Source organism: Paramormyrops kingsleyae, chromosome 4 (genome assembly GCF_048594095.1).
Source record: "Paramormyrops kingsleyae isolate MSU_618 chromosome 4, PKINGS_0.4, whole genome shotgun sequence".
NCBI classification, from domain to species: Eukaryota; Metazoa; Chordata; class Actinopteri; order Osteoglossiformes; family Mormyridae; genus Paramormyrops; species Paramormyrops kingsleyae.
Genome location: NC_132800.1, coordinates 33,450,334 through 33,522,422, shown reverse-complemented (window position 1 = coordinate 33,522,422; position 72,089 = coordinate 33,450,334). Strand labels below are relative to the sequence as shown.

The 72,089-nt window shown below is 43.7% G+C and overlaps 1 long non-coding RNA gene across 2 annotated transcripts; it reads left to right on the top strand.

Annotated features, from left to right (window-relative positions):
* The first annotated feature begins 45,666 nt into the window (after nucleotides 1-45,666).
* LOC111845964 (uncharacterized) lies at nucleotides 45,667-62,265 on the top strand. 2 transcript variants are annotated; one of them, XR_002838779.2, is made up of 4 exons: nucleotides 45,667-45,716; nucleotides 60,450-60,662; nucleotides 60,945-61,023; nucleotides 61,151-62,265. It is a non-coding gene; the product is annotated as an uncharacterized lncRNA (long non-coding RNA). The 2 variants fall into 2 exon arrangements; XR_002838778.2 differs by lacking the exon at nucleotides 45,667-45,716 and having other exon boundaries at nucleotides 60,229-60,662.
* The last annotated feature ends 9,824 nt before the right edge of the window (nucleotides 62,266-72,089 follow it).

Sequence of the window (72,089 nt, the reverse complement as noted above, 5' to 3'; positions counted from 1 at the left end):
GGTGGAACTAGGCTTCCTGTCTCCCCTAACAGAAAATGGGCCTGTGACATCTCTCCAGACCTTTTCCCTGTGCCACACAGATCTAATCTTGTAAGTGTAAAAATGTAAAAATAAGCAAGGAACAGGCGAGTTAAACAATCAAATGTTACCCAAAAGCCAGATTCTGGCAGATGAATTTCTTTATTAGAAACGGATTTGCTACTTCGGCTCAAACACCTAGTCAGCTCAAGGGTGCCATGCTGGTTCCCCTCCTGGTATTTAAGGCTGCAACCATTAGTCACAAATGTGGTTCTCGTAACCACCTCTTCATGTCGTAGCTTTTTAAATGTCAGAGAAGGAATCTGCGGCTTTAAATCCACAATTCCGCTAGAAATGAGAGGAGAAGAGGCTTTTACAGTTACAGACAGAGGTTGTTCCCAAATGAGTGGGAACCAAGATGCTGGATTAAAACAGACTGAATCTGATTCTGTGGGTAGTTGTTCTAAATGGCTGTGAAAGGTTGTGTATGTACATGGATGTGATTATATTACATCTTGGGCCGGGTTTAGAGTTTTAAACAAACATCTTTGGTCTATCCTGCATTATAACACAGGCTGGAAAGTCTAGTCTTTCAGATAAGAATTGTATTTATTCATAACTTTTACAGTCATGCAAAACTGGCTGAAATGGTCTCCTGCCGCGGGATTTCTGAGGAAAGCTCAAAGTCTCCACTGACAGCATCAAACGTGGAGTTGATGGAAATAATGCTGACGTGTGTCTGACTTTACTGATTACTGATCAGATTAAACCCTTGGGGGTCTTTTGCTCGTCAGGGCAGCAGGGACCTTCGGGCCTGCAGGAAAGTCAGAGGCTCCTCTCTGTGTTGGGTTGCAAGTCCCTGAGATTCTCCCCGCTGTCCTCCAAGTGTGAAGGCAAATAAACAGAAAGACCATCTGTGGCCGTTGTGGTCTAATGTCAGTAATTTCAGCCGCGATGGAAAACTGAAAGTCAGAGCTGCATATTGTAAAACTGTCCCACGGGGACATTCACATTAGTTGTGATTTTGAATAATGGCTAGTATTTACTCCAAATCTCTAAGCTGAAGGACAAATTGCACATGACCCTCTGGTTCAGAATTTATACTAATTATTAGCCTGGGATACAAGCAGAATACAAGACATTTTAAGTATTATTTGATGCAATTCCCAATGTATCCGCAAAGTCTCCTTTATTGGTGATATATATGCTACAACAGAATAGGCAAAAATGTATGATCAGTCATCTAGTAAATGTCTTTATGCAGGGAAGCAAGTCACTTGTGATTGTTCTGACACTGTGAAACAGAGGAAAGTGAATTCACAATGACAGCTGTGCGATTTAGGGTGGGACCCATAGAGAACTTTGACTTGCAAAGTTTCTGACACTTGGAGATTCCAAATGATGTCATATCTTGTCTTGTGTTACAGCGGAGTTCCTCTTTGCTGTTTGCGGTATGATGAGCAAGATCTTCCTGGCAGAGTGTTTTCAGGATCATGATGGCATGAACAAACAAAATGACAAAACTCAGGTCCGAATGTGGACGGCTTTTGTTCTTTTGATTATATCGTAGCTCCACCATGGGGGTAACACAAATGTTTCAACTCTAGGCCTCTGTCAGATATTTTTTCCTGTGTCATGAACAAAGGAATTTTGCTGGCGAAAAAAAAAAAACACGTCTTTTCACATCTGTTGTACAAGAATAACGAAATTACAGTTATTAAATTTAAGAATACCAAATAGTGATCCATTTGTTGGTAATACATGGGATAGATTAAAACAACATTCCTCTTGGCCCCGTTCTGTTGGTCTGCTTCGAACAACCTCTCCCTGAGTACAAAACAATTTCCAGGATTTTTCTGTAGATGACAGAGTAGCTAATTTTATGGATGAATAGAGGCAGCCATAAGAGCAGAACAAAATGCAAGAACCCTAAAACATGCTAAGAAAGTTCTGGGCAAGATTTTGCCAACTTCACATAAAAAAACTAATTGATAAATAGAACTCAGTTCAGTAGATGTAAACAAAATAAATTGAATTTTCCTGGCACTCATAAACTAGCATTTGCCTTGCACTCACAGGGAAACAAGACCGTGAATCTGATTTGCAGCCTTTATTTATATAGGTACCAGAAAGTAGATGCAGGTGCAATGAATCCTGGGTTGATTGTGAGGTCATAGGTGACCAGAGGCAATGACCTTGTTGAGGAGTCAACGCCCCCTACATTTTGGTGGACTTTGTAACACCCATAAATACCATATTACCTTATTACCATATTACTGTAAATACCCATAAATACCATATTACTGTTTTAAGAATACAACCACTTAAAAAATCTGACATTTATAAGGACACATTATACCTGTACCTACTCCTAAAATAAAAATGCTTATCTCTTAAGGTAAACAGAAAAGTCATTGTGCACAACTGTTTGTTAACAGAAAATAGAATGGAATTTAAAATGCCATGATGAATTAATTTACTTTATATAAACATTTTACTTCTAAGAACACACAAGTGTTTTGGTGGAACTAAGGCTCGTTTCCAAATAAGGAAAAATATTTTCAAATGACGTGCTAGTCAGACGTATCTCTTCACAGCTAGCACATAAAATATAGGGTTTGATCTGCAGTGTCTCTGAATACGCAGTAAGCTCCTGTTTTCATGTGGATGGGAGACATGCACTATTGTAGACAGGCCTATTGGCCTCTTTGTAAATACACCTCCCGTTAAATGTGGGAGAAAATCCAAAACACTATCCGTCATTTTCTTGGATCCTTCTGAAGTGGAAAAAGGATGCTGTTTATTTCATCAACCAGTGGCCAAACATGCAGATTTGCCAGGAGAAAACATGCTACGAGCTTTTAAATGGGACCCATACTTACACAGACGACACTATGGTCTCACATCCCATAACTGGTAAGTGACTTTAACTACAACAGGGACTCTGCCTTAATTAAAGCCTGTCAGAAAAACACGATAATTATGACTTAATCTGTCACTGAAATATTTAAGGCCGTAGTACAAAATCAGATTACTAAAATAAACAAGCATTAGTTTAAAATTCTGTATACTTCAGCATTAGACATTCTGTGAATGTCCCGGATCATGGCGTTCAACGCAAGAAAGGTCACGGAATTCGGAGATAAATAGGGATTCTTCTCTCATAGATTTTGAGATGTCTGGGCTGTAAAGTAACATGGAAGTTCTTGGAGGCGAGACACTACGTTGTTTGGAAAAGATAAAATTGAGAATAGGATTAATAGCATAACAGGGCAATTAATAGCAACATAATTCAAAGAGGTTTTGATGCTAACTTGACCAAGACCCACGACAGCAGTGTTTCCCAATCCGGTCCTTGGGGATCCCCAGACATTTTTGCTGGCAGGGAGCTGGGAGGGAGCAAAGACATGGACTGGCTGTGGGTCCTCGAGGCCCGGGTTAGGAAAGACTGCTCTACAGTCATGGAATATGGACGAATGGATGGGTTTTCTGCAAAATGTGAAAATAATAATGAGACACATCTCTGCCTTATACTGTATGCACGTCTTCCACAGAAATATTCTGGTTTACATTAACAGGTTAATTTGAAAGGTTATTCAATTCTTTTGAATTTGAGAGTATTTTGGAAATTTGTGGCTCTTTCCCCCAAACTCCTCTTCCTGTTATATATAGTACATGTTCTGAGGCCATTTGTATCCATTTTAGTGCAACACATTGGACAGAATTAGAAAGATGTCCTGTTGGCAACCTGTAACAATAGCATTGGCACAAACCAAAGAAACTGCATTTAAGCATAATGCACATGTGGTTGTTATTAATTTGATATGTTTAGTCACCTCAGCGGAGGACAAAAGTTGAAGAATGCGTGCATTTGTGGCAGAGCTGAGATTTACAAACTTCAGGATGGATTTGATGTGGCTAGATTTATGTTCAAAATCTGAATCCTTTGTAACGTCAATCTTTTTATTCACAAACCATTATTTCTGCTTCTGGGGTGGATACTGTACTTTGGGAGATTTTACAGACAAATTCTGCTGCACCGATAAAACAAAAAAACTGGAATTGATTAAATCTGAAAGATCTTTTTGCCTAACACCTCGACACATCCCATAAAATATGGCACCCCAAGTCTTAGGGACACCTTAACTATTATCGATGAACTTCAGCAAAACACGCATGAACACACACACACACACACACACAGAGATTTGTAATTATATCTTTTTGGGGACTTTCCATTCATTTCTATGGAGAAAACTCTAATCCCAGCATGACGACCTTAACCACTACCCAGCCCTAACCTTAACATAAGTAACCAAACAAAATACGAGACTTTTAGCATTTTTAGTTTTTTGATTGCATTCACAGATTTTTGTGGGGACCTGAAAAATGGTTCCCACAACGTCAAAACAACAGGTTTTTATCACATTGTTGGGGATATTTGGTCCCTACAATGTAATATTAACCTAATCCACACATACAAACACACACCGTTTCTCATAGAAGGAAAGCGTTGCGGTTTTAGAACATAACTATGAAAAATAGGTTCTTTACAACCAAAGGAATCTTCAGCAGTTTTTGAGGCCAGGTTTGGGCAGTTTCTGTCTTTGACATTCATTTGCTCTTACTATCCAAAGGGGGAAAAAAATGAGAATAAGAAAACAGTATCACCTGAAGTCGATTCTTCATTCACTGGCTATAATCTCAACCATATGATTTTCAAATCGGACAGGCCTGGATGAGCAGTGTCATCACCAAGTGCGATTTGGGGATAATAACACATTAGTCATCGTCAGAAATGAGGACCAGTACAGCTACAGAATACTGTATGTTTTCCATTAGTTGTCATTTTAAAAAATGAACTAAACGATAACTAAACAAAACATATCAGAACAAAAATAAATCTCCATTGTTAAATATGGTCATAAAACACAAGCAACCACAATAGCATTAGCATGGGCAAGTTCATTTATAATACTCTAGTAATATGGCCGTTTTTACATTACTTTTTAATTATGCTATCTTGTCCCCTGCACTAGCACGCTCTTCCAGTACTGAAATAGTTCGAAAAAGTTTGTTTTAAACTGTGCCCATTTTAGCAGACAGGCAGTACAAGAAATGCCAAAGAATCTAATTCTGCATGCTGTTCCTCCTCTGTGCATTGAGTTTAGAAAAACATCTTAAAACTGTTAAGTGTGTTTTGTTGTAGAATGAAAGGTGCTTTGGAAAATGCCAAATATCCTGAAACTGGGAGGTGGAGAACGAAGGGTTTCCAAAGTCTGTTATGTTTCACGCTATTGCTTCAAAGGTACTGTTTGGAGTTTGGGGGGGGGGGGGGGGGGGGGGGGAAACTATGTAAGCATTGTTAAGAAAATGCACTTCCTTCAATCAATTATATTCTATTATTTGTGAATGTAACTGATTTGTAACTTAGCAGTTTCATTAAGAAAAACTTCAGATCATTGTAGACAAACTTCAGTGATTAACAAGCATGCAGCTTGTTTCACATCCACATGAGTGGGGAAGAGCAAGTGGTTCCACCTTTCTTTCATGTTCAGACGTTTGGTAGATCAGCACCAGGAGACCATTTCTTCTTCTGTGTCCACAAGGAACCAGCATGTCTTCAGCCTTACCTCTAACCCGTAAACAATAACCTGAGAAGAGTAACCAATTGCTGAAATATATTTGCAAAACCCAAGAAGCATTGCAACTCTTTTATGGTGGTCTTTTGTGGCCATTTCACAATGGCCTGGGCCTCCTGCTGGTCCATTTGATGGTGGTGGTGGTGGTGGTGGTGGTGGTGGTGGGGGGGGGACATACCATAAGGTTTTCCTGGAAAACTGCTGGAATATACCCATAGCATTATCAGGGAGCAGGAACACAGTGATGTACTGTCCAGCTCGAATGCCATGCCCAGGAATCCATAACACCCTGACAGTGTCTGAAAGGCTGTGTCCCACACATTGTTCTCTCAGACCTCAACTAAGTTGTATGTACTGTACTATGTAAATTGAGTTTACTACATAATCTCATATTTGTTCACTTGTAACTGCTATAACCAGGAGTAGATATTGATTCTTTGCCATAATCTCAGTAATTAAGACCCAGTCCTAAGACCAGCATCCTTCCTGCCCTTGGAGAAGAACCATGCTTGGGCAGGACAAGTTGAAGGATATAAGACCCCCGATAACAGACCATCAGAGATCTATATATCCAACACCCGAGGTTCATGGGGAATATCCAATGCCTGGGATTCAGGGATGGAAATGGGGTATATGTATGGGGTATATGTATGGCTTATATATATGGGGTATATGTATGGGTTATATATATGGGGTATATGTGTGTGGTATATGTATGGGGTATATATATATATGGGGTATATGTATGGGGTATATATATATGGGGTATATGTGTGTGGTATATGTATGGGGTATATATATATATGGGGTATATGTATGGGGTATATGTGTGTGGTATATGTATGGGGTATATGTGCGGGGTATACTGTATGTATGGGGTATATGTATGGCACGGGCTGTCTTGAGATACACAGGTTACTCTGGGTCCATGTTTAAAAATGATGTACAATTCAATAAATTGGGCATAGGCCTACAGCACAAACAATGTAGCTCAATAGGATGCCCCACTGTGTACATTTTAGAGATTACCAACTAAATATAAATTGGTGAAGTAATAAAAGCAAAAAATACAGTTTTCAGAGCAGGGGGCAGGCCTTTGGGCTGTCACAGGAAAGAATGTCAGGTGACCAGGTTAATTTGAGTTGATTTGTTCAACCTGCCCCTCACACTCCGGGATTTTCTACACAGCTGTTCTGTTTCTGTTCTGCTTTCCCCCAATTAACCTGGATCCCCAGTGCTGATGCCTGTAATCCGCATTTCAAGCCCTGTTCGGCCCGGCGAATGTATGCCACGTGTTTGCTTGTTTCCGTTTCCATTGATCCGGCTTGTAGATGTATATTTTTGTAGATATGTTGCTGTACATTTGTGACACATTATCTCTTATTACCCCATTAAGGTCAAACGCTTCTGTTTCCTGCCTTGATCTAGCACACTGCCGTCCATACAATCCATCCTGGCATTCAAATTTTCTCATCAACATAAAGCCTAAAAATGAAAGCGTTAATACTTCTGAGTAATGTGCCTTGGGATATTTGCACTGAAGATCTAAGCAGAATGTCACCGTTTTTACATGTCAAGTGCCCTGCCAGTTCAAGCATTTGAGTCATTCTATCTCCTTATGATAAATCAGGCATTTTACCTAAATGTTTTATTGAGTTGTACAGCTGCGGTGATCCTTGGACTTTGTTTTAAAGAAAAGAACTTGTTGATGACTGCAAAGGAGCACCAGGTCATGACCTAGATCTTAAAGGTTCCGATCTGCTGTATCTTCTGATTGCCACCCCATTCCATAAAGCTCAAGGACGATGGCCTCTGTTCTCCCGAGTTGAAAAGATAGATGAAGACAGTCGGCCTGCAGTGAAAAATCACTCGCAGGTTTCAGCTGGTTCTGGTCACTGGTTATTCTCGCAGGTACCCAAAGATAAACCACAGAGAATGCAATATAATCACTCCCAGGTTTCAAACATATTGAAATCTTTTCATCATTATTAAAAGGTCCATTTACAGTAATGATTTTTGTATACTTCCAGGCTCCCATTACACTCAACACTTTTTGCGATTTGTGTTTTGGTTCCTATTTATTAAGTATGATCATTTTCAATGATTTAAAAAAAATTAGGAAAATTCAGGTTATTCATGGACCCAGATCTTTGGGCCTTTGATTGTGTCTGCCATTGACTTTGCAGCAATTTAGAAGGTTGGAACATGAACAAGGTTTGCGAAACATCAGTCGTTCCAAATAGGATTTATTTAAAATAAATTAAACAAATGGATTCATGAAGTGCATGGATTCAAGCTAAAGAGTCCAGGGGCTGACAGTAGACAGTCCACCAGCCTAAGAAGATCAGACGATTTGCCGTTTTAGAAGGATTCTCCTCCAGCTTTTGGCGATAAGAGCAACCAAATGAGGTTCTCCAGACCATCTGAGCTGTCCATGAACAGATAAATAGTTTCCTCTTTTGAAATGTTCAGCTCCTCTATAGGATAAGAAAGATAAGCACTTACATATGTTAGTTGAGTGTATTGGTGAATGCTCTCTGTATTGTACATATCATTATAGTCAAGCACAAACCAATGAAGTGCTCATTTCATCTCATATTTGTCTCGAGATCTGTTTTAACTTGGGTCACTACTGCTTGAAAAACTACCCATAAATAATGTATTGCGAAAAACCATTGTGAACGTAGCACAAACTGATGTGTTAAATAACATCGGGGGCATTCGTATATTTTGTGCATGTTTATAGGTTGTGCTACACACCGAGTGTTGAATTTTATAATTTTACACACAGCTTCTGCGGTACCGAAGACAGAACTTCACCCAGATCGAAAGCAGAAGTGTAAAGAATGTTTTTTTAGCGGCAGGATTGGTCCCATCTATAGCAATATAAATTAATAATTAAAAATATATCTTTCATGCACAGACAGGAATTAAACACAAACAGAGCGCAGGACGATGGATTGCAGTGCCTTCAGCACAATCATGATGGGTTGAATACAAAACACGTGGTCATGTGACACCGCTGTGCTCATGATGGCAGGAACACAAAACACGTGGTCATGTGACACCACTGTGCTCATGATGGCAGGAACACAAAACACGTGGTCACGTGACACCACTCTGTTTAACAATGGACATCTTGTGATACCAAAGAGGTTGCGAGTTATGATGTAGTTCCCTTTGTAGTATCTTATTAACTAAGAGATTTAAGATTAGTTTTAAGCTACTTACCTTGATCACTCAAACGCAAAAGATCACGTCTGTCAATTTTCGATACCATTCCAATTTCAGTATCATCCACGTGCACCAATGGTGAATCGGTTTCTCTTGCACAGGCTAAGAATTTTTCACAAAATTGGATTCAGGTGCTCATTTCTTAGGCTGCTCTTTTCAAAAATGTTCATTTTGTGTGAACCGAACCAGCACTCGTTCTCAAAACCGGCGCTGAAGAAATTCATTTCAGGTTATGCGATTGCAGGGAATTTTGCATCATACCGTGCTAGATGGACTTTTAAGACAAATTGGGCCTGAGGCTTCTGAGTAGACCCGATTTGAGGTTGCTGACACGCTGAGTGCACAGCAGTACATATCCAGCCAGTGTGGTAATGTTTGGGAAAACGCTTCCAAAACACTTCCAAAGTGAATTCCCAAACAGGCGACGGCCTGTTTTTTTCTGTTTGACCGTAATCGGATATGACATCGTCGACACCGGTAAGGTCTCTCATCCAGTCTTTTAACACGTGGGTCAAACGTGTGCAGACATCCTGAAAAAAAGAAATTTCATCCAGGATCGTCCGCTCTCACGTGTCACAGTCAGTCCACAGCGTTCTGGACTCCGAAATTCCAAGCCGAGACACAGTCCTCTTATGATCCCGCATGCTCATGAATGCGACAAATACGGTCAGTTAATAAACATGGATTCTTTCCACATATTTAATCTAGTGTGGACGTGGATTGTTTTTCCCCCCACGACATATATCACCATGTAGTGTCAAAGTCTCAGCTTGGACTGTAGCTTCCCTGCTGTTTCTAATAAAGACAGAACCAGGGGACCATATGCAATAAAAAAAGAAAGAAGCCCTAAATGACTGCGTTTCATCTGGTGCTGTTCAAAGTCGGATTATACTTGAGCTGAAGTTTGTAAATTCTTCTCTCGTTTGGGTCCCACACCAGCAAACTTTCCAGAGCCAGAGGTCCTGCATTCTGAGTTTGGCCCATTATGGTCAATCTGAAGCAGTGCTTGACTCCTCTTGACAGATTCAATAGGGAACTTTCATCGCTTCTTCTCCCTGTATGACAATTTTCATCACAGACAAGCAGGGCTCGGGAACATCGGGACATTCAGTCGGCATGCAGTTCATGAGATTCTCCAAAGCGGATCCTCCGTATCCTCATCCAGACCTCTGATCTCCCTGTGAGGCCTCTGATTCAATTTATGTTGCCCCATTTGTTCTGATTGTAAACTTGGAATTACGCCGCGGACATAGGTAGTTTAACAGCACTTTAAATGCATTGTAAAAACCTCTCAAAATTGCTGGGTAAAACTCAGTACAGAGGGTTTCAATATCATTAATGGTCCGATATGTGAAACGAAAGAACGTGGAGCGAACGCAGGTGTCACAGCAGACATGCGACATTCTCGTTGCGCTGTGGAGGCCGGCGGACCGCATCGCTGTCTCCTGACGCAACTCTCCGGTTTGCTTAATGAAAACCACAGTAAACATGATTTATTGTCAAACTCAGGGGGTCAGGCAGGAGCTAAATGCAGCCTAAGGGGAAAAAATTGAACATTAAAGGTACTGCTCTTTAAAAGAATGCAATATAACCACTAAATAGAAAGTATCGGGGGGAAAAAAAGTAGCAAATATTTAAATCTCTCTTGCGTGAAAACAATACGCATCCGAGTGAATAGAAACTATGGAAAGGTGTAAGGAGTGTTCAGCCAATCACAAAAAAAAAGTTTTATTTCTGCAATTTTTTAAACCTGGTTTGTCATGTTAAACTCTTCAGCTGCATTATATAGCGAAACGGAAGGTCTCTATTAAAAATGTATTGATGCCCAACCAAAATCTCTGACTATCCCCAGTCTAGCTAGCCGAGTAGCAGGCCCTGATACAAACATGTTTCGAAACTGGATGTTTATTTTCTGTGAGCACTTCTTGCGAACAGCACTAGACAAGTTCACAGTCAACAAAGCTTGTCTTCCTTTGCTAGGTTCTCTTCCGGCCTTTACTTCCACGATAAAACAAAACAAAACAAAAAAGGTTTACAATTGGCTTTCGGGAGGGCGGCGAGGGGAGGGGGGGGGGTGGATTCGACAGAAAACATTCCATCGTGACTCAGAGCATGGGGACCATCTTTAGTCCCGCTCTGACTACCCTCCTCAAGGTCGTCACTCGGCAGGAAGGTTAACCGTGACTAGTTTTAGTTGATGACAGCAGAAGTGCCCTATATGTGGATATCCCATGGCAAACACTCAACAAACAACTATTAATAAGCCAGGTGTAAAGTGTAACCCCTGTTGTACTGCACAATAGCTGTGACCTGCTGGGACAGGTTCGCCGCAGAGGCAGCCGAGGTCAGCGGCTCGAAAACATTACCAGGCGAGTGGGTAATATTATTTTACTCAAAGGTTCCTGGCTCGACACTTGTTTAACTGGCACAGAGAGGAGAAATAATATGAATTAATTAATCACTCTCACTCAGAGTCAAGAGTGGCATTGAATGTCGGGGCCCGGTTGGTTACGAGATTATTCTAAATGCTTTTTTGCCACGTACAGGTGCTGCTTTTTAACTTGCGGGTCGGACGGACTGACAGCTCCAATTATGTGATCGGTTAGCCATTACGCTAATAGGCAGGTTCACGTGCTATTTATGACCTCTGGAGGGCAGCTCAGAATTTGGACCAAACAAGGCTCGAGTTTTACGTGACGGTTGGTAATGTCGTTATTTGAGGTCATCGCTCGTCTCCAAGGAAAAATAAAAATATGTTTAAAAGAAATATCAACCTCAGCTACAGGGATATAAAAATGAAATGTCACAGAAAATATGGTCAGACGATGAATATGAGCCCATTTGTCAACCTTTGCCTTCCAGTCATGCACAAGTTACGAAACATATAATAAATAATAACTATAATTGCACATTTTACTGCACTGCTTGAATTCTTGCATTAGCATTTATTTCTGTCGCTTAACACAATTATTATTTGAGCTGACGTTCCAGTTGCACCAGACAAGAGTACCTGCTAACATCTAAGTATACATTTAATCTGGTGTTTGATCAGGTCCATAGCACCAAAATACGTGGCCGACTCTAATGGCAGGTGACAGGGCACGCAGTACGGAGCATGACACAGCTGCAGCCTTGGAATACGACACGCCCACTAGTGTTAGCCACCTTTTGGGAGCCTTTTCGGCAAATCACAAGCTGGAATGACTATGACAGCTTCCTGTGACATCAACTTAAAAAGATGGAGAAAAAGGTCTGGAGAATTTTTTACATGTATGATGTGCTATAATGGGAGAAATTATATAAATCTCAATTGCATAAATTACTGTTTATAATGAAATATTAAATTACTAATAATATGTACATAGTAGAAAGAAAGTTTTTGCAGTTACCTACAAATATCCCCTGACATATATGTGTAGTATGTTTTAACCTCTCACCAAATTTCTCCTAATATTGTGGGGACCGTTCATTCATTTACAAATATTCCCCTGAGGTTTGTTCACACCTGAAAACTCGTACAAGTAGACAAGTTACACAGACTACAGTAATTTAGTTTAGAGGTGTTCCCCAAAGCTTAAACAAACACACATTTCCTTGTTCGCTTACTTTACCCTGCATTGATTAACATCATAAATATAAATTTTACTGAATATAAGTGTGTTTCTTCCTCTGTTAAAGAGATTCGGATAAAGAAAAAAACGATGTATACACATCTAAATTTAATGTAAAAAAATGTTTGAGTAATGGCAAATTGCTGATGAATGAATGAATTAGGCAAATGATGATGAATGACAAATACAGAGCAATTAAGGGAAAGTTGTTTAAACTCAGACTGCAGACGAACCACATACCGAGTTGATTAAAGTTTTTTTTTATTTTTGCTAAAGGTGTTCGGTTCACATTTGGAGTCATATTCCAGGCACAGAATCGTTTTCTCTCATGCTTTATTCAAATCATGATGTAATTCCCTCCGTCTTACGCTACAGATAGCAACCCATCTGTAATGGTGGTAACAAACATCTTATCAGAGCTCCTTGCGAGGAAAGGAAATACAGTTTCCACGGTGACAAAGAGTGAAATACCGATTTTGATAGGGAATTGGGCGCGGCCCGACGGATGGTGCTTAGAGTAATTGTAACAGCTTGCGGAGCTGGTTAATTTCAGCGCAATAGGCTCGGGAAACTCTTCATTTGTTTCCAATTGTAGCAAAATGACAGTTTTGCGTGAAAAAGGTAATGTTTATGCAGCCATTGACGTAAACAGCAAGATCTTAGCGAAGCCGATGAAAATAAAAACCACACAAAAAAACAGACTAATTATTATATAGGCCATGGTTTTTATGTTTGACATTTACTAGCTGCTCGTCTTCATTTTGATATATCGTGACGTTGGCTTAATGGGATGCTCTAAACACAACTAGCTTTAGCTGGACACAATAGTATCCTCCCTACCATGAACTGCTAAACAAACAAACAAGCAAACAAACAAACAAACAAACAAGCAAGCAGTTATCTAAAATTTTATTTAACTTACATTTATGAGAGTGGGGGTGGCGGAGTGGGGGCATATTTTGGTAGCTACAAAAGGCGGATAAACAATTTCAATTTAAGAATTCTGCATTCTGAGTCTAATATCCCTTCCACACGATTTGTACGATGTGCCAGACCTGTTAAAAATATCAGTGGCAGGCTTTTTAAATAAACTTGCTTTTTATTAGGACTTTTTTTCTAAATGCGCATATCTATACCACTGTCCACTGCTTCCTGAAAAACTCTTTCAACTGGAAACACAAGTGAAAAGTGTTTTGATTTTGATTGATATCTTTTCCCATTTTTCTCATTGCTATTCAGTATGGGGTTCAGTTCTAATTTGCATCTCCTGCTACTGCTCTGTACTCTTTGCTAAGTGGATTTAGGGCTCAGATAGCCCATATATTAATGCTGAAGAATGTTCCAGAAGCATATTCCCTCTGTTTTTTTTCCAGCTGTGTGGACTTAATCCTTGTAAGTTGTCTTTTGTCTGTGCCTGGCAATCTCAGACTTGCAAGAAGTTTTCAAAATGAACGAGTCTCTCCTGTTTTTATCATTTGACAGGGCTTGTGTTCCATGTCTTTCTCCTTGGATACCAATGTGGAGCATTTGTTTTGTACTGTGTGAAGTTATAATAGATTTTTAGTAGTCCCTGGCATATTAGGGACATTCCTGCATGTTTTATTACTGTCAACTATATGCCTCAAGTGAAAATCAGTAGCAAAAATTCAGAGAGGCCTAGCTAACCACTCAAACTATGCATTTGAAACAAGGAAATTCATGGCTTTGTATTTGAAGAATCTTGAATCCATAAGGAACACATTTATTGCACTTGGTGCATCTATTCTTTTACTTTAATAATAGTAATAATGTTCAAATGTTTAATATATGCAAGATAAATTTGGACTGAGAGAGTAGATATTCTTAAAAAACAAAAGAATACAGAGCACTTCACAGTTACAATATAACATCTAAAATTTAAATTCTAATATATTTCAGGGGACATATGGCATTTTCTGTGTGGGGGAGGGAAAAGTAGTTCTGCAATTTGCCTTTACATATACAACCGTGAGAACCCAGCTAAACACAAAGAGCCAAAATGGCTGCCTATATTGTCAAGTTTCACTTATAACGGCTCTCTGTTCAACAACAAAGAATCTGAATAGTATCAGACTTCCCAAAGAAAATCGATACAGTCACAGAGCAGAGTGTGTCTTCAGGGTAGTTCTGTCAATTACTCTTTTGAGTTTTTATTTTTTGGGGCCTGTGAATGACTTCTAGGATCTTAGGAGCCCATGAGAAAATAGTGAGATTTTCACAGTCAGGAGTTTCTCCTGAAGAATGAATATCTTATATTATTCCCGTTAACAACAAATATGATGATAAAGTCCAACAAGCCTGACCATAATGAGCAGTTAAATGGACAGTTGGATGGATGTAGGGATGAATGGATAATGATAAAGTAAAGGCACAATAAATCTACATTGTATTTGCAGGGGAAAAGGGCCAATGTACAGTATATCACAGAATGATACTGCAGCTACTCTGCATTACAGTGGTCACATTTCTCAGAATATCGCAATAGTCCTGCGCTGGAGGAATGAAGTTCAGCTTCTGAGACCCCTTAAAATTTGCGGTCGGTGCTGGCCCACACTGAAAAGACACATTAGTCGTTGTCGCGCTGCATGTCAGTCAATAAAATGCGACCGCATTTTATGTTGAATCAGCAGTCTACCACCTTCAAAGATCATTGGGAGACTGATCAGGTTTCCCCGCATTCCTAACCCCTGTCCGCAACCTTATGCAGAAAAACTGCACATGAGCTAGACACCATTACTGGAAATAGAGGAATTTATAAATAATGCATTTATTGTCAAATGAATGACTATAGGCTAAACAGGATTTCTGATCTACTCTTAAATGAGGTCATGTGAATTCAAACCTTGTAATGCAACACATCTCTAGGGGGTTTGGGCTAATGCTTGTTTGATGATGAATGGAATGATCTATTTCACTGCAACACTATATGTCCCGTTCACAACATTTTGACGGGCATACAATAGCGTGATGGATCGCATTCAATTCATCCTGAGAAACGGGAAAGCGCTTGCCTAACCGTCACATTGTTAAGCGTTTTATTGTCGTTTGCGTTCCAGCTCCGAAGCCTTTTCCAGGTCCTTTTTTGTGTTCTGCCAGGCCTGAGCTCTGTCTCTGGGTCACAAACCTCATGGCCGGACAGAAATGTCCTTTGCGATTTTCCAGCTAACCCGAACTGAACAAAACAAGGAACATGAGATCGTGCGCAAGTGTAGGATTTCTGCTGATTACGTTTCGTGATTAATATCGTACATTGCCAGAATGTGCACGCATCTCGGGGGGTAATTATGAGGAGATCTGTATTAATTATCTGCTTAGTAACCTGCCTGCTAATGTACTGCAATGTAAAAAGACTGATGTGCGAAACTATTATTTTCAAAGTGATATGTTATGCAATGTATAGAAACATAATGGGAAATGTTTTGCTGTGCAGAAAAGTGGGGTTGAACGTCCACTAATTACTGATGATGAACTGTAAATCTTGTCATGTGTTTTAGCTCTGGTGCAGCTCGACGTTTTTCCCTGGCAAACACTGCGAATCAGTGGTTATTTGAGGTAACCCGTGGTCCCAGTGAGGCCGTGTGCAACCTTACTCTTAGTAAGCGAAACCTCTTTCCCCGTTGTAACCCGCTGGATTCCTGTGCAGGTTTTGAAAATGTTTGGTCACCCTGAAAGAGATACGTTCTGAAAGTCCGCGCCGTCCACCGCCTCCCTGAGATCAAAGCCGTGCTTGCTTTTAAGGAATCCCCCAAGAACTGATTATGCCATTTACACATGCACCGAAGACGGACACGTTCTCATCGGGGAGTGGCCTGCGGGACATCTAATATTCGCGTCGGTTTTCGGTTCCTCCGCAAATCCCCAACCGAGAGCAGGCCTGCCGCCTTACGCACCCTTCATCGCACCCGGCGACCTGTATCTCACTGGTGTCGCTCTAAGCTGACAGGTTGGCTTGGCCCACTTGTCCTCTTGTCTGCGGTTTCTGGTCCCGTTATCGCCGGACAATGAGAGAAATGCGGCTACTTCGGACGGCATCATCATTAATGGGAAGTGACATCATAGCGTGGTCCACAAAACAGCAATCAGGCCTCTCCATCCCTCCAATGCAATCCAGATGTGTATTTGATTAAAGACTTACAGGGGATCGGGGGTGGGGGCAATACACCATAGGTCAACCCCTGGATTCCAAAACAAAGAGTTTTATAAATCTCTTTTAAAACAAAAACATCTGGATGGAAATCCTCCCCTAAAATCTCAGCTCCATCGTACCCCCGTCTTTCTTCTTCAGACTGCCTCACTGCGTTTCACGTTGTGTTTAATGACTTTGCGTGAACATTTCCCTCTAATGGAATCCACCATTTATTGCTGGAAATTTTATAGAAGGACTATGGGAGGTCTAGCAATGGAATTGCTCGGACACTGGGAGTTTTTCGTTGGAGCTTGATGCACATTTCGATTGTATCTTTGGCCTTCGATCAGCCATCTTAGCAATAACATTTTCCGAAAAGTCAGTATCCATACAGAGACATGGGACGAATGTATGGGACCATATAAAACATCTCCAAATTCTCAATCTTTGCTTTCGGGTCTAAACGAAGGCATTGGCAGCACCAGATGGAAATCACCCTTGTGCTTTTATCGTGCTACCAGTGATGAAGCCTCATTTACGAGGCTCGCACCATTTTCCGAACACGATTTTTTAAAACAAATCAGGCTGCTACGATTTTCGGTTTTCCGAGGCGTAAACAAGCAGGAGACTGCAGAGGCGATGTGGACAGCTCCATCTGCATGTTTTCTGAGTTAGGTAGAGCTTTTTAAACTCAAATCATGCACATCCTTAAGCAAACCCAATGCAAACTAACTGGCCCCTATTTTGACACATTGTAAACTGTATGATTGCAATGCACAATTCCCTTGTATTGTACAGTAACATACTTATGTTACAATGCTCAGTGGATACCATTTCATAATATCATAATCTTGGTGAACTGTTGACTCTGAATTGCCTGTAGCGTATAATTGTGGGCGTGGCCTGCGATTGTACCCTGCCTGGCTGTCTGCTCAGCTCTGTGTTCACCGTGACCCTTTCCTGGGCGAGTAGTTAAGGAAGATGTTTGGAGGGATCACCTAAAAATGCACAGTTGTGTCGCTGTCACAGTTGCCCAGCAGTGTTGCTTGACGTCGAGACCAAAAGTGAATATTCCTCTACCTTCATTATCATACTGGGATGAACGGTGTCCTCTTGAACACACAGAGACCTGGGAATTGCTGTCAAACACCATAATAAGCAGAAGAAACTTTCAAATTGGCCCATGATCTTTATTCAAATCAGACCACTGCAAATTAAATAAAAAGTTGTAGAAGTAGTTAGAAGTTGATACGTATCTTGTCCATCTATCCATCCATTTTCTGTAATGGCTTGTCTTATTCAAAGTCGTGGGGGGTCCTGAGCCTATCCTGAAAACTACGGCCCAAGGTAGGGAACAACCCAGGTTTGGGCGCAGTCACACACCAGTCACTCACAAATGCACCCCTATGGGCAATTTGGTAAAGCCAATCAGCCTCGGCACGTTTTTGGACTGTGGGGGTAAACCGGAAGAAACCCCATAATGACACAGAGGGAACATGGAAGCTCCACGCGCATGGAGCCATGGCGGAGACTCGAACCCTGGTCACGAAAGTGTGAGGCAACAGTGCTCAGGACTGCACCACTGCACGACCACACCACCCTCATATGGAAACGTAAACAAAGACTAACTGGATCAATCAAACACTCTTCTAAAGGAAAAACCTTTGTGTACAATATCATTGATTATCACGTTTGCAGCATCTACAACTAGGAAAATGCATCTTGCACAACAACCTGTGACTGTCCTGCATTCATTTTCAACAGCTGCTCTTTAAACTGGTTCTTCTTGAAGCATTAGGACTCCCGGCTAGTCACTTCCAAGATTACCAGGATTTATTTTTTATTCCTTTCTTGTTATACTGGTTTATTTTGTCTTTTTGAAGAGGAGTGTAAATGAAGATCATTCGCAGGGACCTAGGATGTGGTCAGAGTAGATTACTGTGGGAAGCAGATATGGCTCATAAGGCAGCTGTCTGGTTGGCTCCAAGAATAATGACAGACGTAACAGGCTGGATGAAGAAAAAAAAAAAAAACTCACGACGAAACTGAAAAAGAATGCTAAAAGTGACAGATGACTTGGCCCTTTCACCAAGTTCTGGGCCTCTCCCCAATCTTCTGTGGGCTTCTGTGTAAAAAGACCTTGTTGTCACATACAAATACAAATGGAGTCTACACAATTTTTTCCTTGTACAGCCCAAGGTCAGACCCAGAATTCCCCTGGGCTGTGAGGTGATTGGTGGCTGTCTGGGCTGTCCCCGCCCTGAACAACGACACAAAATGACTCACCTGACACTTCTACTGGGCGCGACAATCCTTACTCACTTTTCTCCCCACCGGCGTCGCAGCCAAACGTGCCAAAGGGCGGCTCGATGTAAAACCCACCCGTTCGCTAGCTCGGTCTTCTGGTTCTGTGGTTGCTCTCGTTTACAGCTATTGCACACTGGGACCGAGAGAGGAGATCGAGACGCCCACCTGCCCTCGTTCCCAGATTCCGCAGAACCGTCCCGTCCAAGAAAGCTATCCGTTTGTGACTCCAAAACACATCATATCATCAGTCTCCCCATCTCCCCTTGGCGACCAATCACTTTACATCGCTTGTTTCCCTGTTACATCATCCCTTTTTTTTGCAGCTTTCCATGCTATGTTTGTCAGGCTGATGAAGGCTTCCCTCTGTCCAATAAAAACTCCACAGACACACATGGGCATGGCTAAGGGTGGCAGCAGATGGTGGGCGTCCTTCTCAACGTACTGCACCTTGCGCTGGCTGGTGAAGGAGCCCAACCCAAGCTCAGTTTAAACAGATGTTTAGAGGGATAGACACCACTAGTTCCTAGAGTCTAGCTGGCCGAAAACTGGTAAGGGCAAAGGGACAACGCCCTGTCTATCTCCTCAAAGTCGGCCATTATACCGGGCCAACAAGCACAAGAGCCACGAGGGACGGGGAGGAATTTGTAGCAAGCGGCGCTGCCGTCGCGGCCATCGTCGCTATGATGTTATCTGTTAGCTCGAGCCTGGAGAGTACCACACACGCTGAGCTTGTAGGGTTTTGGCTGGGGTGGGGGGGTGGGGCCAGTCTAATGATGCACTGGCGTCTCTCGCAGAACAACCAGTAAAAAGGGCAGTGTGAGGGCAGACAAGAAGCAGGTATGACTCAGGTCCAAACGTGTTCAGATGCAAGAAAAACAGGACGACTTGGAGTGAGAGGCCTGACGTCCATCAAACGGGCTTATTTATTTATTTCTATGGAAGTTCGGGGTTTTTCCTTGTTTATTTCTTCTGATTCGCTTTAGCTCACCCTCTGACAGGTTGTTGGTTTTGGGCCACGGCGGAGAGGATTTTCAGCTTTCCTGTTGGTCATTCATGGCTATTACCGCCAGTCCTGGCGATGGAATAAACTTGAACTGGAGAAACTTGTACTTTATTTAGAAAGTTTAGCACATGTCCATGGAAAGAGAAGGGAGTACCATACACGTTTCAATGTTAAAGCCTTTTTAGCCATTACACCTGCACTGGGCTTGGATCTCGGAGTCCTTGGATTGCATACGGCACATGTGACCCGGCTCTGTAATGGAAGTAGCTAATTTATATGGCACAGTGAGCATTGCTGGAGGCTCACTCGCATCATCAGTGTTGCTTTGCTGTTGGTTTAGTTTGGTGTCTGATTTCCGTGTTTGTGGGGCTGGGTTTAATCCGTCAGTGTTTTACCTCCGGGTTTTGGGTAGAGTTGACGGCCCGGAGGTCCTCTGTGCTAGCATCTCATTTCCGGCTTTGCGGCCTCAGTTAGCTGTACGGCTTTGCGGTCTTGGTTAACCAGAATTCTCTCATCCTTTTTCGCGTATAGTTGTCTTGTTTTCCTGGTTGCTGTTCCCGGTTTCCCCTGTACTATATACCTGTACCACCTCTCATTTACCTTGTCCTACACCTGCCCACCGGGTAGCTGATTCCTGTGGTGTACTGCCCAGTGATCTCCAGACCCTGCATTGTGGATAGATGACCCACTTTGGGTCTCTATCAGGAGATGCCTCCTCTATCACATGAGATGCCTCCTTTTGGACATTTTCGTGGAAATCAATAAAGGATTCAAGGATTTTTTTTTTTTATTTATTTATACATGCAAGGTATACAGTCATACTATATGGTCGCCTCTCCCTTAATAAAAATAGTAATAGCAATAAAGAATAAGATAGGAAAATAACAGTAACACCACACCAAGGGCCTTATTTTTTGTAATTTATAAACACTTTCATAATGCATTATAATGCATTCATAAAACATTATAAAAAGGTATAACACATTATAACCATGTTTGTTATGCATCATGAATGTTTTATGAAGCTCTCATTTATAATGCACCTTTGTATAAGATACCTTTTAATGCAGTACAAAGCATCCATAATGATTATACCAACCATTATAATGCATTATGAAGGTATCGATAGTGCACTATAGATGAGCGCTTCATATGGCAGTCATAATGCATAATACACATGGCTGTAATGTGTTATGCTGTATTATAAATATTTATAGGCATGTTTATAATGCTTTATGAATGCATTATTATTTGTTATGCATGTGTTTATAAAGGACTAAAAACATGGCCTCATGGTGTCATCAGAATAGTGATAAAATAACTATGTAATGAAGAAGGAACTGAATAAGAAAAACTGAAAAAGAAAAAAGATAAGAATTAACAGAGACACACAACAAAACTCAATAAATGTGTTTTAACAGCATTTTTAGTCCTTACCAAGTCTTTTTATATGCAATTTAGATTTAAATGGCAAAGCAACTGAACAAATTGGTGAACATTAACTATTTTAGAATTAAATCTTAAAGAAATCTGTCAATAGAGTTTCTTTTGGGCCTTTAAAGAACACGTTGGAAAGCCCAGGTCCACATAGCTACAGAGAATTACGTTAAATACAATTCATTAAATAACAGTTCATTACATACAAGATGCATTTCACCTGTTTCCACAGCTGAACGGTGAGACATCACCATGGAGACCTCCATTCCTACGACACAACAGTGAAACCACTCCCTTGGAAATGGAGTTAATGATAATCATGTGTGTTCCGTGCTAATTAATCACACATGTTCTTACCACCCGTAAATTAAAGAGAGCGGCTACTATTATTACAATGTGCTATCATTAGACATCATTTTCCAATCATCATAAATAAGACATATCATTTGGGTTGTTTCTGTCCAAATGAAAATACGATAGTATGTAGAACAGAGCAGTAATCACACACTTCTTGTATAATTAGAGCCACTCCTAGCATATGGACAATGGAAAATCGAACCGGCAAATTCTGAACGTCAGAATGCTTTTCTTCTGTCGTTTTATAAACAATTTACGCTGCAACCAATCATGGCTGACAAGCTGGGATGAAATTTCAACTGAAACGGCTGTAAATATTGCCACGTTAGCAGCGGTGCCCTCAGGCTGCTGGAGACAGTCAACACGCCAGCACATAAATAACCCTGATGGGTTTTTTTTTCCGCTCATCAAGTTCATTATCGTTCACTCTGTAGGCCACATTTCAAGGCATACAACTTGAGGTTGAAAGTGTACTTTGTATACTTACGCCATATCGTCCTCGTTAAACCCAGGCTAAATTTTGCCCCGTGGTTCCCACTGCGTATGTGACCATTTATGGTTGCAGATATATCTAATATAAAATTATGTGTGAAGTTTAACCTACAAACTTGTGTCTCCCATGCTTATTTAGCATAAAGGTCACAGTTCCTGTTGTACAGTGTGAAAGAAACTTGCTAAAGTGACCAGGAACTACAAGAGTTACTGCTCGAGACAACCCAGGAACACCAAACCAAGAAAAATGACCCTGAACTTCGGCTGTGAAAGCATCTATTATTTTAAGATTATTTGCTTAATATTTTATGCCAGGAATTTTTGATGAGAAATACTATTTGCATACGATATAAAATCTGGTCACAAAACTCATATAATTATTAGTATTATTATAAATAAATGCATTTGGTAAGAGGTAAATGTGATGCTGTCCACTAAGCTAAGTGCTGCTTGATTATAACAATCTTGTTTAATGAATAATAATCCAGCAATGAATAGCGTAACATAGTGTAACATCATAGTGCTTATTATCAGAGGTGGAAAGCGCAGGTTCATAAAGTACGAATCCAGACCAAGATTTTGTTTCAACCAACGAGTGAAGTACTCTGTGACTGTTACTTCTTTATACTAACTGGTTGGTTGAAACAAAATCTTGGTCTGGATTTGTACTCTCTGGACCTGAACTTTCCACCTCTACTTATTCCTGATACTGTCATCAGTCACTTTGCTGTTTGTCTTCTGCAGAATTATACCAGACACCTTCCTATTAAAATGTAGCTGCTTGTAACCACCGAGGTAACAAAAGGGGCATGTAGTGCTTCTCTGTACCATCCCCCACATACCAAACATATTACCCTAAAGCATAGAGCAACATGAAAAACAAGTGTGCATGATACATGGGAACAGCTACAGCCCCTGATCCTGATATTAACCAGCAAATTGTCAGAATGTATGAAGGTAGGCCCATGTACTGACAGAACGTATGAAGGTAGGCCCATATACTGACAGAACGTATGAAGGTAGGCCCATGTACTGACAGAACGTATGAAGGTAGGCCCATGTACTGACAGAACGTATGAAGGTAGGCCCATGTACTGACAGAACATATGAAGGTAGGCCCATGTACTGACAGAACGTATGAAGGTAGGCCCATGTACTCACAGAATGTATGAAGGCAGGCCCATGTACTGACAGAACGTATGAAGGTAGGCCCATGTACTCACAGAATGTATGAAGGTAGGCCCATGTACTGACAGAATGTATGAAGGTAGGCCCATGTACTGACAGAATGTATGAAGGTAGGCCCATGTACTGACAGAATGTATGAAGGTAGGCCCATGTACTGACAGAATGTATGAAGGCAGGCCCATGTACTGACAGAATGTATGAAGGTAGGCCCAGGTACTGACAGAATGGATGAAGGTAGGCCCATGTACTGACAGAACGTATGAAGGTAGGCCCATGTACTGACAGAACATATGAAGGTAGGCCCATGTACTGACAGAACGTATGAAGGTAGGCCCATGTACTCACAGAATGTATGAAGGCAGGCCCATGTACTCACAGAATGTATGAAGGTAGGCCCATGTACTGACAGAATGTATGAAGGTAGGCCCATGTACTGACAGAATGTATGAAGGTAGGCCCATGTACTGACAGAATGTATGAAGGTAGGCCCATGTACTGACAGAATGTATGAAGGTAGGCCCATGTACTGACAGAATGTATGAAGGCAGGCCCATGTACTGACAGAATGTATGAAGGTAGGCCCAGGTACTGACAGAATGGATGAAGGTAGGCCCATGTACTGACAGAATGTATGAAGGTAGGCCCATGTACTGACAGAATGTATGAAGGCAGGCCTATGTACTGAGGGAGCCCTGGGTGAAGATGAAGGGCATCAGATTGGTGTCAGTTGCAACCAATGACACGAGACAGACGTCCTCTGGTTTCCATGCAACAGCAAGCCAGCCAATGCCTCAGGCAGCCAAGGTAGGAGGCAAAAATCACAGAGGGAAAAAACATCGCCGCGTTCAGCTCTACTCAGTGATTAACACTCACCTTGTTGACTGGGGCCAGACAAAATACAAACATGTGTGGAAATACTGACCCAACGAAAACAAATTGAGGAAAACAGGTGGGATTCCCAATAGGGTATTGCTTCATTTTGAATTTTTTTTGGAATTTGTTCATTTGTGGAAAAAACGAGAGCTGACCCAACTCAACATGATGCATTTTGGATGTGGACAATAAAGCCCACTGAGGCTCTTAATTCTGTTTGTGTGCAGAACTTTTCAGCAGCTTTTAAAATTTAAGAGGATCTCTGCTAGATGCGGGACAATGAGAGGAAAGACATGGAGATGGTTAGGAAATCAGAGCGTGAGTATGATCCCCCCACAAACAAAGGGAGAGACACAGAGTTGGAGGAAGGATTCGAACCCATAACCCTGGCTACCGCCGCTTCAAGGAAAAACATATTTAAAAGAATATTAATAGCACTGCCACCCGAAGGGGTTTCTTTTTGCTTTGTACTTTGAAGGTCTTCTGGTTGATCACCAACTATTTTCTGGATCTTACATCATTTCCTTAAGTCTTATCATGAGAGGGGGGGAGATCGCGTTTGGGAGAGACACACGATTAGTCACGCTGGCAGACAGCAGAAGGCCCAGGTGCTGTTCACAGACCATTCACGGCCTTTCATCCTGTCTCTACAAAGGAAATCCCTCTCTGGTGCAAGCACTTCTCTTACTTTATCTTGACACACTACTTTTGATTTCACGTTTCGGGTGTTTCAAACAAGCTGGTGCCTTACTGCTATATGTCCCACAATAGTAAATAAAAAAAAACAAGACCGGACCTTTGAAAACGGAGTACTGTAATTGGCTACGGCATTAAATCAAGGTAGGATCTCGAAAGCTAGGGGGATTGCAGTTTAAACATGCTATTGTCTGTCAGGCGGTTGGGAAAACTTGGGAAAGATTCAGTAATTTAGCCAAACGATTCTGCAAATTTACCATAATAAATATTTACGTGGATGGGGAGATTATGCGAGGATTGTCCCTTCCACTGTTTCCTTTCAAGCTGCAAATGACAACAAACATCCCCATCTCTGTTGGGCCGTTATCACAAAGGCATCTTATCAGGAATGCCGTCCCCTTCCAAACAGCACTCCGAATCGCACTCCCCCTTATTCCGAAGAGACAGGCAGGATCTCCAGCTGCCCCCGAGACGTCCACGTCGCGTTTGAAGTTTATCAGGCCACTGCACATTCTTAATTCCCCAGATAACTGGAAATGACGATATTCAGCCCCGATAAATGATCCCACCCATCACACAAGCGTAATTGATGTCGCAGAAACATTCTTGAGGATCGGACGAGGGTTTTAGAAGTCAAATGCTAAAAAGAGGTGCTTACGTGCTTGAAGGACCTAAAGCACTGAAATATTTTCGACGGTAACTTTTTAATAGCTGTATAGTACGGTGGCCCATAAGTGTTAAAAAGCTTCAAAATTCATAGAACACATACAAATTCTGGAAAACCTATATAAATTCGGAAAACACAAATTCCGAAAGTGAGACTCGATTGCTGGATTGCCTGGTGGGTAGGGCTGTGGCCACATGCTACCAGGGATGCAGGTTCGAATTTGTAAGTGTTTTCTAAATTTGCAGCTGAAGGACACTTACAGGGCACCATAGTATTGGGTTGTGAGAACAGTATTTGGATCCTGCATGAACTATCTAGTATCACATTGGCACGGAAGTCCGTGAAGCAGAGGAGAAACACGCCGTGTCCAGCACCCAGACGAAGGCCAAGGGAAGGGCACCCTCAAGGTGTTCCTGGGCTGAACTATTACAGTTCCTGGGCTCTTCAATGTGACGCTTTCCCACCAAACGACAGGAAATGTTAAATAAGCACTGAGCACGCACAGAGTTTGCTGGTTGAACTCCACAAGTAAATTTCATACGAAACTACACCACCAGAACAAAACAATGAGGGGTGAACAAATCATTTTGTTACTTATTAGGGGGAGTGTTACTTATTGGGGGAAGTGTACCAAGGGTACGCCCCCCCCCCCTCCAATTGGTGGCAAAATATGAAATTGGGACAGTTTGAGAGTAAATTCCAGGCTGCTTTGTGTTGCCAGTCTGCCTGCAGGAGCCTGATGAGCTGGATACTACAGTCTGTGTGCTGACAGCCCTCAGCGGGGGATGATTTTGAGGAATCGCCCTGAAAGAGGTTCTTTGATGGGAGAGCCCCCATGCACGGAGGTGAGAGTCGTGCTCCGTCCCGCCACACTCGCCGCGCGATACAAGGGCGGAGATCCTGCCGTCGACAGCCAGCTCAGAGCAGAATGATGTCACCCCCTTCAGCTTAAAGAGGCTTCTGTACATTAGCCAGTGAGTGTGAATATGTCGCCTGTAAGCCCGGGTCACTATAGAGCTCCGGCTTTGAACGATTTCATTAGGAAACATTGAGCCACACTGTCAACTAGGCAGACGACTGCACCGTCTGCGATGGACACGCCGTGTTTTCTCATGTCTCATCCCAAGGCCAGAAACAGATCGCTGCCTTGTTTGTTTGAAGTCAAGGCATTTAATTTCCCCGCATAATAAAATCGAAATGGAAACAGAGAAATATGAGTTTATAAACAATGGACGATAAGGCCGAGATTCTATCTTTTGGCAAACGCAATTATGGATGCGGGCTGGAAACATCAGGACTGAATGCTGAAGTAAACTCCAGGGTGTATCCGTTGCCAGATAGAATGCGATTACCTGAAATAATGTTAACAAAATGGAACAGAATAGAACAAAGAGAAACAAATAGTAAATTACAAAACGGGGGGGTGGGGGGGGGGGAGTGTCTTTAGTTTCGCAGTTCACTATGGCCAGTTTGTCTATACTTCAGTCTGGAGGAGGCCATGAGGAGGTCCTGTTTTGAGAGTTTCGTGCTGAGCCACAGTACACATAAAATAATGGAAACTTTTATGCTCTGTGTATATAAAAATATCAATATTAATTATGCTAGGCCACATTCGTTGTTTGTCTTTTTGTAATAGAAACCAGCAGGCAGGTCTTAATTAATGATAGTGGATGTATGTGTGTGTGTGTGTGTGTGGGGGGGGGACGGGGACTTCTGATATATAGTGGGGGCCAAAGTAGGAGCGAAGCAGCCACTGACCATGTTCTACCCTGTTCTGTACCCTGTCTGTGTGGCTGATGGGCCACGAAATGTGTTTCCATGATGAAAAATACCCCATCACGTAAAGTGTATATAAATAACCTAGCCCCCCCCCCCCCCCATCTCACCCCCACCCCCTTGGAATTTAATGTACCATACTGAGCACAGAGCTGCCAAGTGCTCTGTTTATTTATGGAAGAGTTCAATTCATTTGGTCCGCCAGTGTAAATCGTAATCCTCTAATGCACTACCGAACAGTCCCACAATCTCCCATCAGACCAATAATGTCCATTAGAAAGTGCCTTCTGGGGTACTGTTCATGTAGTGATAAGAAATCGGTGGGGGGGGGGGGGGGGGGTTATTCTACCATGGTGCTTTAGCTCATTATAGTGTGTATCGTACACTCAGTACTAGACAGGTATGTATGATCTATGACGTCTGCTAATATGTTTCAATGACCCAGTATAACAGTAATGATCCCCAAGTAAATGAAATCCCTGGAGGGTGTATGAGGTGAACGGGGGATCCGGTCAGAAGAATGAGACCACTACGCTCCGTAATGTAGCCCCATACATCAGAAATACCAAGCAAGTCAACAGGAAAGACTCACCGCCGTGTGCCGTTCCCTGAGCATGGATACTCATCAAGAAGCGATCCCTTTTGGATGTCTGCGTCAAACGTTTTTGAAACTATTTACAGATACGATATGAATTCAGCGTGTCTCGCGAGGTTCAAAGAGAGCGTGATTCCATGGAGCGTGGAGAAATAGGACAATAACCAAAACAAGCGGGATTATGGGGAAATCTGATTCCGCTTACTGACTATTAAAGACACGTCTAACAGATGTTTTCAGGTTGTACAACTACTTTGAAGGCCTTGTGCTAATGGCGGCTCCAGAATGGAACCAGGGACTCGAGCGATACGTCTGCTCCGTAATGTTTGGCTGCCGTTATGAAGGTGGGGCCACTGGTTTTGCTGGAGGGAAGGCCGACCTTCAGATGCACGGCTGGAGAAGGAAAACAAACTGAACCGGCTTGAAAGATAAGAGAATTACTGCTAGTGTCTAGGGTTCTAGGCCCACATAATTGTTTTATGCCTTTTATTATAAAGAAGTATAATTGAGTCCATTTGTAATAATTCCTGTATGTGCCATATGTCACTGGTTTAGACCATCGATGACGGTAGGTGACAGTCGCATATTTTTCTATATCTGCAGGGGAAGACATTCATCGTTGCAGAGTCAAACATCTTCTAGTGTGTCTTTCCATAAATGCTAGACAGCGATAGCTGTCCAGTCATATAGATCATATTATACGTGTTGGTTCATAGTTCACAGACGTGACATGTGCATGGTCCAATAAAGCCTTTAGTTTGACAAAACTGCATTGTGTAACATATGGTAGCACATTCAAACAAACACATGTAATATATATATATATATATATATATATCAGCAGCTACAATGATGACAAGAATAATAAGAAAAATTTAAATGATAAAAGTAACAATAAAGGTTTAAACAATTATATAAGTACTACGTATTTCATGAACAGTTATTTATTTTCTATCAGGAATTTTCCAAAAAATATATATAATTAAACTAGCATAAATGTCCATGTGAAATAAAGTTACACTGATAATATACCGATAAGAGTGATTTGCCAAAGTGAACTGGAGACCTATTATTTCAGTATCTTTTTAAAAGGGTTAGACGAACCTCCAGTCGGTTCTAGCAGCGGGAAGGTAGTGTAATAGAATGGGCGCACAAACTTAATAAATCTGAAGGTTTTAAGGACGTGTGTTTCGTTCAGCCGGCCATAAAAACTTCATGGCTGAGGAAAGAGTAAGGAGCACTTTCACCGTTTGCTCAGGCGGGGCTGCCTTGAAAGATAAGCAGCTCGCTAATATGAGCTTCGCGTCGAGGTCAAGTGATGCTAAATACTTTAACAAACCCTCATAAAATGGGTCATGAAGAAAGGTTGCATATAATAATAATAATAATAGTAATAATATAAACATGTATGGCCTGGAAATGTACAATTTTTTCGGAAACGTAGCCTAATGCCAAGACAACAGCTGTGGAGCCTCGCAGTGGTCGTTGTTGTTGTTTCTCCAATTATGGCCAGTAGGGGGCGAGGCAGAGAGTCGAGGCTGATTCACTCTGGGTTGTTTTCTCGTGTTATAACCGGACAGGCCAACAAAGAGCAAAGAGCAAATCAGGGGCTAGAAGGTACCAAGAACTTTTATTTAGGGTTGAAGTAGGGTTGAAGTACAACCAGCCAAAAATGCTGCTGACGTAATGGATAATGATAATGCTAAATGACTAAATAATAGGGCAGCGCAGCAGTGAGCTAATTAACACGCCAACGACTCTATTGATGCTATAAAATTGGAGCCGTTGCTCGACGCAGTTTAATCAGCTTCGGGACATGTTTGCGGTAACGAGTGTTTAATATCTGGCCATTTGTTGCTCGTTTTATGGCGGTGACTAATTATATGTCGTTGCATAAAAAGTTCGTTCGGGGCATTAATGTAAGCTGTGCTCTTCGCACAAACAACAGTGGAAGTTAAACGGTCTAGCTTTACTGGGCTGATTATATAATTCTGGAGCTAACAGTCTGTCCAGGTTATATGGCTATACCACGGACACCTTTGACATAAATATACAGCAAACAATTAGTCTGCATACATGTCACTGCTGCTCTAGCCTGTTTTAGTAATACTTAGTGATTATGATTTAAACTGCAGTGTTCCCCCCCCCGAAAGTTTGCTGAGATCACGAGATCCAGCACCGGTGCAAGACTTGGAGGTGGTCTACTCTAAATCTGACGGGTCGTTCTGGACCCCCGCCAACACCATAGGTACTGTGCAGTGGGCCGTACTTGTATAAATAATGTTTGCGTGGGACAAGCCGGTGAGGATCATGGCCCGGTTCCTGGGGGGGGGGGGGGGCAGAGCTGGCACGGGCTGTAGGCAGACTTTCCCCAGCCCTCACATGGTGTAAGACTCAAAAAAAAAAGGTCTGGTGAGATTTCCCAGTCTGCCAGCGCTCCTGAGACGCAGTAACGGCTGGGTGAAGGACGGCGTTGGCGCACCGACTGAGCTCACGTGGGAGCGCTCTATATTTAAACAGGACAAATCAGGACTCAGCATAATCCACTTCATTAACCTGGGATTTGAATCTGCTAACACCTGTTATTTACATAAAGTTTTAAGTCATTTCCATCCTTTCATCCATTTTACCAGCTACTTTCAGGCAGAAAGGGGGGAGATTGGAGATTATCCCAGGCAGAATAGGACACAAGGCAGTGTGAAGTAAAATAAATATATCTGAACAACTGCTCGCGATTAAAATTTAAATAAAATAGTCTTTGTATACTGTTATATGATGGATTACAAGTGAATGACCAATTGTATAATGACAAAGGTAACATTGAGGATATAAAAAAATAAACTGTAAGGCTCTGAATATGTAGACTAAAATCTGATATTGATATTCAGTAAAATAAACACAATGACACACATGCAAATTCGACAGTTTACAGCCAATGAATATAAGCTGCTGACCCGAAGTTCTCCCAGTCATTTCCATTGTGACTCACAGCAATGAGGTCATGTGACATGACGACACATGACATCAACGACAGGTTTCCCACAATGGAGCGAGATGGAGGAAGCGCTGCCCTTTGGGACTGTTATCCGTGGGAACCAGGGTGGGTCCCCTCCCAGGCTAATGGGCACTCCCTGTCTGCCCCTGGGAAATGTTTTCTTATGATACGGCACCCCGGTGCAAGAACACCACCGGCCTGCCTCCATACTCCATGAGGAGTGAGCACTCGTACAGCGTAAACACCTTGAACATAGCAACTGTTGCTAGCCTCAAACAAGAAAGAACTGAAGGATGGAGGGCTTCTCTTCCTTAATGCAATTCGTTTTCTGATTGGGATCACCACAGAAACAGGGAGGACGTCAGGTCAGACTTTGAAGACCAGGAGTTCAGGTTTTTACCTCAGGTTGGTTGGTTTGAATCCCAGAGGAGCCTGAGTACAGTCGTTGTCCTTCAAACTGCAGAAAAACATTTCTGTGCAGATGTGGTCAAGAGTTAAAGTGTTTGCCCTGGATATAAATACACAAATATAACGATTTGAGGTCTTTGCAGGAGGCAGAAACACCACAGCTCGTTTCCCCGAGCCAGGCCGTGTCTACGTCCATTATCCGAGCGATTAGAAACTTAGTGAACTTCCCGGGGTTTGTCTATCCCCTATTGTGCCCAAAAAATGTTACCCACATAATCAACACCAGCTGTAAATGCTGGTGTGTGGGTCTATTGTTAACACAAACGGATATATTTTCCAACCCACCCGTCCCCCCTGCCATTACTACTGAACATGTCAAGGCCATGTATGCACATATCTGTACGCGAGACAGCTGTGCGAGAAATGTGCAGAGGCATTATGGGATACATGCAGCTAGAACATACGCGACCTCTGATCAACTCACCCGCCGTGAAATCGTCGACCGAGGGTAACAAACTGTATGCGGTTCAGTGGAACCTCAGCGCCAAAGGACATCGACATTCCCATCAAACCCATGTCACTCTATTCAGTAATCGCTTTTACGGCCTAAATATACGCAGATTATTCCTGTCACATTTAATACGGGCAATACGGGCTTATCCTATGTGTGGTCTACTTAACCACCCAAATCCTATTATTCCACATGTTGATTATGGGATAATGAGGCAGGGATTATGGAACCTTAACGATGACTGCATCGTTGTAAGGGGCAGAGTGACCACATGACTGCTCAGCATTAAGATGGAGGAATGGGGAAGGAGATATGAGGATCTAAAAGGTCTTCACATTCCTTTATACTACTGTATGTTTTGCCAATCATTAGTAGTTGTGAATTTTTAGCTTGAGTTGTGGATTAAGCCGACTTAAAACAAATGGGCAATGAGTCAGCCTTCGTTCAGTCGAAGGAGGCTAAATATGTCATGCAAAATATAAAAGCTGTTATTTTTAACGCCCTTTATTTTCATTTCAAATCATTTCTGATGTTGACGGTAACATTATTAGCGAGATGCTACACTAGTGGATTTGTGTACACCGGTGTATTGCTTCAACTCTGGCAAATTTTGCATGCAGTCGCAAAGAAATATTGCGTCAGTGTTTATAATCCTTCGTGTAAAGGTGACACAATCTGTGTGAGAATAAAAAAAATAAAATAGCAAGAGCGAGGAACTAAACTGTAAATTTCAGTCTCGTTTTGACATATTTTTGAGTGCTATGTTGTTAACTTAAAAATGAGACCGAAAACCCGCCACCGACAGATGTCACGCACGAACGCGCTAGACGGATGTGGAACGGTGACGGCGCACTCCAGAGGCACAGGTGGCAGAGGCGAAAACAGACTCCATGTTGTGTCCAACGTTGACGTCGTGCCGACTGCAAGCCAATGGGGACCCGGCAGCTCTCAAAGCCGTAAACATAGTCCCTGCCTGCAGGGCAGACATTACCGGCCGAGCCCCGCTATGACCTCAGCCGGCGGGCTTGGCAGCTGCGTCCTGGCACCTCCCCCAGGCATCCAGCCTGCCATGGCGAGGATCGTGCCTTTGCCCAGAGGCTCACTGGTGGTCTTCATGACAAGAAGACTCCGATACTGGGAGTCAACTGGCTATACCCCATGCCGTTGCTGATTCTGAACACCCTTGAAGAGCCAACTCTGTGACATGGCCTGAAACACCAGTATTATCCCTCTGACAAAGGTGCCTCCTAAACCCAGTCACTTGCAGCCGGTTTAACAGTAAAAGTTCATCCAGAGAATTCTAAGGGGAAGCTTCTCTGGAGCCACTGACCTCCAAGTAGTGGACTGAATGAAAACAGGCTGAAATGAGACATTCATCAAACAAAAAAAGTAAAGTACTAACAGCAATGTTAGCATTTTTTTGTGTATTAAATTAAAATCCACGTCCTGTTTTCATGGTATACGTACATTCCTCTGGTAGACTCCTGGCCACATTCATTACTTTTCCATCAGAAGCTTTGAAATGTAATGCAGATCTGGTGGGGGCGGTTTGGTAAACACGACAGGTCGCCGGTCGGGTGACCGTGTGCTTCTGTGGCACCGCATGCGCCGAATAGAGCGAGCCGAAGCCATGGGTGCAGGCCGGTAAAGTATCAGGTCTTTGGCTGCCGCTTGTGGAGGGGTGGAGATGTTCCAGACCCCCTCCCCCCCAGTGGGTTTGACGCTGGCTGGAATGGTACAAAACAACTCAGCAAGGCGCTATGCGGTAAATGTTAACACGGCAGGAAGCATGGGCTCCTGTCAAAGATGTAGAGGCTGCACAGTCTGTTACTTTCCAGAAGCTCCTTATCCCACTGTACCTTGTCTGTAAATAAGTCTATCAGCAGCAGTTGGCCCAGGACCAGTGAAGTGTCGGGGTTTAAGATGCTGGGCCTAATCTCAAGCTTAATTTAAGTCGTATTGGACAGTAGTGCAAGCCTGTCTCCGGTCGGGAAGGCAAAGGTATCCGTGTCACATGAGGATGGGAGGACGGAATGGGGTTTTTATTTGGGTTTTGAGGTTTATTAAACTGGAGAGGAAGGAATGAACACAAAAGACAGTCATTTAAGCTTTAATGAAGAAGCAGGAAGGGGAAACCAAATGGGCTGGGACAGCCTCCAGCTCCCCTATCTAAGACAAAGCGAAATCACCCTGGTAAATCAGTCCTCCCTTCACTAGATGGCGCCCTAGGCGACTGCCTCTGTCAAGCAATTGGAAGATAGATCAGTCTGGTCACCTGACTGCATCCAGCCAGGGAATTTCCACACCTTCTACCTGTCTGTCTTATAGATACATAACCTGAACTGCTTATAATAAAGTCTGCTAAGGATGATTGGGGTATCTTTTGCTAAGGGGTGTGGGATCTCTTTCTGCTGAAATATAATAATTTTTAAATCACTGTATATTTTCAAAAATACGTGTCTTTCCTACAATTTAAACATCTGCTACTTTCCTGGATAATGCAGTTCTCCCAACCCTACATTCCCTCCAGTTAAAGTTCAGTCCAGTCTATATGTAACCTTGGAGACGGCTGGGTTTTGATATATACAGCCCACTGTTGCAAAGTCGCTGTCAGTGCAGCTAGAGGGTTCTGGCTTCCCTAGTGGGTGGTCAGTCAAGCAAAGAGAAGACGAAGGTGTGGGGAAAACGTCGATCTGAAGCCCTCATCACCTGCGGGTCTGTCAGAAGCAGTCACAATGGTGGACCGGTCCCCAAACAAGGCCGAGGCGATTCGGTGGTGACCATGAGTACATTTATTAAAAACAGCTGGGCCTCGCTCCGTCGAAAACCCCGTTGCCTTCTCCCTGGCCTGCTCAAGGGGAGCCGCGAGAGGCTGGCCCACCCATTTCCGTTCCTTGCCCTTCCCAGGCATGTCAGCGAGGAGCCAAGCCAAAACAAATCAAACCTGTAGTGGCTTCTGGACAGACCCGGCCTCAGCCAGTGTGGTAATTACAGACAGGGTGGGGGCGGGGGTTGGGGGTGGAGGAGGGGGTGCAAGCAGTGTTGGTTTGCATGGGGGTGGGGGGGGGGGGTGACATGCGGTGGACCTGGGGTGGGGGGGGGGGGGTCAATTGGCAGGCAGGACGATCGAGTGCCAGGGGGAAAACGTGTAAGAAAACAAAACAAACACACGCGTTTATAAAAGTCATGTCAAGCACATGGAGCAGCTGAGAAAGTCATATCAGTCACCCGGCCCCCTCCGAGTGAGGCAGGCGTCAGACCGTGGGTTGCAAGGGTGGCCGTGAATTCACCGTGTGGAGGATCCGTGCTTAGCTGGTGTGTCCGAATGTCAGTCTGCAAAAACGGGGAATGCCACCCTCTGCTATTACATCATGTCACATGACCTGTGTCAAAGTCAACTCCCCTCTACCTGTAGCGTGCACCTTCTGACCACCTGTACCCTGAACCTGGAGCCTGTTATGATTTATCTGGTTTCCTTCACACTCATTCATGGCCAGTCAGTCACCTGTTCCTCCTTATTCAGACATTTTGCTGGTGTTCCTCCATGTCTTGTACATACTTCCACTTTGCTCATGGGAGTTTTACGTACACGAAAATGTTCTGAGGAAAGAAGGAAAAATGATTGGTTCAGAGAGATAACGTAGAGGAGGTGGGTCCAATCAACTAGAAGAGTCAGAAAGAAACAATCAGATGTCTTGGTCCGCCGCCTCTTGTTGCTTGGACAACTACCAAGTTGCTTGGACAACAATTGAAAATAATCAGCTCTTTATGTTATAAGTTTGAAAACAGACTGAGGAATAAAAAAATCAGGGTAACACTTTACATTAATTGCACCTTCATAACGCATTCATTATGCATTCATAAAGCATTCAGTGCACCTTCATAATGCAATTATAATGCATTCATAGATTATAGATTCATAAGCAGCATATAAGTATACCTTAACATCCTAATGTACCTTAACAGCTTTAATATACATTAATAACAAACATTATATGACTATGCGATGTTATTATCATGTAAAGTGTTACCAAAATCAGTTGAATGTCCCCACAACATCAAAACAACATTTGGTCCCCAAAATGCAATATAAACATAACACACACACACACACACACACACACACACACACGTGTCTGACTATGTGACCGCTGGTCCTCCAGCATGCCCCCCCCCCCCCCCCCATGTGCATGTGCAGAGGTGTTAACGATGGGGTGGGCCCATCACAGATGATCACAATGAGGTGCAAAGGAGCTGCAATGAGCTGTGAGATGATGTCACCGTGGCCGTTTCCCCCTCGGGGGGGTGGCCATGGACCGATCCCCGATTAAACAAGCCCCCTTTTCTCAGGCTCGGCCGCTAACGACCGCAGCCATTCGGGGACGGACCTTAAAGGCTGCCCCAAGCCTGCCCGTTTTAAAAGTCCGCAGCACAGGAGCCTGTAACCTGGAAGTCACTGCCCCTCACCGGGATCTCCTCCTCCACACTCTGATGGCCTCTTTCCCTCCTTTTTTCCCTTCTGCCTTCACTGTTGTTCTTGGACCTGCCAGAGTGTTGCTGCCGTTCGCTCTCGTATCCCCAAACCTGCTCCCGGATCCTCACTTTTCGCTGTTTCGCTTCGGGACTTCCACGAACGTAAGAATCCGCAGATTTTATTTAGTCTACGCTCCTTTCCTGGCTTGCTGCGGATCAGCAGAGGGACGGAGATGTTTCCAACCTGCTGACCCATGCCTGTGCCTTCAGGGCTTCCTGACAGATGCTCATAAATTTCACCTGCCTTTCTGGTTGGCCGGAGGGATTCCCGGAGACGGTTAAGATATTTGTGGGCAGCTCTCCGCAGGGCCGAGCGGTGAGCCAATTGGCCGAAGCACTTTATATCAACAAATGTCGCCACTGGTTGACCTGGCGAGTACTGAGATGTGACAGAAACACACTTTCCCATGCTCTACAATCTCATCCTGCTGTGGAGCCACACAGAGCATGTGGTATAGGTGGCATTTAATAAAGAACACATCAGAGAGCTTGTAGCATCAACACAACTTTATTACTCACCACATAATTAAACAATATTCACAGTTGCTGAACATTACAATAGACTGCTGGCTCACTGAGGTAAATGTAACATTCAGGGGTGGATATCCCAGTGCAGGGTCACATGACAGGGTCACATGACAAACACAGTCCTTCACTTCACCTGTGGCTCCCTAACCCCTCACAGATTGCATGTTTCGCGCCTGAAAGCCAAACCATTACTCCTTGTAGCTCTTGTGTTTTGTTTCCTTTGTGAGGAAAAATCTTATATTATAGTTCAGTATATGTGGGTGCTCAAATGTGAGATAAAATGCATGAAATCTACAGCTACAAAATGATTATCACTGAACAAAAAGTTGCCTCTTTATGAGAATGTACCCAGAATTCCTTGCAAATTCATCATCATGCACAAGCAACATGAGAAGCTATATTTCTACAGGCGGCCTGGGTGGATGTTGGAGGTGCCAGTTAGAGCATAACCTCATCAAGTGACCAGATTCAATCTGGTTATGCTTTACAGATGAACCAGTTTATATTCTGGGTCAGAAAACACACTAGTCCAAAAAGTGAAATATTGATCTGACGGTACAATCAGATGAGAGCAAAATATCCAGTTTTGTAGATGGATCCAAGTGAAAATAATATATGTGTTGGTTTCTGAAAGTCTACTGAGCTAAAATCATTAAAAACAAATATGCAAAATAATGTGTCTGACCGCTACATCCAGTTTTCACATGGCGTAAAGGCCACAGACGGAAAATTATACGTGACTTGGCATTTTTTTGCGGCCATTGATTGAAAGGCTGAGAGAGGGAGAATGATTTTGTGCTGGAAAGAAGAATCGACTGCGGTTATTATATGTCAATTTGTCGTTTATTGCATGAGTACGATCCCGGAATAATCAGTTCAATATTACCTATAAATGTTTTAACATACAGAACATTGCATGGCAGTGACAGTCAAGCCGTTACGTGACGCTGACGCCCGCCTAGGCCGCTGTCTTCTGCGGGGCCGCGACTCTCAGATAGGGGGCGCTGACGGTGAAGCTTGCCCAAGGTAACAGGCTAAAGCTAAGCTGCCTACCTGAAATGGACAGCAATCCAGCAGATAGGCAATGGCTAAATGAGCCCCGTCCAAATGGCGACGGTTGCCCGGTGGTGTCAGTGTTGCCTGGGTGTGTCAAGCCAGGGTCCACATGTTGGAGTTACTGGGAATTATCAGCTGCGGGAGCCAAGGCTAAATGACTAACAAAGTCATCTACCGTGTCGTCGTAAATACCATGTCTAAGAATCATCATGGCGTCTTTCGGGTTGTGACCACACTTTCTCAAACAATGCGACTATGTTGTTTCTGCAGATTAGTTATACTTGTTTTATCTTTACCAATTTAATTATTATGGGGTGTTTTTTTTTTTTTGTCCAGGCAGCTGTTGTGCACATTATGTTGGTTTGGCTAATTTAAATACAAATTCCATGTGGTCTAGCTAGCTGCAGTTCTGCGTGCAATATGCGCTTTCAGTTAATGGCACAGAATCGCAGTGGCTGTCGGCTGCTAGACGCCAACTTGAACTGGAGCACGGGGTAATCTATGCAGGACCACGCTACCTGATTTTCATCTGCTATGGTCCAGGTTCTCGTTCCATTGCCTCAACCCAATGCACAGCTGTCCCTTGGAGATCCTCACTTTCCAATAAAAAAAATCGCACTATTGTTCCTCTCGTTTTTCACAGCAGAGGCGACAAGTATACAACAGTAATGAAAAATTGTCTGCCAACCAATGGTGCAATTGGTTTTACCATAGATAGATAGATAGACAGACAGACACACTTTATTAATCCCAGAGGGAAATTCTTAACCAATACCTACAATAAAAAGCAACGCTGATGCAACTATCAGGTGATCTAATTATTGAGTTCCGTCCAGGTATTTCATGAGCTTTAGGGGCTAGGATTGTCTATTAAAGAGTAATTAATGCCTTTAGACACGCTCCAATTTCTGACACGCTTCGGTCACATGTGTTACCAACTTCAGCATATTCCATTCGTATTTTTACACCTGCAGATATGTTGATGACTGCCAGGCATTTCTAGAGACATCCATCTTAGGTCATAAAAATGCCTAGGAATACAATATATTACTTTTATGTGCGCGTTTTAGTAGATGGACCTAACAAATGTTAGCTGTCGCATCGCACAGCCCCCTCCCCCCCCCCCCATGCTGGCAGACTTTTTGGTTTCACCTGAAAACGTGAAGATAATCTTCAGTAAAACTCTGTCTGTTTCAGCACAGCAGGGTCCTGGGAAAGTATATATGGGATTTTACTGCGGTGACACATGAACTATGAACGAATGGGAGAGCAATATGGAGAAAAGCTGAGTCGTACAAATCAGATATCTACGTAACTGACGTAGCCCCGCATGCAGGTGTTTTTCAAATATATATTTTTAAGCATATTATAAGAATGCACATATGTTGCAGTTTTTAGCTTTTCTCCGTGTTTGGATATTTTAATTACTGCCGTGACTGGCATTTATGTGCTCCACACTGACCTTTCCACTGGCCTGAACGATTAATGCACTGGCACTGTTTGTGCAGAGCACTTTGTGTGAAAACACCTGTCAATCAAGTGCCTCTAGTACCTACTCCCTTATTTTAAGTTAATGACTAGTTGTAGACTTTACTATCATGGGGGAGATGGAGGGGGGTGGGCCATAAACATTACAGCTAGGAAAGCATCGTTTTGATTGGTAGAGGTTATGCGGGGCCCACTGTGGATTGGTAGATTTGAGACAACAAAATGACTGGAGTGGCTCTTATACCATTTGCAATGTCCTGTTGGCTTGAGCCCAACACGGAGTGGAAGGATGGAGTGGACCAGAATCAGCTTGAATCAGGGTGCAGATACATACAAGGACTGACCCTTAGACATCACTGTTCAAGCACAACATGCTGCCAGCTGCCAGAGGAGGGGTGAGTGGTCATTTTGGTGGCCGGTCATTTTGCAGGAGCCGATACCAGCCGTGAAGAGTTACTCTATAACGATAAATTGGGCGTGGTGTTTAACATCACCCACAGCTCTGCCCAGTCGCTCCCCAAGTGGAAAGAGCAGTATGAACCTTCATTTATGGGTTTCAGCCATAGAAGGGGAAAGACCCAAGCCCTCAGGAGGAGCTTCAGGAGTCTACAAAGTCATGTTGTGGTCTCCATACCTCATTTGTTTCGTTCTGAAAGATGTTTTATAGCACAGATGAGACCTGCCCCTCCAAAGGCCTGTTACAACATCCTAGGGGTATCCTCACTGAAAATTTATAGCTAATGGTCCCAGTTTTTCCTTAGCAAATATGCAAGCACCAAGAGCTTTTAATAATACCCTTGTTGTCCAGTCCTTTTTGAAGGTAACAAGTCAACAACTCTGGATTTCTGTCCAGATAGAGTGAGAATTTTAAGGTCTGGTGTGAAATGCTCCTGCTGGTGGTCAAAGTGGGTAGTGCATGCAGCATAAGCACTGAACACATTCACGGATCGCTTGCTTTATGGGTATGATGTCACCTTGGTGTAGAATAAAAAGTCTCGTGTATAACATGAACCACACCATGGTGTGGTTTGGGTATTTATACAATGACATATCTGCCCAGTTATGCTTTACCTGCTCCAAAGCATAAGATACATATTCCAGTCCTCACCTATTCCTGCTTCATGACAGTGATGTTTGATTTAAAAGGTTTAATTCTGGAAATCCTTCAATAACCTGTCAAAGACACTCAACCGTTTCTTGCAGCCTTTCTCCTGCATGTCATTGTTCTTGGCTAACAGTATCTTCGTTGTTTCATGTAGATATACTGTACTTTAGTGGCTGACGAGCTTCTTAATAGTACAACATTTCCCAGAAAGTGATTCATCATTGGTCCTTCACATCATTCCCAGGACTTCAAATGAGTTGCTTTCCCAGTTAACCAGCCCTGTGTTTATTAAAGGGAACTAGTAGTCAGCATTGTCAATTCCTGCTTCCGAGATCTTCCCTATGTCTGCCCACCGAGGCCACCTATCTTGCACAATTGCTTTTGGCTTTTGTTTTGCGATTTACATCCAAACATGAATTTAGAAGCAGCTCTGCGTTGCGAGGGACGCAGGGGTGAGTCATGGCTCCCACACAGCGCACGGAGAATCCGTCGCCAAACGCTGTTGCTCATTGAAACCCATTCTCGAGACATTTTGCAGAGACAGAGAGATTAAAACAAGTATCCAAAACAGTCTGGAGAAGCTTATTAGTTGTGGTGGATTTCCCCTGGATGAGGAATAAAGTGACAGGAAACAAAAATAATTGCGAGAGTTGGCACGTGTGCAGGTGAGTATTTGAACTCTCTATTACCGGTGATTGTTTGGGTGGCTACAAATTGAGCTGAAAATTCACCACCTTCTTGTTTTGCCGTCACAGTGGAACCCCCCCCCCCCCCCCCCCCCCTTTCCCAATAGAGTTTATGTGCATGGAGATTATCTGCCGCGCCCAAGAAAACTTAGAGGCTTCCTTTGGTTCCAACTTCATTTTACCCCAACAACAACCTTGTATACTAGCTATTTACTCAATTAGCAGCGACAATCTCCAGGAAGGAGAATGAATGATCGAAGGTAGACAAGTCAATACGTAAGTGGGTTCTGCTATGTCTCAGCTCTACCCTTCTCTTTGCCTCAAAGATCTCATCCGCAGCATCAGTAATTTTATTATGTTTTATTATTTATCCCACTTCTGACACAAATACTTTTTGTCTGTGTATGATAGAGTCTCAAGCTGCCGGAAACTAATTCCTTGTGTGCCCCAGCACCCTTGGCGAATAAAAGCTGATTCTGATATTCTTTTATCCGTCCAATGAAAGACAGGCTAGGCTCCATGTGTGCGACTGTGAGCCAATAATAAGCAGCATCCAATCTTGTCGATAGCCAATGAAATGGGAAAGAGTCATCTTGTGGACTGGAGACACTACACGCAGGGTTCGCTAAGCTGGTGCTGATAATGAGGCCCGTCGCATATTGGAAGCAGGTGCGACTTTACTATTTGAATAACATTTGAAATAATAAGCAGGATGTGATACAACAATCCCGGTGAATATGTATATCCACCGACATAATCCTGCAAGTCATACCCAGGGCTGATTACTTTGGCAGAGGTACAGAATTCGTTCAGCTAAAACAGCCGACCTTAGCTGCCATTCAAAACTTCCTTATAAACCCTTCAGTTACGTACATTTTCACTTGAAATACAAAAAAAAAGATGTCATCATCTCACACCAGAACTGGAAAAAGGGGTATGATTTTTTGTTGTTGAAAATGTGATTGATAAATTTACTTAAATATCTCTTGCGGCTTTTCCGGAGTTAGCATACATGCTAGTGTGGCTAAGCTAAACCTCAAAGTTGGAAGAATCCTCGTATGTAAATGTAAAAATCAGATACATTCTAATTTTGTGTTCAAAAGGAAAAAAGAATATCCTGACCGGCTCCACTCCCACGCACACACAGTCCAGTGCTACTCAGATGCTGCCAAACGCAAGTCTTCACCTTTACCTTTTTCTCCGGGGTCACCTTAGCCTCTCCTATACAAGCCGCAGCAGCGCCTTGAAGTGGTCTGCGATTTCCTGTGCACGGGCTGGGCCTGGGACCCCGGGCGGGCGGCTCAGGAGGTGCGGATGGAGGGGAAGCCAGTATTTATCTCTGCTTGTGCGGCATGAATTCCGCCTTTGATCTGTCCCGCGGACAGGACCTCCCCGCGCTTCACCGCGCTGGTCAGCCTGGGATAGGCACGCTCCACCAGAAAACGGTGTGCTTCCAGCGCCTGCCCGCACGGCGGCCAAAGCAAAATACGCACCCCGGCAGATACCAGAAGAGGTGTCCCATGTAGAAATACACATGCATTGCTGTTACTGGATTAACGCAGTTGAGTGGCAGTATGTAAAACGTAGCCTGGCCCAACAGATCTAAGACTTTAAACCAAATATCACTGCAGAACCGTTAATGGGATGATCTGCGCAGGAGCACTGGAGTAGGATCCTTTGAAGCTGGACAGAGTTGTTTGAGATTTCATCCAAGTAATTAAACGCTCAGCAAAAAAGTATATTTTCATATCGCTTTGTCACAAAACCCAGCTTTGTGAATCGTCTGATGAACCCAAGACAAGTTTGAACACACTACAATTCATCTACTCTGCTTCATAAAAAGAGGCAACAAAAAACACAAAGGATTTATTTTTTTCTCGTTATGGCCATTACGTAATACTATGTCATACAGAAACGATTAACTTCTGCTCCTTTACTACAGCCTTTATTTTTCTGGCAAAAAAAGTGCTGAAGTTAACCCTTTTGAAGAGGCATTGTGGTTCAGTCGACAGCCGGAGCAGTTTCGGGTTTGGAATGCCAACCTCGGAAAGTAAAAAAAGAATAGGGCTGCAAGGAAATCCTTCACAGTAATCAGCAGGCCTTTCTGTCGTCGCACGGCCTGAATGGAAGAGCCGGGCACACAGGAAGCCATCAGCTAGCCTGAGAACGACATATTAGAAAAATAAGAACAAACAAACAAGAGCCGAAAAGCCCATATGCCATTGAAAAACTATAACTTGGGAGAGTGCTTTGTGGTGTCTTTGTTGTGGCCGTCCCATTGAGCGGCACATCCTGAATCAATAGCTTTGGGAAATTGGCTTGCAGCAATGGGCCCTGTGAAAGTGCCCACTTAAAAGACTGGCTGTGCTTTACTATGATTACGTTTAGTCAACTGGCTGGCTCGCCATTCGCGAAATCACGTCCTCTCGCACGTTCGCTAGGATGAGAGCGGGGTTACCCTCCGTCACGGAGCAACACTTCTATGAAACGTCCATGGATCGCCTTGGCTTTTGCTTCTCGTGCTGTAAGGCCCCCCCCCCCCCCCCCCTGCCCGCGCTACGCTACTCTTCACGGTTTGCAGCATAAAGATGAAATGTGTGGCTGCTCATTGGGCTAAGCCTCTGCGCCTCTGATTGGACGGTTGCCGGTTTGAACCTTGGCCTCAGCAGAATAGTCACATGTCCATGGGCCCCTGAGCAAGGCCCTTAACCCCCAGCTCCAGGGCTGCTGCACGCTGGCTAACCCTGTGCTGTGGCCCCCAAGCCTGCTCACACGTGTCTGTGTCTCATGGAGAGCACGATAGGGTTAGCAAAAAGAGTGTTTCCAGAGAGGGATTAATAAACTGTCACTATTATACTCTAAACATCAAATTCAGTCATAACTAGACCATATTTCATTTGATGTAAATGAAACAAACTTAAGAATTCTTGATTCCACAAAAAAAAATAAAAACACTTCAATGATGTCAAGGTGAAACGAATCGCTTGGACAGACCAATTACTTGACAAGTTTAATAGTTAATTAGGCAGGTTAACTGTTTAAATGCTGGTAATCAATATATAAAGACTAAAGTACGGTGGTTAGCACAAGGCTCACAGATGCAGAATTTGCACCTGTCTGCACGAAGGCTAATGATCAAACGACGACGTGTCAGCCGTGGACCCAGGGGTCGAGGACAGCAGCAAAACAAACACCCCTAGCCAGGACTGTGCGCCAGAAAACGGCGCCGGGATCCACAAGTCGGACAAACCCCCGGCGAATTAGCCTCAGCAACATCTGGTGGACTATCGCTGGGCCTCGTTCGATGCTGCTGCGGCTCTAGTGCAGCTGACAAACGAAATGCAGACGAGCCTCGACCGATGTGAGGTGTTTTTACAAACAAAAAGAATTCCACCTGTCAGAAGCTGCTCCATTTTATTTATTTTTTAACGAGCTCCCACATTAACTCTCCCCAAAAAACAACATGTCATCGTGTGCCACAGGGGAATAATAATATAGGAGTGTAACATTAGGTTCGAAATGACATTCGTTTTACAAGCTAGCCGAACACAGAGGGCTAATGAAATGAAGGAGAACTGTTTTAACAATGCTACAGACGTGTTTATAATCGAATAGCCAGTAGTTAAGTGTTTATGAGAGGACAAGACGAGCACTGACAGGAGACGTGGCAGGATTGCATCTTTGTAAATATTTGGCAGAGTGTGCTCTGGACCCAAAGCTGCTGTATGCTGAAGTAACCTAATATCTCTCTAATCACCGTCTCAAATGGGTCAGAATCGAACATTATTTTTCATCCAGTTAAACACTTGGCACGTGTTTGGAAATGTTTTTGCTCTGCTTTTGCAATTACAGCGCTGAGGTCCGATGGTCAGCCTGAGCGCCATTACTGAGCGAAAACATGACCGAAAAGCTGTATGTTGTCCTCATTATCTTCATAGAAAACAACGAAAAGGAAATTCTATTTCAATGCGCAATTCCCCCGGCAAAGAAGCATAGAGCTGTTTATAGACCATTGCATTTGAAGGTAGCTCACCAGCCTAAAGTTAATAGCAAAAACGTCTGCTGCCTGCAGAGATATGTGTGTTTTCATCTCCTTCTCCTGACTCACACTGGCAGGCGATGCAGTTACCGTGTTTAAATCCTGTACTCGTGCTGATGTTGTGTCTTTCAGGGAAATGTGAGCTGCCTTACCTGAATAGATTTCTATTATAAACCTGTTTTCCACATTACCCTCTGTCACGCACATTTTAAATTCAGGAATCGTGATGTTAACGTGCAGGTTTTTTTTTGTTTCGGGTTTTCGTTTGAAGGTAGCTGTTTCGTTCGACCTTTTACTTGCAAACTGGGGCCTATTTGGAATAGTAAGGTAGGTTTGATGAGTCTGTGTATTCTAACATTTTATTGAATTACAGTACTTGTACAAAAGCCTGACATGAAGCTATTCCAATACTTTTATAGTGGAGATTTCTTTATTTTTTTACCTTCCATAAAAGCTCAGTGGACTGATGAATGGCTGGCAGATAACTCACACTGTTGACAATGAATATGCGACCATTACGAGCAATATATCATTGACTGTGTCCCAATTCAGGGGCTGCACCCTTCTTAGGCTACAAGACTGAACACATCACAGCAGCGCGACAAGGCTGTCCCATTTAAAAGGCTCCTTCAAATCTGGCCTAGAAATGCATCCTTTTTCCGGGTTACGATGGATCCTTGGCAGCCCAACCTATCCCAAGGCTCATTGTGCAAATTTTTAGGAGGATGCAGCAGACAAAGGCTGCATAGACCACATCCTACAGCCCCTGAATTGGGATACAGCTATTTCGTCAAGTACTCTATACAGTGTCATGCTATCGGTGCTGATTTGCTAACTAAAAAAGGACCTACATAATTACCCTTGGGGTGTATGTGACCTGGTGGCATCGTTGGCATTTACTGTTCCAAATGTAAGCCTTAACTCCTAAATTACAACACTGTTTCAGAACTGAAGACATGTGAATTCATGAAAGACTCATCCAGTTATTGAGCATGATGGGCTTGTGGGAGTTTTCGTTTTAGTTGCTTGGACCGACCTCCTCTACAACCTGATTGGTTATCTCATCGAACCAATTATTTTTCGGTCTGCCTTCTGAACATTTTTGTATAAGTAAAACTCCGATTGGTGTATGATGGTCTCTGGTCAGCTGTCGTTGCAGGATTTTCTTTGTGCTTCTCCATGTCCTTCAGGGGTGGATGTGAGCAGAAGGCCTAGCTTCTGCCCCGGCAGGTAGGTCTGGACGGGCCTCCCACGCCGCACAGTGTCTCCAGAGCTCACCAGTTTGTTAGGGCCGGAAAACGGGAAAGAGATCCAGTGTGTGGGTGTAGCGTGTGCTTGGTCTTGGCGCCGTAGCTGATTACATCCAGATCTGTTGAAACTTTAAAAAAAAATCATGCTTTTCGAGCACGATTAAGGATGTTTTGAAATGACACCATTGTTGCCAGCAGGGGGTGTTGGAGGGGCTTGGCCCACTGGACCACTAGATGATTTGTCATCGGGGGCGGGGGGGGCATTTTATCAGGGTGGCCTGACTTTCTAGCTATTCCCATGGTTGTCAGACAGTCGGCAAGCTGTGGAAGGTCAGGACTGCCTACCCATTTTACTGTAACTGCTAGTCTGGTTCGTCACGATCTGGAACCTATTGGCACAATGCAGGGAAGAACATGCAAACTCCACATACATGGAACCCAGGTGGAGACTCGAACCCAGGCAACAGTGTGAGGCAACAGTGCTAACCACTGCACCACTGCGCCAGCCTTGTCTTCACACTCTACATTATTTAATATTAATTGCTGATGGCATTAGCAAGCCTTTTATGCAGAGTGACACAAGCCAGACTGGAAACTATGTTCTGTCTCTTCTAACTGTCCTGTCAGTTCATCCTTTGATTGAGTATAAACAGCAATCGTGGATGTTTTTTTTACTCATCCAGTCTGTTACATCTTAAGCTAAATAGATGCTAAGGGTTATAACCTATTTTTGATCCAAACAGGCAAAATTTTATACATGTAGTGCAAACTGACCCAAAGAGGGCAAATTTAGGTCCCAAAAGATAAATGTGTGCTAATTACATTTGCACAAATAGCTCATTTTCAGGATAACGGTAGAAAATTGCAGGGTTTCGTCGACCTGGTGATTTCAAGTGGTTTTGAAAGCTGTAATGTAAAAAGTGTCATAGCCCTCGTCCAAGACACACACATACACATAAAAAAAGAAGCGTTTCCAGCCAGAATGAGATATACCCAGCAGCACATCACACAGCGTGACTGACAGGCACAGGAAGCTGTGTTTAGATTATCAGATTTTTAATGAAAGCCATCCAAAGAGGGGAAAAAACACCTCGTCCAACTCAGTTATTTCGGGACAAAGTGGTTCCACTGTTTAACATGGATGGAGATCAGAGAAGTCACCTTCTGAGCTCTGCCTTCCCAACCAGGAAGGATGTTTAACGGTGTAAATCCTGGCCTTTGCTCTCAGCTACAGTGGGCTGGTTTTTCACCTTGACCCCTCTGTGACGCACTTCGTCCCTTTTTGCAGACAGTAAATTGTGGTCGACGTGCCAACCTTTTCCAGTTGATTTAATCCGCATCTAACAAGTGCAAACACTGCAAACACAGACCTACAACGCAGTATAGTTATGTTTTTTTTAACTTATTTCATCCCAGGGAGTGGGATGGGCGGGGGGGGGGGGGGGGGACGCCTGAATACAAAACAAATTCAGAGAACTTAATCCACAGCTTTGAGGAAAACTCGAAAAAGTCCACTCTCCTCACTGGAAACATTAACTTTCAGCTGCTTAGCTGTCCACTTAGCCTGAGGAATATTTTAATGGAGAAATTTGAGATAAGTAATTACTCGGGGGTACTGCAACGAGGCCTCTTGTGAGACTGGCCGGAAACCTTCACATTAAGAGTCCATGCCCTGGACTCATAACTTGCACAGCGCCTGCTGCCTACCCATGCACACACGCACGCACACATACACGCATTCACATAATATGCACAGTACACATGCACGCACGCATGCACACACAAATGCACAGCAGGCATGCATGCACGCACGCATGCACACACACATACTCATACACAGATGCACACAGACACACAGATACACACAAACAGGTAAAGAGAGACTGCAACCCAACACTGAACACAAATGGGACTGCATGTAGTCCCATTTGGGTTTTTCACAGTTTTTACAAAACATAACCTGCGACAGCTGTCCTCATCTTGCAGACTTAACAAGCAAGAAGATTAACAATAAAAAAGCCGCCGGTGTATATTTAAGTCCGCTGAAGAGACGGTAATCCTGTCGTAAGGGACCTCAGAACCAAGCTTTTAATTAGTGCGGAGATAATACGCTGCCGTTTCCTGTCGAGGTTTATGCCTGCATACGAAAGGGAAATGATTCAAGTCGCAGGAACAAAAAGTCACACACACGTCAGCCTCTTGAGTTTCCACATCGAGCCTATGCTCTGCATTCTGTTCGCACAGTTTCGTCCAAGAAATGTTTCACTCAAAAAACGGAGAGGGTGAAAGGGGAAAGCTGCTTCACCTTTTCCAAACAGCACTCTATAGTCCTGACTGGTTTTCAATAAGTTAAACTGCTGATAAGTGGGAAGCTTAAACAAGCATTGAAGTTATTAATTGATTGCCTCAAAATAACAGGTTTTTTCAGCTTGACCATGAATAAAAAGTGAAACATCTGAATACAGATGTATACAAAAAAAAAATACATATCCGCTGTCACGATTCAAACACATTGGGCTGCCAAATCACTCAACGGCCGTTCCTAGGAATCGGTGAATAAACCTAACAGTCCTCTCCAAGCCATTACTGGACGTTTGGAATTGGATGTTTGAAATTAATCAAGATTACCTTTTCAAAATAGCTGGAATCTTTATAGGGAGAATTTCTTCTTTCTACAAACACAGACTAATAATTATTTCCAGTGAGATCATGTCCCATTTAAAATAAAAAGAAGGACTAACTGGAAGAACGTTTGGATTAGTTTGGATTCATTTTCATTCACTCTGCTGGAGGCAGGTTGAACTTGGTTTGTTAAATGATTTGCTCTAAAATGAAACTGAATTAGGCAAGAAAGATTGATGTCAAGCAATAAATACCTACAGGTGGCTATGTTAAAATATTAGTGATAGCATACTAACACAGAGAGCCCATACGCGTATCATAAAACTCAACACAGGGGACCAAAACGAACTGTAAATCTGCAGGACATTTTTTTTTAAATAAATGCTTCATAAGAAAAACAAAAGTTCTTTTCCATCCAGTCATTCACTGTGCTTATTTTTTTAATTCCAACCCTTGTCAAGACAAAAACCCCAATGTGTTTGAGAGTTTATAAAATAGTCCATACAAATTTAGCTAATTAAGCATTTTTGACAGTTGGCGAAGACTAATGAGTCTTGAGATGACTGCCATCTTCCTGTTGGTCTGGATGTTATTGTACTGACTTATTGCTGGTGAAGTTCTGCAGATTGTTATGAAGTCTTGAGGAAACATTAATGTCATTTAATCATTTATTTTTCAATATTTTACAACTGTTGGAAACTCATTCATTAAGCTTGATTATTCATAGTAATAACTTTATTTATTTTTTGGCGACTACAGCAGATGTCCACACATTTCTGCACCTGACCATCAGTAATGTGTGTAGGTGGAGCCAAACAAACTCGTAGCCACACCCTTTACCAACCTGACCAATGGGGATGAGGATTGGTGGATGCTCATGCTCATTTATGGTCCGCTGAACAAAACAAGTCAGTGCTGTGCTATTTCTGAATGGAGTTTATTTTTTAAAAAGCAAAAGCAACACACATCTGTAAGCATTGCCTAGAAACCAGGTCAAATCGTGTTTGAGTTCTGGGAACTCAAGGTTGATTTGATCCTGGTGTATTTTTGTTGAACTTTCTGGCATGTCTTCTGTTAGTGTCTGGGTATTCCTTGTTGCAGTATTTCGTTTTTTTTGCTTGGCAAGTCTTTTGATGTGCTGGTTCAATCCCTTCGTTCTTTCTTCTTTCTAGTGATTCCTATAAGGCTTGTGGGTGACAAGCACCTTGACGTTGGATCTAATGTTTCTGACATCATGGGGAACAGCATCCTGTCATGGACCTGGGAGCCTGACGCCTCATGGACGGTGCCTCTGCGAGACAGATGAGCGGATTCCTCAGCAGTCCCCTGGAACAGTGTTTCCCGATCCGGTCCTTGGGGACCCACAGACGGTCCACGTTTTTCGCGCCCTTCCAGCTCCCTGCTGGACAGTTCACATTGGACCGTGGACGGTCTGCGGGACAGTCTGTGGGGCGGTCTGCGGGACAGTCTGTGGGACGGTCTGCGGGACAGTCTGTGGGGCGGCCTGCGGGACAGTCTGTGGGGCGGTCTGCGGGACAGTCTGTGGGACGGTCTGCGGGACAGTCTGTGGGATGATCTGCGGGACAGTCTGCGGGACGGTCTGCGGGTCCCTGTGGACCGGATTGGAAAACACTGCCCTGGAGTGTGAGGGTGCTATTTCTCCCAGTGAAATGTGGGGCTCATGGGAGTTTTACTACATAAAAATGTTCTGAGGGCAGAAGGAAAAATGACTGGATCAGAGAGATAACCAATCAGATTGTAGAGGAGGCGTGTCCAGGCAACTAGGAGGGAGTTTAGTTTGATGTTCATTTTGATGCACTCATACCTACACTCACTTTCACAAGCCAAATCACTGCGTAGGCCTGCAAATACAGCTTGGACTGCATAGCAGAAGCCCAGAGACACTAACATTAGACTGATGAAGTGGTGGCCCCTTCACCGTACATTTACCTGGAGTTTAGTTGGCATCGGCCCCCACTGCCCAGCTTCCCCCCAGACCAGCGCAAACGTCTGTTGCTGAGACTTGGCACTCAGGAAACACGGCGATGAATCTTAGGATCAGGCCTGCCATTTAACCCCCCCCCCCCCCCCACCCCCGTCTTTTGTGACTGTGAATGGTTGTCTCATTTGCTGTTTCTCATGTTAATCCAGGAGACATCAATCTTCACTTGGCAGGATCCCACGTATAATACTGCAGAGACCACCCACAACACATAGGCGTGTGGACCACAGAATCTGTCAGCCCCCCCCCCCCCTCCAGCCCCTGGCATTGCTCAGGCTTCATACAACAGCATAGGACCCTGTGAGTCTTAACTGGGGGCCAAAAAGCAGCCGGATCTGATTTCAGTATTAATAACTTGTATTAAATGCTTGTTTCTCTATTTTTTTTAATCATGGATAATTTATATGCACCATTCGCCGTGTTTTAAACATTATAGCACCATATTCATTATTATATTTTAAGAATGAAACTCCTATGAAAAAATAATAATCTGGCTAACGGTTGCCTGAGCCTGGTTTTAAATTAAAAACTATACTGTGTTAGATAGGGAGGCTTATGGGTGTCCAAGGGTGGGGTAAACTCAGCTGATGAGTCCATTCATCTTTGCCTTATTAGCAGTCCTATGAGTTATGTTTCGTGTCATTTCCCATAGTCCTTTGCGTGACCCGACACCCATTTTGCTTTCAGAAATCCCCCCCCCCATCCTTGTGCTGTCAGTGAGACTACTGTTTTCATTACTTTCCACTGTTTTGTTAAACCCATCTCCAGTACCCTGCCCCCCCCCCCCATCCCGTGTCACATGCTTCTGTTCGCCCTCAAGCCCCCCAGCAAATCTTCACTGTCTAAAACACCCCAGTTCCCCAGCAGCATTCTTTCACAGATTGCCGACATGTACGTCATGCTTTTATTTCAGCCTGCTTGTCAGTTTTGTTTGACTTTATCCCACACTTGTTTTATAATTCTACGTGGCTCATGTGGTCAACGGCTTCGTTTGCTCTTTCTATAAATACCAAAATAACCATCTCCAATTTTGTTACTTCAACTGATCCAATTTTCAGATGGTTAAAATCTTCAGGCGTTCAGATGAGGTTCATTTTCAGCACAGGTTCCTTTTTTAACATTATCGGAGATGTTTTATAAAGTAATACTCAAAATGAGACGGTGTTTTGATAGGCTACAATGAAAACATGTTAGGAAATGGTATATTTCCTGGAGCTCAGATGGTTTTTTTGGAAATTTCTGGTGGGATATGAAATCACGGGGCTTGGTCTCCGTTTCAGTCGGCCGTATTGGGATATTTCCATCCATCCCAAATCTTACTCACTGTGAAAACAGTTCAAGTGCTAGCACTCATCGTCACGGGGTGAGTCTGATTAAAGGGCTTTGTTTCCATTGTCTGGAAATAATGGCAGTTGTATTGGGCTTCACGTCAGCCCCTATTAGGGCCACAAGATACCAAGTCTGTTTGCCCGCGATGATCATTCCGTGAGCTTTGGGTTTCTCCGGCAGATTCCCAGGGTGATGACATGCTGAGGTTTCCCCCACGGAAAAATGTGCCGTCCAACGAGGGCCCTCTAAACCTCAGGCAGGGCTTCCCTGCGACCCCACGCCGTCCCCTGCCCCCATATCCCCGAGGCGCTCAGGAAGATGTCGGTTGCCGGATGCTTGCGACTCCGCGTTGCTGTGAGCTGCGGCCCGGGGGCCAGATTAGCTAGCTGTGCCGCTATCTGGCGTTGACAGTTCGCAGGGGTGGGTTTTTCCAGGGCCGCTCTGGGCTTGGGGTGTGTCAGAGACCCCATTTCCCTTCACACAAGGCCCTATCTCCCTGGGTCTCGCAAGCTTGGCAGGTAGGAACTCTGGCATCACCAGGGACTCCCACAGGACTCAATTAGCTGTTTCAAAAGCATACATGAATGTCCATGTCTGTGTCCTTTTTTTCCCGCGAATTTTTCCTTGAGCAACAGCTTGCACGGCTTAAGAAAACAAAGTTGTCTGGCATTTTGAAGTCGACTGAAAATAACGCCCGTCCGAGTCTGCCGGGGGTCTGGGAGCGGAGAGGGAAGATGGTGTTGAAATTGCAGACGGTCTGAGTCACATGGCTGAGACCCGCGTAAGTGTCCCGTCTTCGAGTCGGACTATGCATCATGCTGTGCGGCGCATTAAAAATATACCGGTGGGAGCGTGGGTTAGGATTCGCGCCAAGGTGCTGCCTCTTACAGTGGCCTGGGATATCTTTCGTGTTAAGTGCTGGGGGCGTGGGGGGGTCTGGCTAGCTTTAAAGACAGTACCCAAGGACAGGGCTATCGGGATGACCCTTGGAGGAATATTCGAGGAAACGGCATGCCAGAGCTGGCGATGGTGAGGCCAAGCTTTTCGGACAAACGGGACTGAAGGATACGTCTGGGGGTGATGTCTGCGGGGGAGGGGGGGGGTGCTGGCTGCTGGCTCCGTTCGCCTGGCCTTGTTGCAGCTGCTTTCTGATCATCCAATGCTGTGAGGACCCTCGACAGGACAGGCACGTCATCTAGGACGTGCCTCTGCCTTGTGACCTATGGATGGATAGATGGATGGATTGATGGATCACGGATGGATGATGGATGGATAGATGGAAGGATGGATGGACCAGACCTTCCTAGGGATACATCTTACAGACATGACCACCTCCACTGAAGCTGTGGCTTCAAACAGCCCCGACAGGCTACCGTCCAAGACATCTGTGAACGGTCCTACAGCAAACTTCTGATCCCGTTTCAAACTTTATCTCAGTGGCAGATGTTTTCAATGCAGGGGAGTTTATATTGCATACCTTGAAAATTGGAGACACCTTTCCTTATGTGTCGCTAATGGTTGAGAAATTAGTTACAAATTATGCACTCTGATACACAGAGAAGTAACTGAAAGGCTCCAGTTGTCGTCGAATTAATTTGTTTTTTTATAATTTAATGAGTACTTCTAAACTGTTCATAGTTCTTGTTTTTTTATGCATGGCATCGATTTGCTTGTAACTTTACATATATTATCCTGTCTGTTGAAACAGGTCTGGTTCTGTAGGCTCAACAAACCCGTAAGTTTATTGTTCCTTTTGGGATTTTTAGCCCGAATCCCTGTAGCCACTTATGGAACATACCTGAGCTCCAGCCCAACTTCGAAACCATTAAAAAGCTCTCCCCCTCAGCCTTACTGTCCTACGCTGGCTCTAACACAACCGACATGAGAAGGAATCGGAATGGAATTCTGATCCTCATGTTTAGGTTATCATAGAAGGGTGGAATTAGGAAATGACCTATTACACGCTGACAATTTCAAGTTATTTCGCGTTATTTTGAGAAATGGAAAAATCGTTTCACTTGCAGGTCCCATAAAGCTGAAACCACAGCTATAGATCAAGTGCTGCGAACAAAAACACTAGAACTGAAGTTCAGTTGAACTTCTCTCTGTATCCCAATCATATTCAAACCAATGGTCACCTTGGTCACTGAAAGCAAGTGACTGGCTACATTTTCAGTGGTATGCAAATTAGGGGTGACATGCAAACATCAGGCGAGTATCAGGACCAGGTCAGCAATACAGTGTTGGGAATTCCAGGTTCAGAAACTACAAATCCAGACCAAGATTTTCTTTCTACCCACCAGCTGAATATATAGAGTCACAGTCACAGAGTACTCAGCTGGTGGGTATAAACAAAATCTTGGTCTGGATCTGTAGCTTCTGGACCTGAAATATCCAACACTGGTGATACAGAGCTAGGCAGGATTCATTAGACTTTAGGAAAGGAACATTCTAGGCGTGAAGGACACACACTTTTAACTCCTTGGTTTCAATCCCAGGAGGGTCCTTGATGTTGTACTGTAACCTTAAGCAAAGTACATAATCTATATCACTCCACTAGAACATTCAGTTGTGTGAATGGGAAAATTTGTGATTATAATGATGAAAAACTACGACAGACAAAGCGATTAACAAGTTTTTCTGTAGCTAAGGAGATTAGCTGTTGAAGGATCTGAGCCAAAATTTTTGATGGAGTAAAGTGTGAGTCAAGTGTGAGTGTTTTCATTATAGTGTCTCTATAGAGGCCCACAGTTATACATCAAACGAATATTTTTATACATATTTTCACAAGTGCATTTTTCTGTTTGGGTTTTTAAAAATCCCTTTGAAAAGTATGTCTGTTTAAAACAATACTTCACGCTGGTTTGTTTGCTATAGATAAGTGCGCTCTCAGCTTGAGAGCAAACATCTTTCATTCATTTTCCAGGAATTCAGTTGTGTCATCCTAGAAATGTCCACTTCATTAAGATACGAAGTAGGCTGCATAGCGCATGGGGCCCTGTGTTAAATTATGCTGAATTCAAAGACCCTTGTCACCCGCTTCTTAGCACTGAACGTCAGATGCTAAGAAATGCATCTAAGCCAAACTGATAGTTTTCACATTTCAGAGAATCCCCCAGCATGCTTTTGGGTTTCTCAGTAAGTGTGTCCCGAAGGGGAGAGCATACGAGCCATGTGCATCATTATCTTTATTAATTATGTTATTTCGACTCTGTCAAATCAGCATTTTTCACTTGTATTTGTGTTGATGCTACTCATGACGGCCCATTTGGAGTGTCTCACGCCAGCAGGTGCTGATACGGGCTGCTAACTTCGCTTAAACCCCCCCCCCCCCCCCACAAGTTCTGCCCAAAACCTCTGCCCTGGCCGTCTGGCCCTAATGCTTTTGAGCTGGGGGAGAGGTGATCCAGGGATTCTGGGAAAAGCGTTTGTTTTCCGGCGCCGAGCGTGCTTCAAAGATGGACAACGTGACGTGTCGCTAATCGTCTCGACACCGGAGGCAGCGCTCCGACGCCGGACGAATATGTTTACGTGAAGAATGTTACAAATGGCCAAGAATCTGTAGCTAAATAAACAAACGCATAACTGGCCGAAGAGCAGAATTAATGACTGAGTGAGGAAAGAGTTTAACAGAACGCGATTTATCGGAATACTTTTAATGCGACTAATGTGGATTTCTACTAATTTGACTGGCCATTTTCGGCGTTGTTAATGAGGCCCTCGAAACTCCAGAGATTAGACCTCGTCCTTCACAGGGCTGTAAGCAATCTGTCAAATTTCGTGCAGCATCTAACTTCTCGGCCTGCAAAGTTTACTCTGCTACCTGGAATTTAAACAATCTCCGGGCTGAGATAAGATTGATCAAAATAATAACGAAAAAGACTGGATCAGGTTAAGAATGTAATATGATCACCAGCTCCCTCTCGGGGATCAACTCCTGTCTTTATCTCATTTAGGGAAATAATTATGGCACCATAGCTAACCAAAAATCAGATAATGCAAATAATGAAATAAGTGTGACTGCAGAAGGTAACAAGGGTTAATTTTGTATGTGTTATCACAGGTGTACTCTGTCCTCTCCTGCTTTTCCAGGGAAATCGAGAATTATTAGTGTAAAGGTCAGTGCGAATATTTGATTACACACCATCCATGCGTAAGTACTAAAATGAGGTGGCATGGTACATTTTAAGGTAATTTTTACGGCCTGAGTTCTGGGTTGAGACAAAGCAGACTGTAACTTTATATTGTTTTATTTAACCAAAACGTTTTAAGTAACCTTGGAGCGAAAGTGTCATTATCGCAGGCCTTATGCGACCAATTTGTATCGAAAGTACACTTTCCTACCTCTGGCAGAACAGAAATATGTGCCCCTGTGTTTGTGCGTTATAAATATATCTGTCTGGGTCGTACATTTCCAAGACATGGAAATCTTGTTCCCCCCCCAAGATACATAAATACGGGTAAGTAATTATTTAGTTGTACTACAATGGATTTTTAAAAGAGTCTCATCTTTCAGAATCAAACTTTCAATTAAATTAATTTAGACCGATTGCTTGTTTTTGGGAGCATTTAAACTTGGGTTCCCCAAACCGCCCCCCCTCCATAAAATTTTATACATTCTAATATGCTCTATTTGGAGGTCCAAGTTGTGTTAGTTTGTAAAAATAATTACAACGTGTAATAAAATTGCGAATGAGTGGCTAAAGTGGTCTTTGATCATGCTTTAGCTTGTTAGCAATTGACTTGGAGATTGCACACTTTGATAGGCAGCTAGGTAGCATGAAGGAGACTGTTCTTTATCCCAGGCATAAATCTGCGAAGCCCTGCGTGGACCATATATTCATCGTGGCAAGCGTTCCTACGCATATTCAGTCAAATAGCCGCACGCTAGGGGCCACGTTTTACGGAGTCTCTGGACCATGGGAGGAAACCCATTAGAAAATGAGAGGAATGTACAATCAGACAGAGCTGTGGCCAAATAAAAACTCAGCGATCTGGAAGTAAGAAGAGGCAAAGCAGCCTCCTCAGCCACTGATGTGTTGGGGGGGGGGGGACATGAACGCACAGTAATTCCAACAAAACATTCAAGTCCGGGGGCCCCTAGAATATACATTTCATTGTTTCCAGTTCACGTGCTAACTGGACTTCCCCATCGGTCCAGCCTTACATGTGTTCCTGATTAGCATAAACGAACGAGCAGCGAATGGCAGAAGCGGGATTAGCGGCGGAGTCGGAGCGGTCCCAACGTTCTCCGCTCTCACGCACGCTCGGCACCGTCGTCTTTGCGGCGACCCGCGCGCGCCTGGCATGAATTAGCTACCCGGAGCCTGACGTCATGACGACGGTGTGGCACATTGGGTTAGCAGGTTAAGGCCCCTGGGTTGGAATAGTGTTCCTCTCTTGGTTCCTCTATTGGCACAGGTGTGGTTTGCTAGCTGAATGCTTATTAAGCTGTCACCACTTTACCTCCAAGGTGGGACTAATAATTCCCCCCCCCCTCCTTCCCCTCAGCAAAGTGGTTCTTAGACCTGAGAGGCTGTTCAGGGGAAGTAATGCTGTTTAAACATTCGCAGCCACTGGTAAGCTGGAAGGAGCGGCGAACGGAGATTTAAGACGTGCCTCATGTGGCGGAGGTAAAGGCGAAAGAAACTTCGCTACCTCATCGGATTGACACAACTCGATTACTCTGTGAAACACGAAACAGGGGAAGAGGTCTCCAAATCGAGTAAACCGAAGCCCTCTCCAATTAAACTGTTTAATTCCAACAATTAAGATGAATGAGAAGTAATTACCACATATTTTCGTCGGTGGTTTCTTTTTTAGCTTTTTATTATACACACACACCGGTTTCCATAGCAACCAGAGTTACGTTAATCACTGTCCGTACCTCAAAAACAGAAGAGAAAAAAAAAAAACGATCAGACACTATTGGAAACCTGTGGCTTTCAAATTATAGGGTTTTACTTGAAATATTACCATACACTTATTTTATACCGTATTTAAAATTTGGCTCAGTGTGAGAATGTTCCACCTACTAGAAAAAAAATACGGCTACATAGCTGAAGCATTATTTTCTAGAAGATCTATGTTATCATTTTTGAGACTAAGAATGGCCACAGAATGTAAAATTATGCGTGAATTCTGGATCTTTGGACACCCACGTGCTTATCATTTATTCGCCGCCATCTGTGAAATATTCATTTGCATCATGCAGACACGCTACACTCATGAGGTTAATGAAATCAGCCTAATCTGCTAATAATTACACCCAAGATTTCCCGGCATCGAAATGCCTGGTGGCTGTTGGCCATTGACCTTTCAGGGGGCGCCATCTAGTGTCGGCACTGGTAAATAAAAGTCAGCCTGTTGCACGCTGTAGCATTTTCGAGGCTGAGAAAACAATAAGAAAATGTAGTGTTTGTCAATTTTTAACTGGCAAATTGAAACTACTAAATGATTTTAAACATACAAAAGCACAATACAAAGCCTGCTACCAGTATTTTAGCAGTTTTATTAATAATGCATTAAATCTTAATATAAGAACCGTCGAAACCCGAAACAGAATGTCCTCACAATGTGATAAAAACATGATATTTTGTCCTTGTGGGGACAATTTCTCAGTCACCACGAAAGGGATTTTATAAAAAATCTGTGAATGTGATCCAAAAGCTAAAAATTCCAGAACTCTTGCATTTTCTTTGGTTACTTATGGTTAAGGTTAGGGCTGGGTAGGAGTTAAGGTTGTCATTGTTGGGATTAGGGTTATGCCCATATAAATAAATGGAGAGTCCCCACAAAGATATGAGTACAGGTCTGTGTGTGTGTGTGGGTGTGAGAGAGGCAGGGGTGGGGGGGCAAAAACAAGTATGAGGCCTGAGATTTCCACAGAGGGAAACAGCTTTGTGAAGCTTCCAGAAAGTTCCGGCGGGGCATTGGAAAGACGCTGATACCCACAGGGTGGTTTGTGTGACGGTGGAGGTGGGAAAAGTGGAGAGATGGAATGGGAATAGGGCACATGGTCAGACACCCCCCCCACCCCCCCCCTGCCGTGTGAAGGGGACAGGAAGATCCCACCCACCGTGGTGGGTTACGCAGACAGGGGGGGTGCAGGAGGCCGCTCTGCTGCAGCCAATCAGAAGAAAGGGTGGGGGGGGGGGGTTCTCAAGAAGAGAAATGTCGATCGTTCAGTTTGCTCCTCCGCGGATTTAAAATAGCATTCCTGGTGCAGTGGATTTGGGAAACGGCTCGCGGCCAAAGTCAGGAACCACGACAGGTGCCTTTCCGGAGCGCGGGTCACCCGCAGTGCGCGGCAGTGTGGCCATGTGACCAAGGCAGCCGCTTGTCTCCGCGCCGAGATCGCAGTGTGCCCCCGTCTCCCCATTTCAAGGTTCATTTGGCCATTTTTACTGTTTTATTTGACTCATTCCAGGTTGGCGGGACACCTGCTATGTGTTCCCCAGCAACCCCCCCCCCCCCCCCATGTGAGTACCAAGGCCAGCTGGCCCCCCGTCCTGTTACTCACATGGAGAACATTCACATGGGTCTTCTCACCTCACCTGACCCCAACATCTTCTCTGGAAACTGTAGCAAGGCAAGTGGGGGGGGTCGGTTTGGGGGTGCGGCTTGGGCAAGAACGAGCATGGTTCCTTTTTGGGTGATTGACAGCTGGGTGCAGGGGGGGGGGGGAGGTGAGCGGTTGGTTCGTTAAAAGAAATATGGGTGTTGAGAGAAAGACTTCACAACCCGCTGTGGGTGGGATTGTGGTGCTTTGTCAATCACTGGGAGGCGTAACCCTGTGCTTATTGGCTCCCATTCTCTTAAGAGGCAATGATTGACAGCATGTCCCACCTATCTTAGGTTTCAGGTTTTCAGCCCCTGTTTCTCCCATCGCTGTGAAAGACCTGAACAAGACCTTCACTAGGAGGTATCAGCCTGAGGAGTCTAGGTTAGCAAGCTCTGACTAGGCCTCCCACTCTGATGGAGACCCCAACGCAGCTACGACAAAAGGAGGCCGAGGATGAAGAATGAGACAGAGAAGGCTACAAAAATAAAGGAAAAAAAGAGAGGAAGGTATGTTCTGTACCAGGGTATGAAGACTATGGAGCAGGCTACCATACCAACACGGCTCGGAACAGGCTGGCAGTGAGGGCACAGGGCCGAAAGCGAGACCCTGTGCCCCCTCAAGGTGCCCAGAGGTCTGACATCACGCGAGGAGAGCGGCATCCCCCGACCAGGCCGCCCCGGCTGTTTCGCCCCACAGGTCTCGCTTGCCGATCGGCCGGCTGGAAAAATGAAGTGCTCACTCTCTTATTTCCCTCTCTCTCTCTCTCTCTCTTCGTTCTCGATTAACAGGCTTGCTGGAGATGTGGGATCCCACCAGATGTGGTAACACTTACTCCTACCTGAGGATCCAGGGGTGCTCGCATTCAAGGTCACGCCGGGGGGCTGCTTTAGTCATTGCTCAGATATCCACTGGGTTGCCCGCCCGCCCTGGGTTGCCCGCTCTCCACCTAATTGCTGATGGATGTTTCTTGTTACTTTTTGCCCCCCCCCCACAGGGTGATGCATATGCAGTATTGCGGCCATTTTGGTTCTCTTGTCCTTCTCCCTCTCTCTTGCTGATGTTCTCCTCGCCGGGCTGCCGGGCTAAATCACTCGCAGCAGACTGCGCTCCCCTTACCTGCCGCTTGCACATGAAACCCGACACGCGACGCATCAGACCACCCCTAACCCCTTGGATGCGGGACGGGGGACATCTTGGCATTACTTCAGACAAAGTGAACATTTCGGCAAGCATGTAACACATTCATTGATGAGTTAAAAATTCGCTGAGAAATTAGTGTTAGCCGTAAGTTCAATAATACCCTACGCTCTGAGATAATGAAAATCCGTTCACTGACCTTTTCCTGTATTACTGGTTGTTAGAAGTGACTTAAGGGAATGAAATGAATGTTACAATGGCAAAATGACTCCTCTATGCTGACTTGTTCACCTGTGCTGATGTCACAACCATGCCAGCGATGGAGGGTCTACAAAGCTTTGAAAACATTTCATTAGTCATGAGGCGACTGTCAGATTTCTGACTGGTTCTTCATTCCAAACTCAACTTCATGCTGAATATCAAGTCTATTTTACAACCTGAAATGTTACGGTCTCAGTGCTGTACTCACTATTAGAAAAATCAGAAAGGGCAGTTTTGGAAAAAAAACACTTCATAGATCACAGTCCTGGAGTTTTCTTGAATCTGAGCAGATCCCCAGCCCAAAAAGTGGGCCAACCCAATTAAATATGACTGATTTCCATTCAAAATGAGCATGCATATTAAAAACATTACATCCTATTATGGAAATGTTTAAGGAAAAATGATTCCCAATCAGGTAAAGTCGTTAAACAGATTGTATGCAAGGGTTGTCTAACAGTACTTTTATTTTGTCAAAAGGCAAGGTTCTGTTCTTGTGAGAGAACAGTGAATATTTGCCTGTCTGCCCTCTGCATTTAGACTCGAATCTTAAAATTTGCATTGCATAAATTAGGACTTTGTCATCCTATTCATTTGACTTCCTCTGCGGGCCCCTGAAATTTGGCTCCTCCCAAGGTTTCTTCCTTCTAGGGAGTTTTTCCTCGCCACTGTCGCCTCTGGCTTGCTCACTGGGAGCTTTGGGCAGAGATAATGTAAAGCGCTTTGAGACAATGCAATGTTGTGAAAATGCTCTATACTAATAAAATTTAATTCAGTGTAATATTACCTTTCCATTTTCTTTGATTGACGGCATTGTTACGTGTGCGACATGTGTTGCGGGGTGTGTGTCCTGAAGCCACGAGACTGTCGGTGTCGCAGTACTGACAAGTCCTCAAAAAGCAGAGGAGAAGCAGGACAAAGACTCTCGAAGTCACACCCCCTATAGGACACGCCCCTCTCTGGGACACGCCCCCCCCTGACCGCCGCCCACAGGGGCTTTCCACTGGGGACTTGTGAAGCCAGACGCTCCCAGGGCAGGCCCCAGATCCGACGTGTTTACAGCGGAAAGGCAGGCCGTCCAGCTCTGACATTCCTCTCCCACCGCCGACATGCCAGGCGGGCTCTGGGGCGAGATGAGGCCTTCGGGAATGACGGCCTACCTGCCAATTTAGCGGCCTGCAGACGTTAAACTGGAATTATGGCCTCCGAAGATCCATTTATATTACACACACACACACACACACACACAAACACAGTCCTGTAATCATATCTTTTTGGGGACCGCTCATTCATTTCTATGGGGAAAATGCTAATGCTAACTATGACAACCTTAACCCCAACCCAGCCCTAACCATAACCATAAGTAACCAAACAAAATACAAGAGTTTTTGCATTTTTAGTTTTTTCATTGCAGTCACAGATTTTTATAAAATAGAGTTTTCCCTTATGGGGACCAGGAACCCATAAGGTAAAAAAAAAAGACATTTGGTCCCCACAAGGTAAGGTATACCTGGACCACACACACACACACACACACACACATTTTCCCCTAATGTCCACACAATTTCATTTGATATTAAACACACTGTTGATAAATTCAGCAAACCGACAGAGAACGGAGGACAGGATGGTGAGATTGCGGGAGAATCGTAAAACGCGAAGGCAATCCTTGCCGCAACTTACTGTAACTGCTTTGCCAGCTGACACTGTCACCCAGGTCCAGAGCCTTTACTACAGTAAGACTCGTCACTGGAATTTGCTACGGAGTCACTGGAGTCAACCCAACCGTAAAATCAGACTGACAGCCATCTTCCTGCTACACACTCCCTGTCAGTTCCGTTTTTGTTTTTTTTTTTTATTTTTGATGAATACTGCACACTCATTCGGGCTTTGAAAAGGAACCTCAGATTTATTTGCTGAGTTTTGCATTCGATTTTAATGCCCAGTTGTACATTAATGTCTGACAATCATTCATGTGTCAAGTCATTCATGCATTAAAAAAATGCTACTGAAATATGCGTTTTGAACATGATTCTCACCATAGGGAATATTTCCTGTAGAAAGAGCTAATCTTCACACTCGGTGAACTTAAAGGCAGTTCTTCAGTGTCCACAGAGAGAGAGCAACGACAGAGAAGGCGCCGATTTGCATTAGCAGAGGCTAGAGCGCCACCCGCTGGACAAAGCTGTGCTCCTGACTGCAGACGTATCTGTAACCCGAGTGGACGATGGACCACCTGTACCTCATTCATTACCAGATTTAGCACCGCGGTGCTTTCACTCAGCCACGAGAGGAAATGATATCTGTCAACATGGGGTGCGTTCCAAAATCGTCACAAGTCCGCTCATTGATAAGGTTCAGTCTGTTGGCATTTTTTTTTTAGCATGCTGGGAGCATTTTCAGCAGCGCAACAGTCAACAAAGCCAACCGACGTGTCAAACCGTATTTAGCTTACAGCCGTCTGACATGCAAACGCCCACTGCACATAAGTTTTCATTCTGCGTGTGGTCATATAGTCATTCTTCACATCGGAAACCGGCAGATGCAAAAACAACTCTTTGCGTGCGTTCAGGCTCTTCCCACAGCTTGGCATGGCCCTTCTAACTCCGTGCGATGTCTTATTTATGAGATGTTTCTGTTTCCATTTCCATAGTGTCTACAGTACCCAATTATTTTTTTCCAATCCTGAGACGTAAAAAAAAAAATCCTGTTTGACTGCTGGGTAATATTTTGGGTTTGGAATTTGATTATGGTTCTCGATGCTGGGTTATTCTAAGCCGGATGAGCTAGTATTTGAACGTCATTAGTGAGTGCCTTTAATGAGTACTTCAAGTTAGATTGTACCTAAGCTTATGGCAGACTTGGGTGGACTTCTTCTCCTCAGTTGGAGACAGATTGTGTCGGCAGAATGTAGACAATGTGCAGAAGTGATCTGCACTGCATACCATAGTTTGATTGCTATATATATATATATATATTTAGTTAACGGCCAGAATATTTTTTCATACCTCTTTTAAAACCTCTAGGTTTTATAACAAGCAGAAGTATTCTGGCAAACACACACACACACACACACACACACACACACACACACACACCTGCAGCATGTCAAATGGAGATCTCTTGCAGGAAAACACCATAATTGCTCCCAGCTGTATCACAGTTCACGTTAAAGTACTTCATCCACAGCTCCGTTTTTAGTATTTTATTCAAAAACACATAATAACGTGATGTAATAGCATGTTCAGTCCCGTAGCAAAAATATTCTAAATGTACCTGGATTACGATTCCTGATTAATGCATCATGTACACATTCTTTGTGGTATGTAATAAATCAGGGGATTAATAAACTAATTGCTGGAAAATGAATGCAAATCTTTAAAGAATATAGAAGCCAAGTCCTTTTTCCCGCAAAATGCTACTTTGGAACTAAAGACAATGCAAATGTTATCAATTTATTAGCTGACTGTCCTACTAAGTCTGACTCTGCATTACGTTATCAGATACATTTACTAAAACAGAATGTTGTTCTTGGTGAGACGTAATTTCGCTGCGTGGCTTCTGACCCAAACTCAAACGGCTGATGACTGAACATTGGATAAGCTTCAGAGATGCAATTCTATCTTCACTGCACTTTCTGATAAAGCCTGGGGTGGTGTTTGCTCTTAGCTTTGATGGGATAATGCTGGACAGGCTTGGCATCTGGAGGATTGTGTGTTTCAGCCCGACGTCATGGCTCTGTGACTGGTATATGCAGGGGTTACCTGTCACAGTCCGTTAGTGAATTAATACAAGTTGTGTTCGAGTGTTTTGAAGGACTGGTGTGCAGTTCAGGCTCTGTCGCACTGTACCCTCCACGATTCAATCCACGGCTCAAATTACTTCAATCCTAAAACCTTCCTCACACTTCCGCCTCTTTCACTCAACCCCAGTACTTTAATTGCCCATCGATGCAGTTTATTGACTAAGGAGTGAATCTTCTCTCGTCATCAGAGCGTAACTGTATCGTATTTTGAAGCTTTGAATGAAATCGATGCTCACGGCTGCCGAAATCGATGCTCACGCCAAAAATGGCGTAACAGTACAAATTATCAGAGATGTCAGTTGCTGGGCACCGTCTTGGGAGCAAAGACAGCTTGATGAATGATGATCTTGTACCAGGGGCATGTCTGTGCAGACCTACTGTAAGTGAATCTTCTTCCCACCCAACAGAGACAGACTGAATTTAACCAATCATTACTGATTTTATAGAATCGTCCCGAAATTATTACTTGCCAGGAGACCTCACAAGACACAATTTGAACACTGGTCCCCGCCCAACACAGCCATTCAGCCGCCCCATGATGGCATCCTGGTAGCGCCACTGCCTCGTATTGGACTATTTGTGTCATGACCTGCTCGTACGATCCTCGTGTGTGCCACGCCCCCTCATTACCTACGCATGCTACCCCGATCGTGATCACCTGTTGCCTGTTATTTTCTGCTTGTCTTGAGTGTTTAGTCCACGTTCAAGTCTGTTTCCCCAGGTCTGTCATTAACATGAGTTTGCCGTGTGCTCCCCTTTGTCCTCTCCGCCCTCAATAAACCCCGTTTGATAGTGTTCATGGCTCTCTCGCCTGATTCCCCGCTCGCCCGACACCTGGTCATCACAATTTGGTTCAACAGCACTGCTGCCAATTGCTTGTGTTGGGTGATTTTTCGACCAGTTCTTTTGTGAATTAGGGCCACACTTTTGTGAATTAGGGCACGATTTTGCGATCGAGGAGCCAAATGCGAACATAATATCATAGAGAAGGAGGGCCGTGTTTTTCAAAACCCTGCGAAAAAAAAAGATTTAAGCGGTTTGACATTCACTCCATGACACCTCAGTCTGGTAACGACAACAGCAGCGTTCGCTATCGCGTTTTTGTTATCAACGTAACAATTGCATCCCAGCATGTTGTTACGTGACAATGAGTCACTCGCTCCACATACACTTTTTCCAAAATCATTACTTTTATTTATTATGTTATCCTTTACACGGGATTTCACATTCTATGCAACAAGGAAACGTCGTTTTAATGAACTTATGAAAAATATACTGTTTTAATGCAACATGAAAAGACTATTTCAACTTGAAGGGAAAAGGGAGAAAGTATGGATGGATTCTGAATATTCTGGATTACCTCTTTACCTTTGGAAAAAGCTAGCACGTAATCCTGCAGGGAACGAATTTTCTTTGCGCTCTGGTTACTAACTGTAAATGCAGAAATTTAGCTTTTAACGGCTCCAGGCGGAAAAATGTCATTCTTCTCAAGAAAGACTCACTCCTGTTGAAATAATGTTCCCGTAAGTAGATAGCTTAATCGTTTCCCATCACTTTCAGTTGGGCTGATTTATGGTGTTAAGCATTGCCCTGTCATACACCCATTTTCAGAAATTTGTTTGACGTCAAATATAAAGCAATGGGACAGGATGTGGCTACAAAAGTGGTTATTGGATTCGCTGAAAAGCAGAACTTCCGACACAAAAGGTTACTTTCAGAGCCCTTAAGCGTGTGTTCTTATTAGTGCTAAAATAAACTAGTCGTTGTATCGTACAAGACTACATTGTTAGTCTTCCCTCTGTCTGACCTTCTTTTTGATTAGTGATAAATATATAGGAACTTTTATAAATTATTCCAAAAACTCTGTTTTTAGCACTGTGATATCTATCCGCATTGTTTTGTTTCACGTAAAATAGCTGTCCCTCATTTTGGAAGCAAATGTGCTGTCATACTTCACACCTAAATGGCTTATCGCCCTCATACTAAATACTACAGCAAAGGATTTTCGACACTCTGCTCACAGAGCTCTACAAGTGGAAAGGAGGAATCCGTAACATATGCTGTCATACGACTCTGTGAATATTGGAGTGAAAGTTCTTGACAAGAAGGTGTGGAAATGTTCTGCGAGGCAGGCCAGCCCACTGTATAGGCCAGTGGTTCTTAATCCTGTTCCTGGTGCCCTATTAAGGACCATCTGAGCTTGATTAAGGTAGGGATGGAATGAAAACATTCTGGTAGAGGGACGCCAGGAACAGGACTGAGATCCACTGCTACTGGTGACATAGTCGTTATTTGATTAGGGAGCGCAAATAAGCTACTGGGAAAAAAAATCTGAAGAAATACATTACATTACAATTATTTACACTAGTTTTAGTATTTCATCGCTATTCTTGTGAAATAGATGTGAGCTAGCTACTTAGCGGTCAGATACCAAGCGCTACAGTAACGTCATCCAGCCAGGACACCCAGGGCCAGCCCTGCTGTGAGGTCAGGAACACGCAGCAAGCGGCCGCCGCATTTAGGGAGAGCCCAGCGAAGACACGTCAGGGAGAACGTTCCTGCTACACCTGCAGGGCCACCAGGAATCATGTCGACACGGAAACGGCGGGCTTTTCCCAAAGCAGTGACGACAGCGCGCCGCACACCTGCACTGCGCTCGGCCGCACACCTGCACTGCGCTCGGCGGGTGGTGCCGGTCAGCTGGACAGCTGTGAGCAGCCCACTGGCTGCGAAGAGGCAGCAAGGGAAAGATCCTCTAGCAAATGTGAATCTGCTTTTTTGACTCCGAATTACATCACTTGGCAGGTACAAAGTGATGACACTACGTATTTTACGTTTTTGGTGAAAAGCCATAGTTGTACAGTTTACGTTTTTATATAATTTTAAGGTGTTTATTTATTGTTATAAGTTTGCTTATATAAAGTGTATAGTTTACACTGGCAGTTTTAAATTTATGTAAGTTGATTGAAATTTATGAAAGTTGAATCACTTTATTTGATATAGGTCTAATGGTATCTGGCCTACCCAGTTAAATCATTTACAGAATACACCTGCCTTAACTCTAAGCTGCATCATCTCCTTCAATATTGATATAAATATAGAGGTCAGATTTCCCCCCATTTTTAGGGACGGGTGAAATTTACCCTGTATGGATTTTAAAATATAGTCTCCTGTCTGGTACACTGCAAGTATTGTTTTGCCAACACGGAGAAATGAGAGAAGCGTGTTTTTTTTTCCTTCATTACATTAGGCCAGTTCTGCTCAACCACACTAATAAACCCTCAAAATTGCTATTATCCTATTGTTTCAGCTAAATCTGCCATCACAATGTGAGGCGGTGAGGATGGAGAAGGATATCAATGTTACTGCATAGTAGGGGTGTATGCAGCGGCTGATTGGCCCCCTACCCTGTCACTCCCTGGTTCAAAACATATCATTGGCTAATGATAAGCTTGGCCTCTCTGTATGAATTATGTCCCCCCCTTATGCACCCCACTGTTCCATAGTGATAAATGTTCTGTTCCTGTTGGAGCAGTTGTGTATATGGGGGCGGGGCCACAGATGCACTGGCCCCAACTGAAATCTGAATGGCCCCCACCCATGTCAGTCACCGATCAGAAAATCTTTGGCTAATGAATGAGTTGGTGGCCCCTTGTATGAATTATGGCCCCTCCTTCCTCCCATTTCCTCCTCCAAATGCATGGCTGAATGCCAGAGAGCAGTCTTTCCTGTTTGCCTCAAAATGCAAAGCCACGACCCCCCCAGATTGTACTGCATTGGTAGCCATATAGGTGGGTGTTTGAGGGACGATGTTCTTCAGGTTAAGTCAAATAAAGCTTCATTGACATCCCAGCAATGCACAGTATACGGTGAAAAGGAATAACATTCCTATCTAACCCACAGTGCAATTTTCATGGCAGGATAGACATTACCGTACTATAGACAGGTTCTCGGAATAATTTACTTTCTATCGGAATACTTCACAAAATTATACAGATTATTAATTATCCTTAAAACCTCAGCATCTGCACGTGTGCATTCATGCAAGTTCCCAAATCACTCATGGACTTCTGAGGGAACGCGAATAAGGAGAGATGCAGACACAAATTTGTTATAGACACGGAAAACATCGGAGACACATTAATAAGTGTTAAACATCTGGACTGAGACGGGACCTCCAAATGCCGGTGGGGGGGGGTGGAGGCGACGGGTGCAGGCAGAAGCAGACCACTCCTACTGCGAAAGCAAGCATGACCTGCGGGACGAATATTTCAGGAGGTGGAAAAACCGTGACACCGCCATGAAGGTGGAGTAGCTGACGGAATCAATTAAAAGGTATGGGGGTTAATGCATAGATATTGCGTCGTAAATGTCAACAAATGCACCCAACAGCCCCCGCGACCCTTAAAGTGTGAGCTGCCAACAGAAAATCTGACACACCACACAGCTGACCCAGACCACAAAGGTTGTCAACCTAAATATTTCGTTGTTAGGGAATGTACAGAACAGAATTTTACTCCTGAAATCATAAGGTATGGTTAGCTAATGACGCCAATAAATAAAATTAAATGAGAACTACTGAACCTTACGCTGTCGTGATAGACAATGTTAAAATTGACAACCCAAAATACTGCATCATCATTACAGTGTTACAACCGTGTTGTTTTAATCATATTTTGATTTACACGTCTGACAGAAAACTGAAACAGAGTAAGTGTGTAATGAGACAGATCTGCATCCCAGTCAGGGGGTGCTCTTTGCTGCCTGGAATAGACTCCAGGGCCCTTCATGACACAATGCAAATGGATGGAGGGATGGATGGATGGAGGGATGGATGGATGGATGGATGGATGGAGGGATGGATGCAATAACAACATATGTATTTATTAGCTTTGGAACGCATGCTGTTTTTCATCGGAATTGGCCGTTTTGCCTGTTGCCAGAACATATTTTATGATCTATGCTGGAGGAATGGGATCTGGGAGAAAAATATTGGTACCCCTAGCTGACCTTTGGGGTTCTGAACTAGACCCCGTCTTTCATGAAAGGTCCCTGGAGGAACTGAGAATTAGGTAAGAGAGATGAATCGGCATCCTCTGGTAACCACAGAGAGGAACGTGGACATGAATAGAGGAAGAGGAATGAAGAGCCACTGGCTCGGTTCTCTCCACCCTGCTTCGCAGCCAAGGAGTTTGCCTTGAGTTCTATCCCTTCTTTACGCCAAGGCTACGGGAACACCCCACGGTCATATTTATCACCGAATGGCGTCAATTAACAGTATTTCCATGGAAGCGGTCTGCAGAATTAATGGTACGCTCCGGTGAGACTGGGACTAGGAAGGTGGATGACGACAAGTGAGAAATCACAGACTCTGCTCTCCTTGAGGACAGTGAGGTCTCCACTCATAACGCAGATGCAGGAGAAGCCAGCAGCCGCAGAGATGGCCTGGGATGGGGCGTTACGGGCCGCTTCACAGCTCCTGTCGCAGTAATCAGGGCTGCGGCGATATCAGAGGAGGTCGGCCCTTGGGCAGACGTGCAGTCAGCCCTTCCAGAAGTTCCAGCAAATCCATCCATTGATCTTCTAGCCACTCATTCTGCTGATGGCTGCACATCCTAAAACAGCGCATGCAGCACCATGTATGTATACAGGGTAGGCCAAAAGTAGGTATATGCCGTTTTTATTTTAAAAAGGTTATTTTTTACAAAGTGAAAGTTTTTATTTTACAACAGTATTTTAAAAAGTAGGTATACAGTTTTGTTTTTATTTTACAGTACCAATTGGGTGATGCCTAGTTTCTCAGGGGTCTGAAATGTCCTTCGTCCCCATTCCTGGAGCCTGTCCCTGACATTGTGACATGCTATGGCATACAAATCCCAGTTAGCATCAATGTCCACAAATGCTTGTGAGATGAACTACTTCTGAGGAAATTCTTGTTACTCTTAATTTGCACACGTTCTAATGTTAAATTGTAATTTTTGTTCTGTAGATGTACACTTTCTACCCATATAAATAGCTCTGAATTTTCCATTGACTGCCTAAGACTATTGCTTAGTACGGTATATACTCTACATGTCTTTCTGCAAGCATCTTTTGATTCCAGGATTTTGACTGCTAGACATAAAACCCTACGGGGGCACAGACCACCCCTCCATCAGCCATATGACGTTACGTTAGCTAGCTAGTTTGCTTATCACCAGCTGCAGCCAGATCATACCTCCCTCATCCTTATCTCTCCTTACTCCTTCCCTGTCTCTGCTTTGTCCAAAGAATGTACATATTTCTATCTACAGAAGTCATTCAGTAACGTTTTAGTACTTTACCAAACCTGAATTTTCCGATATCATCAATCTAAATTAATGCACTGCCAAATAAATGATTTTGTTAATGAAAGCTGAATTTGAGATTTTACTGGGCCGTAGGACGTAAGTACTGGGGCACGTGCCCCAGTAAAAGTCGTCCAGTGATGCCCATGTTTGTTTCTCTGACTTTCTAAATGTTTATGATTTTTTTGTGGTTTCTCTGTAAAGACAGAGCCATTTCCACCAGTAGCATGCTAACAATGGTGCATTAATTCCCAGCCTTGGTGTCTGAGTTGCACGGTATCCACCCATTACTGGGTGAAATGCTCATCTGGAATTTTGATGACTTGCAATTCCTGACTATTATCTTCCAACTGTTTCCAGCGGTGTCAAGTCACAAATAATTCCTCGCATCTGAAATCCCTCTATAT